Source organism: Haliotis asinina, chromosome 9 (genome assembly GCF_037392515.1).
Source record: "Haliotis asinina isolate JCU_RB_2024 chromosome 9, JCU_Hal_asi_v2, whole genome shotgun sequence".
NCBI lineage: Eukaryota > Metazoa > Mollusca > Gastropoda > Lepetellida > Haliotidae > Haliotis > Haliotis asinina.
The window spans coordinates 35862007-35924496 of record NC_090288.1 but is presented as its reverse complement, the minus strand read 5'-3'; the positions used below and the strand labels follow the sequence as shown (position 1 = coordinate 35924496).

The 62490-nt window shown below is 40.4% G+C and overlaps 3 protein-coding genes across 3 annotated transcripts; 2 read left to right on the top strand and 1 right to left on the bottom strand.

Moving 5' to 3' along the window:
- The first annotated feature begins 7655 nt into the window (after positions 1 to 7655).
- On the top strand, positions 7656 to 8261 carry LOC137296237 (paired box protein 3 homolog). Its single transcript, XM_067827977.1, has 2 exons — positions 7656 to 7778; positions 7977 to 8261. The coding sequence occupies exons 1-2, from the start codon at positions 7656 to 7658 to the stop codon at positions 8259 to 8261; spliced, it is 408 nt and encodes a 135-aa protein (XP_067684078.1).
- Positions 8262 to 10521: 2260 nt separating this feature from the next.
- Positions 10522 to 19148, top strand: LOC137296810 (paired box protein Pax-3-like). The gene is made up of 4 exons (XM_067828678.1): positions 10522 to 10627; positions 16298 to 16505; positions 17167 to 17735; positions 18345 to 19148. The coding sequence occupies exons 1-4, from the start codon at positions 10604 to 10606 to the stop codon at positions 18948 to 18950; spliced, it is 1407 nt and encodes a 468-aa protein (XP_067684779.1). The 5' UTR covers positions 10522 to 10603; the 3' UTR covers positions 18951 to 19148.
- Positions 19149 to 33910: 14762 nt separating this feature from the next.
- On the bottom strand, positions 33911 to 34993 carry LOC137297222 (uncharacterized). The gene has a single exon (XM_067829235.1). The coding sequence runs from the start codon at positions 34991 to 34993 to the stop codon at positions 33911 to 33913; it is 1083 nt and encodes a 360-aa protein (XP_067685336.1).
- Positions 34994 to 62490: the final 27497 nt, after the last annotated feature.

The following is a 62490-nucleotide window of genomic DNA, read 5'->3' as shown; positions in this document are numbered from 1 at the left end:
ATATTCGATCATGTGTTTCTTTATCACTAACAAAACACAAAGGTACCATCTGTCATGCAAAGGCCGGTCACCTGAAAAAGAAATCGGGCATGTATTGAAAACAGGAAAATGTATTGGCAGTTTCCTCCACATATCTACCATAAAAGTTAGAAATCGTTTGCTAAGAGCATGAATGTTGAAACAATGATCGGACAACTTCTAAGCGTGAATGACGGTCTTTGTAACCGTGGTAGATTGACATGAATGATTCCTTAAGAGATGTGAAATGTTAACAACAAAGGAATGTAGGGATGAACAACTTCTTTGGTGCTTTGAGAGGGGTAGGATGCATCCATGTATCAAGGGTTCTATGAGTGAAACGGTTATTCCATTGTTGAGGTAAAGGTATTGATCAACGTACGTTTTGGGGTGTTTCGGAAACTGCTTTCGACCAATAAAAGTTAGTACAATCTTATCTGAGCTTAAGTCCAATTTTCTGAATTTTGTTCTTTGGTAGGCTTAATGGACCTACACCCTTACGGTACGATTGCATGTGTCAACTAAGTCAGCAAAACTAACCATCCGATCCCGTTAGTCACCTCTTACGACAAGCATATGTTGCTGAAGACCAACATTCAAACCTGGATCTTCACGGGTCACATTATTCGTATATGAACCTCTGTTATGTGCTTAATCGGGCCCATATACATGTATGGGGCTGTTCTGCAGTGATCATGAACCACGCTGTGTCATACCGGCCTTTTAACCCAGTACCCCATGTAACTTTTCATCATGCCTTTATAAAAGCGACCAGAATATTTAGCATTATAAACTTTTATTTCACAGTCAGTAATGAATAATATACATGTATTTGGATGCAAGTTTATAAACATTTACATTCATCATATTTAATCGACTTTGGTAAAATTTCTGTAATCGTAACGCCAAAATAAGCAGTACTTAGTATAAACAACAAAAATACCAATAAAAGTACATAAAATATAAAAAAACTAATTGTATCTGTGTTTAATATGTTTTATTTGGGTGTACACTTTCTCGGTGTAGTACAGATTCTAGTATGTTTCTTGGTGAGTTCCATCGGGGATTCGAACCTACACTCTCAAAGTGACCAAATCGCAGCACTCTGAGAGTACACTATGAGATCGAATCCCAGATCGGACTTAATCTATAGAAGCGCCAGGATCTGTACTTTACAAAGAACGTGTAATCCAAATATAATATATGTTACATTTGACCGGTTTCATGTTTATTCAAAACACTGTTAGTCCACCAAGCTAGGATTGCCTCTTTGGAAAGAGTTGTAGTCAGCCAAGCCCACCAGGCGGATGCACTGTTGTTTGATCAGGACAATGTCGTCGAGAAAACAGTCACCGTTCTCGTTGACCCAAGGGGGACAAGGGCGTGGTCGGGGAGGGGTCACTCCATCGGGCCCGTGGACAGGAGCTGCACAATACCCAGGAACAAGTAAACTTACTGTGATGTGATGTTTACAAAATATGAACATGAATTGGTTGGTTGGTTGGTTGGTTGTGTAACGCCGCACTCAGCAATATTCCAGCTATGTGACGGATGTCTGTAAATAATCCAATCTGGACCAGATAATCCACTGATCAAAAGCATGAGCATCGATCAAAGATCAACGTGATTGGGAACCAATGTGTCAACCAAGTCAGCGAGCCTGACCACCTGATCCCGTTAGTCGCCTCTCACGACAAACGTAGTTTATCGAAGATCAATTCTGACCCGGATCTTCAAAATAATTTCTTACAATTTAAAATTTGCATTTCAGGATACAATTCCGTATAGCTATGGTATGTATTATGTGCAAAAATGAACTTTTTCCGTTCGTATAACTCAGTGGGCCATTAAAAATAATTTGTTTTTCTATTAGCGGTTTCATCATATTCAGATTGAAACGAAGGTGCCAGAACATAAACAGCAACAAATTAAAACACACACAATAAAATAGCTGTTCGCTACGTCTGTAAGTTTGTTATAACCGCGATCTGTTGTATTTGTTCGTATATGGGAGCACCACTGCAGAGGTTTTGAAGACCGATTGTTCATGCACAGGAGACCAAAATGTCTTTCATACGATTCCAATGTGCTGTCATTTTTCTTTCAGTATTAGATATCATCATGATGTATTATACTACTACATACACAATTTCAAACTGCAAGATTAAATTGTATAACACATATATTAAACACATATATAAAGTTTCGGTGCAAAACGTGAGGTGATACATACGTGGCATGAGGCCGGCACCTTGAACACAACCTGAAGGATATAATGCATGTTTAACATTAACATTTTATTAACATAATTTCTAAAAGCTAATTTAATATTGAACAAACTTTATGTACAGCAATGACTTTTATTCGTGAGTGCGACGTTTCGATACAGATTCTTGTACCGTTGGTGTCATTTTCCTCTCGACAACGGTACAAGAATCTGTATCGAAACCTCGCACTCACAAATAAAACAGTTGTTATCCATAAAGTCTGTTCCATATTGCACTTCCCAATTTCTAAAATGCCACTCAAAGAAGCTAATTTAATGTTGTGCAGCGTATTGCATTTACAGTGTTCCCAGAAATTAATGAGAAAATCTTTGTTTTTTTTCTAATGATGTTAAGACTGGAAAAAGGGCTTTCACTATGCACTAAGCATACTAAATAAGGGAGACAACTCTTGAAGGCTTAGAAGGCAGCTCATTACGTCAAGAGTTATCTCCCTTGTCTGAGCAGACGGTTTCCTGTGTTGACATGGCAGAATTTACAGCAAGAGAGAAAAGAAAGCTCATTCTAGATGATTTTGAAAGGGGTGAGGTTGATGCTAAAGTGTTAGCTTGTAGACATGGTATTCCTCTGTCTACAGTCTACAGAACTTTGAAGAATATTCAAATAGGAACCGGGATAGAGCACAAAGCAGGGGCAGGTCGGCCTAGGAAATTCAGTGTTGTGGATCGCCGAAGACTTGGGCAGATTGTGAGTAGGGGCAAATTGAAAAGTGTTGAGAACATCAGAAATGAAATGATTAGCAGAGGAATTCCTCAGGTATGCAATGAAACAGTTAGGCAGGAATTACAGAGACTTAGTTGGGTGAAAAAACGTGGAATTCCCTCGCCGTTGATGGAAGATGCACTAAAGGAAAAACGTTTAAACTGGTGTCGGGCTCATGAAAATCAAGATTGGGATAATGTTTTCTTTTCGGGTGAAAGTTCTGTTTGGCTTTTCCCTAACTGTGTGAAAATTTGGACCGAAGATACTGTCAAACCTATCTACCAGCGACCAAAACATAGCCCGAAGTTTCACATGTGGGGTGGCATATCGGCTCGCGGAGTGACGCCATTGTGTGTTTTCACGGGAAACTTGACAAAGAAAGATACGTTGACATTCTAAATGGTCACCTTCTTCCGACAGCACAAACATTGTATGAAGATGATTGGATTTTCCAGCATGATAATGACCCAAAACACACTGTGCGCTACACAAAACAGTGGTTGTCGGGCGAAAATGTTCAAGTTTTAGACTGGCCCAGTTACAGTCCAGACCTAAACCCAATTGAGAATGTGTGGGGAGTCATGAAGGACAGAATAAACCAAAAGGGACTGACAAAGATTGAAGACATGAAGGCCGAGGTGGTCCAATATTGGGATACCCTGTCACACCATTACCTACAAACTTTGATGGGTAGTGTGCCTAGGCGTATTCAGGCATGCATTGCTGAGCGAGGAGGTCTAACAAAGTACTAAAACGAGACTGAGACTGTAAAAGGATGATGTTTTAACATGTTTATGTAAGTAAAACGCCAGAAGTTAATAAACGTAATGAGTTACATGACGCAACATGATTCTCAATAATTTCTGGGAATACTATATGTATAAACAGCTAGTTTCAGAGAATCGAGGCGACAACGAGTCATACAATATACGGATCGATCAACTGGTTTCACCCACCTTTAGTTGATGTACCAGGGACGGTGTTTGCATGTAATTGACAGATCCCTATGGTCAGGAAGAAGACGACCAAAATCATGGTCATCTGAAAGTATTGGTCAAGCCATAAGAGACCAGAAAACAACACAGCAAATGCAAAATAGTGAAGGACCACCCCAATATACAATAGTTGATTATTATACGGATCATAATATGAACTATTGAAAATTGGGATTGTCATTAACTTTTTTCATGAGTATACATGTAGAGTCAACCTCCGTATATCAACAAACCCTAAATATTATCCTATTAATTACCCTTTGTACCTATAATGATAATTCGCTGAGAATTACAATTCCTGGTCCGTTTGAGTTCGTAATATTCGTAGTTTGCTTCATGCTCCGAAGGTAGCCAATATATAGCGTCCTTTACCAGCGATAACCTCCTAGATATGCCAGCGACATATTCGTCAGTGTTGACAGCCTCACATATTTAATCACCTTGATCAGATGGCTACTGATCCGTGTTACAATGACGTTACATTACCAACATTCACTTGTGTGTCATTCACTTGTGTGTCTCCATTCCGTAAATTTCACAGTTCATGAAAGTGGCATAAAATGAGTGTTGTTCACGCCGCATTAAATTGTTTTCAAAGTTCAAGATATTTCTATTTCATTTAGGTGAGCATCTGGGGGTATAATTGAATGTTTATAAATTTGCCGAAATTCGTGATGATGAGTGTCTTGTTGATAAAACACGATGTGTGAGCCTAACTCTCAAAAATAGTCAAGTTATGTCAATACTAAGTTCTCAACCGGATAATCCAGTGATTGATATGACAAACATTGATCCACTCCTTTGGTACACAATGACGTGCATCAACCAAATCAGCTGGCAGAATCCCGTTAGTGGCCTCTTACAAGAAGCATTTGTTATTGGAGATCAATTCTAAGCTGCGGTTTTGCAGGTAGAATATCGATGGTTTCCTGGGTAACGCTCGGGATGGTGGGGTAGCCTAGTGGTTACAGTGTTCACTCATCACGCCAAAGATCCAGGCTCCATCCCCAACATGGGTACAATGTGTGAATCCCATTTCTGGTGTCTCCCCGCCGTGATATTGCTGGAATATTGCTAAAAGCGGCGTAAACCCATACTCACTCACTCACTCACTCACTAGGGAGCACCCGTATGTATATGTCCTTCACCCAATTTAAATAGAAGAAATCAAATCGAATAAATAATCTTAGACCTATTTCATTTCTGTGTCATTATTGTCTTCCTCATTATTATAGTATTATAATCAAACAAAGTGGACGTTGTCAGATGGTGGACATAAAGTGTTGTACAGCTTGACCAGTATGGCGGTATCGGTTGTGCGACCACTGACAAGTGATTTATTCGCAATCAAGTTTTTATCAGACATGAACTTGAGGTCACAATGCAATCAGATGGCGAACAAATGGCCACCTCTGAAATGAATATCACTTGTCAGTTCTGTTAATAATGATTTGATAACGAAACTCCTCCCTCGTAACAAATAGTGGACTGTGTAAATATTTTAATCATAGCTTGTTAAACAACCCTTTTTATTTTTGGGGCATAATTTCTGAAAAAAAACAGGAAAAAACAGAAAAAAAACTAGAGAGTCTCTCGTGTTTCTGTCAAAGATTTCTGTAGCAGACTTTGAGTGGAGTAGCGTGTGATATATCTCACAACCGAGAACACTCGTGAAGATCCGGGTCAGGATTGATCTTCAATAAACCCATGCTTGTCGTAATATATGATCAATGAGGTCGGGTGGTCAGACTAGGTGACTTGGTTGACCCCTACATGTCTTCGTATCTGATGATGCTCACGCTATTGACCACTGGACCGTCTGGTCCCGACTCGATTATCTACAGACTGCCGTCATATAGTTGGAATATTGCTGTGTGCGGCGTTATTCAACAAACAAATATCAGAGAGCGCCTGATTACAACATTAATGGTACTTAACATTATTCTTAGCGTTTTCATATCTCGTGTTTTCATTTTATATATTCACGAAGTAAAATAATTATTCTGGAGGTTTACACATCATCAAGTATGATTGCTTTAAAATATGGACATCGGCTGTAAACAGCCCACCAGTTGCTATTCTTGGAATGAAGAATGGTTATCTTGAATGAGGTGGCAAAATGCACTATCCAATTAAAAAACAATTTGTCCCCTCATATTATAAAAACAATTGACTTTGTAATTTTCGCGAAATTCAAAAATATATCGAAGCACGCTTGATAGCACTAGTCATCACGCATTGTTGAACCGCACAATGGCAAATCACTTATATAAACAACATCTCACCTGATTAATTAAAAACACATGTCAATATCATCATAATAATCAACTCACTCACTGATTAGAGGCCGACCACTAGCTCACCGCAGCTTGCTATACAAGCACGGGCCTCGGGTTTATCCAAACCATTCAATCTCTCCTTGAGCAAAAACTAATTGAGTGAGATGTTGTCAGTGTCGGGTTTGAGTGAAAGCAATCAGTACCCTGTGAAGGGGTATATATGCACAACCAGGCATGGAGGAGGTATGTTCTGGCTCATTTCCACATACTACCCATCAGCTGGAAGATACTTTGCCCCGTTTATCACACATCAACTTTCGTCATGGCTACCTCTAAGGTAAACTGAATTTTCCGTGTCCTGTTTAATAAGTTATTTATGTGTCATTATGTATATTTTCAGGCATGTTATATTTTTTTGGCGTGTCGTGGACGGGATTCGCCTATTCACGAACACCCGCTTTCATCATGATGTCGTGGCGATTGATAAACCACATGCTTATGATTTAGATGGAATCCACAGACTGTGATATCATGAGAGGGTCCCTTTTAATTTATTCCATAATACTCTTACATTATGGAACGTTTGTAATCTTGATATTGAATATATTGCATCAAATATTTATTTCGATTGCTATTGTATGTACTGAAGCACTGAAAACAGGTTTTGTGTAAAACACTCACTGAAAGAGCAATACTTTCATCCCATTTATTCATCATTGCAGTCCTTCTACATTTCCTCCATCCTTGCATCGGATCCACCCAGAAGTAATTCCGGATCACGGATCACCCCAGAGAAGGGATCAGATGATGTCTCTCTCCGTCGGTATGAGTTGAACCAAAAGGTTGGAACGAGTTCATACTTGTACCCGGCATACAACCAGACCACCTTACGTGCAACACCAGGTAAACTGATGTAAAATTTATGATAAATAGATTTATCATAAATAAAAATTAAAATAAAAATTCTAAAAATAAAAACAATCGTTTTAATAAACATTTTGTTATTTCAAGAAATGCTTTCGTTATGAAATAAACTTAATACAATATAAATTGTAACTAAGCTTAAATTTGGTTTCATACACGGGTTGACAAATCACTTGTGTAATTATTTATACGTTATTTTTTTCTCTCATTTTCTAGACTTGACGCCACCGCAATCGCCAACCGAGGTGAGCACCGACGGGAGTCTGCAGTACTTGGATCAAAGAGTGTACAGTCATCATCGTTTTCAACTCCCATCACCCCAGCTTCACTACCAAGCACCGTCTACACCGGGATCGTCTCCAGACCGATCAGGGTCATCTGGTACCCCATCACCACTTAGGACCCCCGCTGATCAGGGATGCTCACTCCCCGACAGGACAAAGAACAACAGAATGTATTACTCCAGTAAGCAGGTCCGATGTCTGGAGGCAGTGTTTCTGTGTTCACCTTACCCTGACTCGCAGGCATACGAGATACTAGCGGAAGAACTTGGTTTGCCAGAAAAGAAGCTGAAGGTATGTGTTCATTGTCTCTTCCTGAGTTGCATTTAGTTAGTTGTCGCCTTGACTGGCTTTAACAGAATGAAACTCAACTTTATTTTTTATTCATTTAGATTTTGTTTCTCCATTTTTGTGTAAACAATGTGTTGCTGGATTTATTGAAAAAATCGTGTCATCAACATAAAACTCAACTTTACATTTTTATCCATCCAGATTTGGTTCCAAAACAAGAGAGCTCGTTCCAAGCGCCGCCAGTCCGACCAACACCGAACCCAGATACCCTCACTACAGCCTCAACCTTACATGCTGCCTTCCGCCACCATGATGCCGACAGCTTTCCCGTCCTACCAATACATGATGCCCGTCATGATGATGACGCAACAGGGACTCATGATGACGCAGCCACCAGGGATGCAGTTGATGCAGCCCCCGGTGTTCTCAATCCCAGCTTCCGGATCACCCACAGTGGTTACAGCACACACTCAACGTAAATCTTGATTCATGAACAGCAAAGGACAGTGCCGCGATACAGTACATATTAGTGCTATATGTATATTTTGTGTGATATGGATTGTACATGTGTGTATTATGTCTGTAAATATGATTAAAATGCATATCAACTGAAACAGCATGTCGGGTTGTAATTCAATTCAATTGCAGGCTTGCAGCGAAGAATCGAATTTAGCAAAAAATCGATTTGCTTTTAAATTTAAAAAACTGGCATGACCTCCCGACTTAAAACGCTCCACAGTACAAAATATCTAGACGCTTCACAATACAATATAGATGAGGTAATATCTAGATATATTGCACTGTGAAGCATTTCAAGTATCTAGACATATTGTACTGTGAACTCCATCATATATTAAAAGGAAAATTCTCTCAATGAAACGAGGGTCTGTGCTATTTTCAAATGTAATGAAATAGACTCCCCCATGTCACATGGTCGGCTTTAGCTTAGTGTCCATTGGGGTGATAGGACAACCTAGTGATTCAAGCGTTCGCTCATCACGCCGAAGACCCGGGTTCGATTCGCAACATGGGTACGTGTGTCCCCCTCCGTAATATTGCTGAAATATTGCTAAAAGCGTACTCACTCACGTCGTGCGTATGTACATGGTTGTGATTGCTTGCGCTATATAATTGCTTGTTTTCGCCGCACTCAGGAAGGTTTGTTGTTTAAAGCGGCACTGAGCAATATTTCAGCTATATGACAACGGTTTGTAAAAAATCGAGCTCATTATATTTAATCCAGTGACTAAATTAATGAACACTGATCTACGCAATTATGTTGCAGCGCTAGGTCAGAGAATGTCGATAACAGCGCCCAGAAGTATAGGTCCCTGTTTCATACATTTGACACTGAGCGCCAGACGTTGTGTTGCTAGTAATTATCAACAAACAAAGCAACAGAAAAGTTAACCAATACCCCCCGATAGCTCTGGTATTCGATGCGAATTCGAACCATGGACCTTCTGACCCGGGGTCCAGATAAGGACCTCGTCAGCAAGAAAACGAAGCAAGGGCGTCATCCTTGGACTGCTCCAATAACGTTGTTGTCAGTGAGTGAGTGAGTTTAGTTTTATGTCGAACACCTAAGCGGGGGACACCAGGAATAGGCTTTACACATTATGCCCATGTGGGGAATCGAACTCGGACCTTCGGCGTCGCGATCGAACCCTTTAACCACTCGGCTACCCCACCGCAGCAATGTTGCTTTCAACCTTAATTTCTGAAAATGCCTTTCTCTCTTGCTTGACAGGAAACAATTGCAGCTGCATGCCCATCACACTGTCAGCACGTTCAGCTTGCCACAACTAGATACAAGCTACATCACATCACGCCCATGCCAAGTGCATCATACAATAACTGCACGGGTAAGTTGTTTATATCGCTGAGGGTCAACGAACTTGCTCTCCGTGACGATTTACACAACTCGATCTGAATAAGACGCAGGGGCGGATATGACAGCTTTTGAAAGAGGTGGGGATGCACACCCTTGAGAAAGGGGGATAGGGTGGGGGTGGGGGTGGTGTGTGTGTGTTCTTATTGGTCATTGGTCATTAAATAAACTACACGCCCACTTCTTCTGGCTTGGCCTATGACGCGTAGTTTTTGTCAAAGGGCTGTTTATCTTACCAGGATAAAAAAAAAATACATGTCACGAAAAGTATGCTGCAATGACCTCAGAAGATATCGTTCTAATTTTGTTAATTCTGCTTACTTTAAATGAATTAGGACAGTGTTATAAATCCTCTGGATTATCAAATTAATGATGGTGCAATCACACATGCAGTCTGTAAAAATATCTTACTACAGTGTGTGATATTTGTTGTCTGCGCTTCTTAACATATTACTGTTTCATTTTAGAATCTCGTTAACATTCGGACGGAACAAGATAAACATTCAATCGTTGAATAAAACTACATTTTGGATACACTGATAGAAAAGTTTACCATTACAAACAACTAAAGTTCTCTTCCTCGTTGGAAATAAACGTAACTGTTGTTTAACAAATAACAAAATAAGATTGCCAATTTAACAGTGTTGTCAAAACATTCGGCCATACATCAATATTATTAACCTCGGTGACCCACAAACCCCGTCAGTCCTATACAATGTACACTGTACCTAAAAGCGTACGTATCTATTGCAATACACAACTTGCACGGGACTTCGTGCCCGATTTGCACGTGCGGCACAAGGCGCACCCGCAGACCGCGGCGTTGCAACGCTCTATATATAAGAAGAAATTGGCACTCCTATCACTCAATGACGATTGATGTGGACGAATGGTTGGCTTGCTGGGGATTATTTGACAACGTTGTTACCGTATCAAAATGGCAACAACACAAAAATCATTTGTGAGTATTTTCGTGTACACTTTTTAACATCACAATGACATTGTTCACCAATTTATTGGTAAGAGGTCCGCCCGTAACCCACACTCAGAATGTATTCTATTTATTAGGATTTATTTGAGGGGTCAGGGTTTAGGTTGTGGGTTAGAGCTAGGTTTTTATAAAAAAAACAACAAAAAACAAAAACATCTAATCGTAGGCATAGAATGATCAAAAACTGGAGTTAAGGGCGGAAGTCTTTCCCACTTAATGCGAAAGCTTGTTAATCTGGTCGGTATGACTCACATAAGAAGACACCTCGTTAATCTGGACGGTATGATTTATGATTCACATAACGTGAAACGTCGTCAGTCTAGATGGTATGTTACGCATAACGTGAAACCTGGTTAATCTGGTCGGTATGATTCACAAAACATAAAAGCTTCTTAATCTGGTTCTAGATCTTCGATGCTCTCTTAGCGCAAAGACAGCCGTTAGTTGATGTTAACCTATGTCGCTTACGACTATCATATCGCTAAGTGAGCTTCGAAAATACAGACCCAGGGCCCTTATTGTCGAAACGTTCGTAGCCCCAAGAATTCTTAACTTTGATCAGTATCAGTTTTATTCAGTAGAAACGCCTTAGGCCCACGTACAGAGCGATAACAATAAATGGCATTGTCACTGGAATTGAGTTGCGTCCCTTTGTACAGAGACACGTTTCACAAACCGGTAGAGAGATTTTCAGAACATTTACATAAATATACAAATTACTGACTTTTTGTGTGAAATAATGTGATCTGCGCACATGGGATGCAGTTTGGAGCAGTGGAGAACAGGAATAGGACGTTTTAAACGTCCATACTGTCTGAAGCAGGTCGACCGAGTTGAGCCCTGCAACCCGACTTCACAGTGGTCAACAACTATTGAACTTATATTTCGTTTTACAATCTGTGTGGGCTTGCTACTGTCCTTTTGGTGCCTAGGTAAGACTTTGGCTGATGTCCTACCAATAATTCCTGCCTTCTCAAGACAGTTTGTTTCTCCAACTACACAGAAAATGAAATCTAGTGTTTGTTTACATCATGAATTTAGGAGTCATGCATACATGTGTGTTGAAGCAGAGGTTGACCTGGACGGCTCGCCAAATTTTTCCTTGGGAAGCTCACGTAAAATCACAATATTTTTTCAGAACTTTGACATTGCGTACCCAGTTTCCAGTGCTCACATGAGATTGTTTTTGCTACGGTCTGGAGTAGAACAAAACCCAGGGTGTGATACTCGGACACAGAAACAGCTCAAGGTAACAGGTACATCTGAATCATCGGGGCAGATGTCTGAGTTTGACAAGACCATGGATCAGTTGATAAAAATCAACGCCAAGGTAGATAGCGTTAAACAGGAATTGTCTGACAAATTTCAAATACTGTCAGATTCTGTTGATAATATGAAGACCATTGCCCAAGATCTCACAGACAAATGCAGTTGTCTCAAGGAGGAGAATTTGATGCTTAAAACAGTATGTCTTCTCTGCTTGACAAACTGGACTATATGGAAACAGACGTAATAACTCGTTATTTCATGGTATTTCAAAGGCGAAACCTAACGAAAGTTGGCAGGACTGTGAAGAGATTGTTCGAGATATGCTGAGATCGAAAATGGATATTGATGATTCAAGGATTATCATCGAACGCTCACACCGTGTAAATAAAGGTAGCTGAATCATGGTGAAGTTCCGCAGCTACTGTGATCGAGATGCAGTGTGGAGAAATGACAGATCTCTGAAAGACACCGGTACAACAGTCTCTGAAGGCTTCTCTATTACAGTCAGAAATAAGCGAAAGCAGTTGAAGTCTATTATGGATGTTGAGAGGGGGAAGGACGGAGATGTCGTCTTCAGTATGACAAGTTTGTTTCTGAGGATGAAGAAGTCATCACGTGGAATCAGGAAACTGAATCTGCTGTGTACACTTGTCGCCGTCACTCTGACAAATCAAACAACACCCGTGTGTAGGGGTGTGGCCGGACCCCAGTTGGAAGAGGTATCTCCCTTCTCAACTGGAACGTTCATGGACTATCTACTAAACTTTTCAACAGTGACTTTCTCAACTTCTGTCCGTTGTATGATATTATCAGCTATTCAGAAATTTGGAGTTCTTGCAATAAAACTGATATTGAAAATCTATTCCCCGATCATGACTGTTGCATAAACCTTAGATCCTACAATAACCGAGGCGGCGTTGGTGTTTTAATACCGACCACATTGTCAAGGTGTATTTAACATTCAGTGATTGTGTGTTCGTTGTCTTTAACTCATCACTTTCTTGACTCGGGAGAGAACTTTGCGTATGTTCATCCAGAACACCCGTCTGTTGTGAGTGATGCACGTGACCTTAAAGGTATTCAATACATAGACAATCGATAATCGATCTCAGATCGAAACATGGTGACTGTGATTTCCTTCTGAGCGGAGACTTGACTTTAATGCGCGGAAAGATCGGCTTATGGATTACTCTGTATGTGGATCCTGTGAACATGTACCCGAATTAAGTGATACAGTCGATGTTGTTGATAGTTTTGACATCCCGCGTTCGTCTGGTCATAAGGAAATCAACTCGTACGGTAAAGACCTGATCAACTTGTGTTACACACACAACTTTCACATACTGAACGGTAGATGTGAAGGCGATCCAGATGGTGCATTTACATGTTGTGTGAACAAAGGTTCTAGTCTTGTAGACTATATGTTGTGCTCAACAGATCTCTTTTCATGTACTGATAACTTTAGTGTTATCACCCGATCAGAGTCCGACCATTTTCCACTTATTTGTAAACTAAAATTTGATGATGAACATAACATTTCTCCTGTGAGAAAATTAGTGTGGCGCACAGGTCTTGTAGAAACTTTTTGTCAAGCTCTGGAAAGTGAATGAGAACAATTACCTACAGACGAGTTTCATACGTTGTCGTCTCACAGCACATCACAAGCTGCCCATAAAGTTATAGATTGTATTGAGTCGTCTGCTCGTAGCTGTGGTATGACACCCAGGAACAACAACAAGAACAACCGTATACTCAACACAAATGCTGCGTGGTTTGATGAGGACTGTGCGAAACACAGTGAAAAGTATAATCTACTTGATAGATTTAGAATAACAAGTGACTTCAGTTGTTTGACTGATTTCCATAAAGTTAGAAACAAGTTTCGAGAGTTGTGTCGTCAACGCAAAGACCAATATTATTCTAATGTTACCAGCGAAATGCTACTTCACCACAATTGTAATAACGCAACAGCCTTTCGGTCATGTGATAAAGCTTTCAATAATAAGTTTATGTATGCCGCTCCGTCCATTGACTGTTCTGCGTGGGTTATGTATTATAAATCGATCTTAAATATTACAGACAATGTTGTCGATAAAGAATTTGTACACTCTGTAAAAGAATTTATAGATTGTCACGATGAAATGTCTACACATTGTGATAGTTGTAACGTTGATTGTAATAATTTGTTGAATAGAGATATGACTCTAGATGAGATTGAACAAGCAGTAAATGATTTAAAGTTCTGGTCCTGATGGTGTACCGTCTGAAGTTTTTAAATTATAATGTTCTTTCTTCTCATTTGTTTGTGCTTTTCAATAATGTTTTTAAATCTGGAAACTTTCCTGATCAATGGTCCAAGAGTATGATTTTCCCATTACATAAAAGGGCAGTAAACATGATGTCAACACTTATCGAGGTTTATCTCTTATGGTTATTTGTGGTAAGATATTCATTGCTGCACTAAATAACCGTTTGAAAGATTATGTTGAGTTTATGTATATGCATCCGGAGTGTCAGGGTGGGTGTCGTAAAGGGTATTCAACCGTAGACAACATGTATACTTTACAAAGTGTCATTCCATAATACATATCTAAATCAAGAGGACGTTAATACTGTATATTTGTTGATTTTCGGAAAGCGTTTGATTCCATTAACAGAGACATTTTGTACTATGTTTTGTTATCTCACAACATTCATGATCGTATGTATAGGATTATCAGGGATATGTATTCCAAACTTATAGCATGTGTTAAGTTACCCAGCACATCAGGGACAGATTAATTTCGTTCTTTTAAGTAAGGCAAGGGTGTATTTTACGTCCGCTTCTTTTCTCTCTTTTTGGTAATCAGCTACATGGGAAAATGAAATGACAGTGGTATTTTCATATCTACAGAGTTTATAGAAATATTTCTCTTGTTGTATAAGGATGATTTGTGTCTGTTTTCCGATAGTGTTATTGGTTTACAAAGGAAGATAAGTGTCTTAGAAAAGTTTTGTTTTAAATGGGGTTTAACTGTCAATTTTGATAAAACTGAAATTTTAGTCTTTCGAAATGGTATCTCTTTTCAACAAATTATTACAATCACCATCGTTACAACTATCACAATGTGTAGACATTTTATCATGACAAACCCAGAAAAAAATGAATTTTGCTTTTTTGGTGATTCTTTTTTGAGGGTTATTAAATATTGGTTTAAGTTGCTTGAAATGTCAGAGAATAGGTATCCTAAACAGTGTTACATTATGTCGTATAACTTATACAATGTTGGACGTAAAACGTGGGTGTACCATGTTGGAAGTATTTTATTTACTTCCGGATTTGGTTTCGTTTGGAACAACCAAGGTCTTAGTTTTAAGGATGCATTTCTTCATAATTTTGAACTAAGGATAAAAAGTTGTCATATACAGTCAATAATGCCAGAAATCAATGAGTATTGTACTTTGCATCAGTATTCAAGACTTAGACTTCATTCTGTTTAGAAAGTTATCTTTCTCATTTAAAATCTAAAGAGGCAAGACGTCGCGTTTTTATTAAGATTTGGTGAATTACCTATTTATAAGAATATTGATCGACGCGATGGCACTCCGAGACAGTATCGTTTTCGTAAGCTATGTAAATCTAATAACGACGAATAAAGACGAATTTCATTTCCTTTATAAATGCCCCTTAAATAACGATCTACGTAAAACACATTTCTCAAATATTTCTCCGTACAACTATGAAGAAATCTTTATCAGTAAACAGAACAAAGGTTTAAACAAGTTATTGTCCATTTCTAATTTCATAAAAGAAGCTCTTGCTTTGCGTAACTCCTCACTGTCAAATCGTCACCCTTTATATTGCTTAATGCAACTCAACTTTGATCGTAACGTATGTATTAAGAATGGGCTTGAGAATTTCGTAGAATAGCTAGCCTGGTTGATATGATTCACATAAGAAGAAAGCTCGTTTATCTGGACGGAATGATACACAAAACGTGAAACTTAATCTTGTCGGTAAAATATACATAACGTGAAACTTAATCTTGTCGGTAAGATATACATAACGTGAAACGTAATCTTGTCGGTAAGATATACATAACGTGAAACTTAATCTAGTCGGTAAGATATACATAACGTGAAACTTAATCTTGTCGGTAAGATATACATAACGTATACCTCGATTATCTGTCTGCTCGGTGAGATACGTGTAGCGTGAAACCTCTTTTATCTGAACTGCACGGTACCCATTAATATCGCCAGAGTATACAGCTAGATTTGACAAATCAAGAGTACTTCAATAAATTATTAGCAGTAAGGATTGTCCGATTTCCGTAATACAACTATCCGACAATCGATATTACATTGACATGTTTTATTTGCCTATTTCAGCCCTTTTCTATCTCGTCTTTGATGAAAACAAACCCACAATGCTCTAATGAGCGTGCCCTGTCTCCAGGATGTCTGGAAGGACGTCTGGACGCCATCATGCCACGTGACTACCTGAGAGTCGAACCTGGCACTCGCAACTACCATCGCTCAGAACACGATCTCCAGACCATGATTTGTACACGATCGTCAGAAGAACACGATCACAATGGTAATTTTTGCCACAATTAATCATGTTTTCGTGCTTTTTGTAGATATAGCAACATAGAGACTTTTCACTTTTGACGATAGGTGTTGGGAAAGCGACCAAGCAGGGGCGGATCCACGATTTTGTAGAATGGGGAGGGGGTTGGGGAGGGCGAGGTCCACTTGAATCATGAAGTCCAAACAAAGGTTATGTGAAAATGCTCCTCAGGGAAGATTTTTTACGGGGGAAACAGGGGCTCACACCACCTCATTCCCCCGGACCCACGCCTGTATAAGTGTCAAATTATAAGAATGTTGTATATTGTGAGGAAATTACATACCCTATTTCATGTCACCGTGTCTCGATATCGTGAATCAATCGCGTTCTGTCTACCACTATTGTGTGCCTGTGGCACGTCTTATGTAAAATACATTGGGATAAAATTACAACATTGCCAACTTCTGTAAAATACAGTTTTGATCGCCACACAACCATGTGCCATAATCCGTTTATCAGGATCTCCAACCTCGGTGACATTGGGAATATTGCTGACGCATCAAACTACATTCACTCATAAATGTACAAATGGCTGGAATATTGCTGAGTGCGGCGTCAAACAACAAACCTGCTAACTATTTGTTTCTATTGAAAATGAGATGCCCATATTTGCATGGTCTTTTTACAGCATCCGATGCCGGCCCTGAAGTATCTTCTCAATCAGAAGCTCCGCTTCATCCCATAAAGCCGCTGACGACAGGGTTGTCTAACCCCTCTCCAGTGAACCTATGTCATCAAAGGCCGGACACCACTCAGCCCAAGACATGCCTGTCAGAGCGAGCGCACCCCACTCAGGCTATGCAAACCTATCACCCCTACGTCCTCGAGTCCCCAACTGGCGTCATAGCGTCTCCTCTGACTGCATGTCATCCTATACTACCAAGGTCAAGGTCGACTACCGAAAAGGTCGTGTCTAGTCCCAAGATGGAAATCATATCGGTGCCACCGGAAATGGACGGGCAACTATCTGTTAGAGACAAATGTCCCCTGATGCCCAAAAGGCCAAGGTCAGGTTCGTCTCGCAGTTCTACCATGTCCACCGACGGTGACCACCCTCACAGGAGAGGCAGCAGGATCAGCTACACCTTCGTCCAAATCCAGAGACTGGACGCTGTGTTCCTGGCTACGCCTTACCCAGAAACTCACCTTTATGAGAAACTGGAAGAAGAGCTTGGCGTGCCCCAAAGAAATCTCAAGGTGGGTTAAAAATGTTATTAGAAGTGACTGTGTGAGGATCAGGGTTAACATCGATCTTCATCAAACAATACTTGTTGTAGGAGTATATAAGTCTGTTCGAGTCCCATTCTGGTTACAATGTGTGAAGCCGGTCTTGCTGGAATATTGCTAAAGTCGACGTAAAACTAAACTCACTCACTCACTCATGTTCATGGATATCATTAATCAACGAAAGTTCATGCGTACTGTATCTCTTACTCAGATCATTGAAGCTGCCATGTTGTACAAGTTGGTCAACGGTAGAGATGTTGTATGTCAACGTTGCTGAACTTATTTGGCATGTTCATTGAGGTTACCATTGTTAGTGGTTTAATGTTGCACTCAGCAACAGTCGAGCCACATTGCGGAGGTCTGTATATAATCGACTCTGTACCACACAATCCAGTGATCAACATCATGAACATTGATTTACGCAAATGGGATACAATGACATGTCTCGTAAGGGGATAACGAGATCTGAGTCGCGATTATTTACGGACCGTCATCATAATAAAAAAAAGCTGAAATTTTGCAGAGTGCCGCATTATTATATTATATTTATGTATTGTTATTATTGGTGCTTATTTCCAGACATGGTTCCAGAACAAACGAGCAAGAACCAAGAGACAGAAAGCGGCTCAGACAAACCAAGCGGACAAGTCTCCCGTCCATTCTTTCATGATGCCCCCCTGTCCGAGCATGTCGTCTGCTCTTCCTCAGTTCTCTTACATAATACCAAGTGGAATAATGGCAGCACCCATTTCTGCTCCAACGTCTTCGAGCGCGATGATGACTCCGCCATCATCACCGTCCCCGTCCCAGCTCCTACAACGTCCTTGTCCAGTGTATCCAGCGACCACAACATCGTCTGCGGTAAAAAACCATGGTCAAGTCTCGCCACCCTTCGGGATATCGTCGAGACCTGCGACAGTCAACATGATGACGCCATCTAGCGGACAGATCTCACCTCAGATGATTGCAGTCAAAAACAGAAGATTCAGTCTTTCGCGAGCCCCTCTTTCACGCGAGCCAGCGTCGGAGTCCTGGACTCCTCCAGGAAGCCAGACCAAGGAGTCGTTTTCACCGTCCTACATGTCAACGTTGTCGGCCCTGGAGACGCTGTACTCCTCTCTGCCGTTCAGTCAGCCTATCCACGACCCTGCCAGTAACGAGGTTCTGTCACATGGGTTTTACTGACAGATTGACATCCTTGACGAGAGATCACTATAATATGTGACAATGTGGATGGTCCGTTGATCTGTATATTTGCGGTGTGATTTAGTGCTAACTTATATCACTGAGTTGTGTATATTTGTCTTCTCCTTTTACGTCTGATATATTGTTATTGTTGAAAATTGATTTTTTTACAATAAAGGGAATTGTACATCGCATTAATACTTTCTTGTAATCGAAACATCCTTTAAATGATCTCGAACAATATAATTTTAAACCAAAACCCAACGTCACCCTCAACCCAAACAAAACAAACACCCCCTCACCACCACCACCAAAGATAAAAAACCCAAAATAACACCCCCCTCCCCCCAAAAAAAAGCCAAATACAACCAAACAAAATAAAGAAACCCAAACCAAAACAACCCCCCCCCCCAAAAAAAAACAAAACAACAACAAAAAACAAAAGCACTCGCGCACACACAAACAATAAGAAGACCCAACAAAATGCAAAAAAAACCCCAATAAAATACTTAAACAGCAAAAACCCAACCAACCAGCCCGAGGTAACTAATTTCTATTGAAGACACTGCCTTGTTTCAAATCAGTGATGAGTGGGTTTGGTTTTACGTCGTCTGCAGCAATATCACTGCAGGGGACACCAGAAATAGGCTGGACTTCAAACAATGTCCCCATGGAGGGAATAGAACCAGGGTCTTTAGCGTGACTAGCGAACGCTTTAACCACTAGGCTACCCCACCGCACCTGTTTGGAATCATGCAGGGACACACCTCGGACTAACTGACATTACATGTGTTCTTTCAGTAAGTTTCATGTTTAAAACTTGGGTATTGAGTGGGGAGCTTGCCGTGAACTGATCCAATGCCGCCTCGAAAGGGGAGCAGGTTTGAAAACTTCGCGAACGTGATTTTGTGATCCTTGCAGCAATCACTTTCTACCCCATGATTTGGAAGCGTCGTCACTCTACTCGAGCATTTGTATACTAGGATCTTGTAAAGTGGATTGTGAAAAGAGAAGAAAACTCTTTGAAATGCATCATATCGCACTCTAAACTGGGCACATGGTGTCAGGACATTCATTCACAAACATGTGAGGTTGCCTACAAACTCATTCAGTAATTGTGTACTATTTCCGAAAGCACACACAATGCACTAAAAATGCCAGCGGTGATATATATTGATGTATCTGTCAGTAACTTGCGCAAAATAAGGGACGAAGGTAAACATGTTCTCGCGATGGGTACCAGTCAGTTCACAAGCAAAAGGAATGTGCGAACTCGTACCGAAGAGAAAATTGAATTTGATGATTATTATAAGTGCTTGTCGTCAAGTGCTACACTGTAACCAAGACAATGCCAACACTGACAAGTATTATGAAAATGGCCACTAAAGATTTGGGATATACAGGGCGTAAAGAAACAGTTCATAAATGTTTAAGAAAATTGGTTTCACATGGAGGAAAACTAGTTCAAACAGACAGGTGCTAATGGAGCGAAAAGACATTGTTCCATAGCATTTGAGATATCTCAGAATGATTCGCCAATACCGTAAAGAAACCCGTCCAATCGTGAACGTCGACGAAAAATGGATACAGCCCATTGGTATTCGCGTACCATCAAGGACAGGTCTAAGTTTAATTATAGTCCATGCTGGTACATGTAAGGGGTTAATTCCTTTAATGCTTCGTTGATATTTAAAGCCAAACAAATGAGCGGCGAATACCGTGACAATTTCTCTAATAGGTTGCAAGAAAAACTTATTCCTGATCTGTCCCCAAAACTCAGTAGTTATAACGGAGACTGCCCCTTACCATAGCAAACAAATAGTCACAACTCCAACAACTGCGAATAGGAAAGATGATGAAATGATTTGTTACGGTTAAAAATGGTAAAAGTGTACAGAAATCCCCACCGAACCAGCAAAATATAACACCGACAAGTCTGGGATTTTCAATATTGTTTTGAGCAAAACAAAGGCACAGATATACAGATTCACAAGAGAGGTTTCATATACAATGCAAATGAGTTCATTCTAAAATACAGTGAGTAATGTAATGGGTCACAAATGGTCTCAAATGTCAAATGAATTCTATCCCAGACGAACCCCCAATTCACACTGAAGTGTTTCATCTCACCGCTCACATAAATGTCGTTTTCTGATTGGCTGGATCAATCATTTTACCCGCTTACAGCGGAGTAACATTCTCTCTGTTCATCGCTGGAAATGCCGAACTGTGGGAATTCAAGCATTTCAAGTTTTCCGAGTACTGCGTTCGTTTTCACCTCTGCGCGAAGTATTGCGGGACAAACCGTGGATCATGTATTGGAAAATGTATGAGGAATGCGGGCATTCGTGTTTTGAAGCTTAGTATGGATTACACGCGACTTGACGGGCCTAAAATAACCAACATTCCTGAAACTTGACCTAATGAACCATTTTTTGCGGAAAGCACACTTTGGTGGTGAGGTATTTTCTAAAACTTCCGTGTCATTTCCAGAGTTATCCATACAATTTGTCCTATTTCCAGGGTCATCCTTGACGTGTCAGACGGATTGTTGATTTGCTAAGAAACATAGCCCTGATCATTAATATGACATCTTCACTGACAATCTGAGTATGGTGTTACGCCGCATTTTGATAGCCAGTCGAGCCAGTGTGTATGGAGATTTACTGTCCCAACTGGATTTTTACTAGCCACTGGCGAGCGGGCCAGTGGCTATTTCACATACTGTCTGTAAGTCTTTTTGTGTGTATTATGGAAGTGGAACTATGAGTAAATCTGAAAAATGGTTATCCTTTTTTATGCAAAAAAATGTAATTGACAGTGTTATTTTTTCGGCTAGGAATCTACCACATACTACGGTATTTTGCCATGACATACCAGAAAAGTAGTTTTATTTTCGTGTTAATTTCACAACTTCTTTGCAGGAAGACTCTTGAAATAAAGTAATCTTTCTACACAGTTAACTGTCGCTACTATTTTCAAGAAGCATTAAAACTTTATTACTATACACTTGTTTCGAAAGGTTCTTTCGATTTTTGTATATCCTTAAGTTACTAATTGGCAAATAAAAACAGAATGTTAACAAAATCCCCATAATTAAAATTATGCATTATTAACAAGCACAAGATAATTGTCATAAATTCTTATGACATGGAAATAATCGTTCATATAAATTCCATACCTATTTCATCCGACAAACACTGCTTTGTGTAATCTGCAAGGTGTTTGGGGGCGTTACCACGCCGGAAAATACAATTATCTTAATACACTCATCGGGCCGTTGGAGGAAGGTGATCATTTAAAGGCACATGCAACGTAAAACACAACTTTGCAGATTCTAATACCTTTCGGTAAGCATTTACCGAAACAAACCATCAAATTTGTCAATTCAACCTATAAAGTTGGAAAAAAACGACGAAAAAAAGCCCGCCAAATCGGAGTTCAAACGATTCACTAAATTTCCCCGAGCGCCGGGGGAAAGAATGGTTTCAATAGCTGTGCTGTGCTGCGCTGCGCCCATAACGCATGCGCAGTGGATATGTTCGCGGAGCTTGAAACGGTATGCATGCCCGGAGTGTGAGGTCATGAGCAGTAGTCTAATCTTGGTTGTGTACACAAACAAGTAAATAATCTACTCGTTACATAAAAGAAACTTGTTGTTTGTGGTAAGCTGCCTCTGTGACAGAGAAAGCTCAATGTCTGGTTTATTGGCACCTGTATGTCTGCCTGCCTGTCTGCTAAAGACAATATGCAATACACAGCTTCAATCATTGAGCACATGCAGTTTGAACTTAACACCTATCAGGCTAAACGCTATAAACAAAATAACTTGATTTATTACTCGTGCACCCGAGCCCTGTCTCTGCAAACATTATGTAATTAGGCAGGTGTGATACTTGTACACATGGCATGTTTTTATGTCTGTGGGTTGCAAACAAACTACATCAGCTTTTCTCGGATGATTGAATCTGACGGAAACTGGTACAAACTCTTGTCAGTTTGAAGTTCTGCTTTGTACTTGGACAAATGACAGTTTCCAGCCACGCAGTAGTTCACCATCTCTACAGAGATAATTTTTGATTGGATTGAACACGAATTCAGAGAATATGTATTTACAAAACCCAACATCTCCAAATACATTCTTTATGGATAACAACTTCTTCAAGTGTATATGAATCTTATCTCCTTTTGAGTTTCATACGTACTGCTCTTTACATGTTTATTTGTTATACGTGTATGAGCTGAGTGCTTTCAGATGTTCGTGGCATAATTTCATTTCAACCAAACATCGGTTAATCACAAATGACCTTGAGATAAAACCGAAAATACATAATTAACACCAAATCTCACTAAAAACTTCCATAAATGGGGTTTACAATAAATTATGGCTGTCACGAAATTCAAATTTGCCTTTAAATAGTCTTCTCGTGTGCACTTCTGTACTAAAGGTAAATTGTCTTGTTGTTAAGGAGAGACTGTATTAGTTAAGGAGAGACTGTATTAGTTAAGGAGAGACTGTATTCGTCGTACATACAGTCATGTGTTAACTGAAATGTTGACAGAAGAACCAGCCAGTCTATTGCAGTGACGCTTGTGCTAGACTAATTAGCTATTTGTATGTACTGTTTTAACAACGAATGTTTTTCATACTATCTCGCAAATGAATGCAAAAGCCGTTTCCTTGCAGGACCTCCTGGACTGGCTTTGGAAAGGATCAATTCGGACAGATAAACATGCCATTTTACTGCTGCGCCTTCTTGAGGTTAATGGACTGCCATCTATCCAAAGGCCCCCACATCGTTGTAATTGCAGACCAATCCAGTATACCTTTGGGAAGGACATTGTTGGGATCTCGCCTAAATGACAAAAAAATACGTTTAGATATTAATGAAAGTTCCCACCATGTCGCATGTGGTTATGGCTACAGACGCAAGTCAGAATAAAGCCTTGCGGCTGCTCGATTGTTTCACCTTAACACTTGCGAGTGTGCCAACTCCTTCCTGTTTTATGAAGCTACTGCCGCTTTGAATTGCAAGGTGTTAGTGAAGTGTTTTATAAACTCGTTGTCTCCAGCGTCTGTTTTAAAGGCTAAAAGTATACGCAAAGGCAAACGTTATTGAGACATAGAAACAACACCCCCCCCCCTCCCCCCCCCCCCCCCCCACACACACACACACACACACACACAAATGTTAAAATGTTACATGTTATGCTCTGGTCAGCAGTCCATAAAAACAGAACATCTGGCATATGAAAATGAGTGGGTTCACAAACAGGTTCACATTGTCAGTCGCGAGTATGTCCACCGTGTGCATTGATGCAGGCTTTGCATCTCCGACTGTCTGGTGCCACAAAACGTGGCAGTGTTACCGAAGGATTCGGGTGACGTCGTAAACGTCCCTCCATGTTCTTGGGTTGTTACATGGGTGCATAGTTCGAATCCATGTTGTGAGGTGGGGTCGTTATTTATGGGCTGCCATTACCAGGACTGTTTGTCATGTCATTGTTTTTCGGAAAAGTGCCAAGAGGCGTTTTACTATATGCATTGAATCGACAAGCAACGGTACCTAAGGCAACCATGTGTTAGAACGATAAGTGTGTGGTTGTCTGGCCTTACATTACAGGCTATTCTTCTCGAATATATCACTCATTTTGAAAAATCAGACCATTTCAATGCACTATTTCTCTGGTTCGAGGTGAAATATTCATTCACAAAATTACCATTGAAAACAAAATCCATGTCACAATAACTTTGCCTCTGAGGATAACAATAACCTTTTACTGTTTATGCTTGAACCCAGTGTATTCCCAGATGGAACAAAGTATGAAAAGTGTTCAATCTCCCTGACATAATATAATAATTGCATTTAGTCGTTAAACGTCTACTTTGGACAGAAGTCGGTGTTTAAACTACCACTTCTTCAACACACTTACCCAACCATATTAACATCAAAATAGATAAACGTGTGTCGAGAGCCTTCTTTCACACAAAAAGACAGGCTTTTCCACAAAATTAATATCAACACAGATAAACATCTTTCAAGAGCTTTTTTCGCATAAAAGCATGCCTTTCCAAACAATCAACAACCTTGGTAAACGTCCATGAAGATTTTTTTCGCACAAGAGCATGCCTTTTTACAAAATTAAGCCATGAACAGGTTTCTTCCACACTTTGATTTCTTACCAACCTTGTTCCATTAAGAATTCCTTTACTGCATTTTTTCACACAAGAGCACACCTTTCAACAAAATTAAACCATAAAAAAGTTTGTTTCACACTTTGATTTCATACCTAGCCTGTTTCATTAAGAATTCCTTTACCGCCTTTTTTTCACACAAGAGCACACCTTTCCACAAGATTAAACCATAAACAGGTTTCTTTCACACTGTGATTTCATACCTACCCTGTTCCATTAAGAATTCCTGGCAGTTGCTTCGCTTCTCTTCTGACTCCCAGGTCACCAAATCAGCACCCTCCTTCCAGCACTGCTTGCGTGCTCCCAGCCAAGTAAGTGTCTTCTTTACATACATAATACAGATCATTGCGTGTGGGAGATATGCATACCCCTTATACTGAGAACAAATTTCTGTAACAATAAGGAAAACATCAGTTTTGTTACAATATGCTATAGGGATGTTTTACATCAAAAGTCTCCAACCATCAGTCACCCACGACGATGGCTATGACATATAAATTCGACAAATTTGGAGCGTCATTAATAATCTCAAAACAATTTAGCCCATGAGTGAAACTTTTTCGCTATTGTTTATGCTATTTTAGGGTCATGCTTAGGGTTTGTAACTGAGAGGAAGTATGTTCATTAGTGTTATGACCTACATTAATCATTTTGACTTAATTCGACGTATATAGAACGTTATTAAAAGATATTGCCCGTGGGCGAGACAATTTGGCCCATGAGCGAGAATATTAAAATAAAAATTTACTTTTGCTCAAAATACGTGTTTTTCATGTTTTTGATGTTGTAAATGAATGATGGTATGTTTACAAGTAACATGACACAAAATTTAAGCGTTGACTTAAATCGACTAGTTTAGTACGTTATGAAAACAATCTCGCCCATGGACAAAACAATGTATTCTAAATATATGATTAAGTCAAAACATTGAGTACAGAGCAGTCTCGTTTCATATTTAATGGACTCCGTCCTATTGCGCAACTTCGTACGATAATCAATCCAGAATTGTAGACTAATTCGTTTAACTAGATACATAAATATTAATCAGTATGATTTGATACATTTGAGCACTTGCATATTGCAATACTAGGTCCCTTGTAATTCTTGCAAAAACATCGTACAGCGCGCTGTGTAGTACAGTGAGCTCTGACAAACGTAAACCTGGAAATCATGGAGATCTCTAAACGGGGTTCTGCCGCCAGAAAACTCTGTACGAAATTGATATTATATCAATCTCATTGTGCGTTACAGAACTGCACTGAATGAGCACAGCAAACACATAACAGATGTAACCAGTGACCCAGATGCATTGTGATTCATTTTACGACCTCATCAAACAGAGGCAAACTGTGATTTCTGTGTTACTCACTCAAACAAAACATCATCAAGAGTGAACCAAATACAAATAACTACAAGGCTGTTAAAGGCACTATATCACACACCAATTCTTTAAAAATTGAATTTTTAAAAATGCATTTCTCCCAATAACACTAATACTAATGCGCCTTGGGGCTATGCATTTAGATTACAATGTTAAATCAAAATGTTCGAATTAATTAGTGCAACGTTGCACTAAATAGATTTTCACACCATCTACTGGCCCAACATTAGTATACGTGAAACCCATATAGCTGGATCCCATGGAGCGTTCTTCATGAATATCCTAAGCACAGCCTGTGATAGACACTAGTTCGGCAAACTCCAACAATATCGCATGAGACAGTTTTCGATGTACTGAGCAATTTTTAACATTCCATATGTGGCACGTGTTACCTCTTTGGAAGCTGTTCGCCGCGATGTTACAATTATCGATTTCAAGCAAGTCGTAAGGGTAATAGAATGACTTTTATTGCATCGGTAGAGTCTAAAGTGAGTCCGTATGCCCAAATATATATAATACAGGTCAAAGTATTGTCGAACAAATGTGCCTTTAAAAATCATAGGTGTTGCGATATTTATTCCCACGTGTATATTAAAAAGCCGTGAAGGCCCGGGTTAGACATTGGGTAAACCTACTCCTGACATTAAATTTTTTTACCTTCAGTTATTATTAAGCATTCAGTTTTCATTGTCAAGGGGTTTGATCTACTGCATTTGATAACTGAAACATGTCATTGTCTTTGTACTATCTGACAGACATTTGTCACATATGTTCTTTATACAATGACACTTTTAACGCTGTGCAACCACTATACAGAGGTATTAAATTCAAACTATCCATCATTCTTGAGTGACCATGCATGTACCACGCCGTTAACTAAAGGCAGTCTGCGAAAACGAATGAAATGGAAGAGGTGGTCATTTTCGTTTCCAACAACAGGAATGCATGAAGACAAAAACTAAAACGAATAATCTCGAGATAATTCAAAACAGTCATGCTGTTATCAATTAATTCAAAGTTTATGTATATGTCTTTTCAGCAGTTACCTTATTTGTTGAACGTCTATGAAGATCAACTAGTGTACAGTGTCGCAATAATACTTAATACTGTGTTGGTAGAATTTTATTACATGCAACTTGTAAACACTTTGAAATACCTTTAGTCATTGGTCTTGCAGGCTGAGGACTTAAAATGTTTTCTGGCCACAGATGGCATGGCGTCTTAGCTGACAACAGATTTGGAGAGTATATGTCGCCGGCCTCCTTTCCTGTGTCCTTCTCTGGTATGAAAGTTAGAGAGGATACAAAATCAGCTAAAAGTAATTGCTTAGTTGTCTCGTCATTTATGTCTTTAGCTGTTTTCTCTGCAGCCCCAGAAGACTAATCAGAGTATTTCAGTCTAGGTTTCATGTCTAGATTTATAATCTAGGTCTGTAGTGACTGTTGTTTCGTGATTTACATGTTACCTTAATAGTTAATAGGTTTCGTGATTTACATGCTAACTTAATAATGAATGTTGTTTTGTGATTTGAAAGGTAGCTGAAACCCGTGAAGGTCCCGGGGTAGAATAGGCCTTCAGCAACCCATGCTTGCCATAAAAGGCGACTCAGCTTGTCGTAAGAGGCGACTAATGGGATCGGGTGGTCAGGCTCGCTGACTTGGTTGACACATGTCATCGGTTCCCAATTGCGCAGATCGATGCTCATGTTGTTGATCACTGGATTGTCTGGTCCAGACTCGATTATTTAGAGACCGCCGCCATATAGCTGTAATATTGCTGAGTGCGGCGTAAAACTCAACTCACTCACTCACTCACTGTAAGGTAGCTGAAAGATAAAACATTGAAAAACACATACGGCATAACAAGAAATACATAGACATAAGACCGCAAACACATACATAGATATGGTAAATATTCCGAAAATATCGGCAAACTATGCTCAATGTATGAGGTAAGTGTATGTGATGGATAAATATTGCAAACCAAAGGTCACTGTGTTCTGTAATCTGATTGGTTGAAAAACATGATCAAATGGTATTTGATTCCCGGAATCTGCAAGAATGTTAGCTGCGTAATGGCACGTAAAAACATCGCAAACAATTGTTGTGTTGTGTCATCAACACTAGTGACGTTATTTAAATCATATTGTGACGTAAAGTTAAAAAGACGTCACAAATTAGCAATTTCAGATGCTGCCATGGGAACCAGCTGAAACGGCCAGCTGATGACACTTCCCTGCTGTACTCGGAATCGATGTAAACGGGTGCAGACAATAAAACCCTTTGGTTTGCTTTTTTGTTTACAGTGTCGATAAACATCATGTGTTGGCTGACATCGTCGGTTCCTAATGCATTCCCGTGCTTCAAATACTCAATAAAACCAGGAAATTGGCCAACACATCTTTATCTCCTAAACAGAAATTCAAAGCAATGTTAGCGACCTAAAAATTATACTGATCAGCACTAAAGGTTATTAAGACAACACTTTGAAACAAGTGATAAAGTATTTTAAAATGAATATTATAAAGAAACATTAAACAAATTCATTTAAAACACTGATGCTAGCTGGGATGAAATAATTTTGAGCTCGTTCTGAGTACCGTCGTGCGCAGTCGTCGGCCAGAAGGAAATTCAAGACATGGGACCTGGATACTGGCATTGAACATTTAAACTTGTCTTCATTTCAATTTGTTGATTGTAATTAGTAATTAATCTTGCATTTTGAGTCCAAAAGGTTTACTTGCTGTGAACAGACACAGGCCCCCAACCAGCATTGTCCATCAGTTGTATCAGCTGCTTTAGACCTTTCATGTCAATGTAATCGCTGTTACTGCTCCAGCTTAGTTTATACGGAAGCGTTTTAGGGCAACGGTGAAAATCTTTTTTTAGTCTCCCTATCTGCTACGTAAGACTTAATATCTACGCGGGGTGTACTAAGTACTACGTAGGAGATAGTATCTTATTATCACCTACGTGGGGCTTAGCATCGCCTACGTAGGACTTACTATCTCCCACGTAGGACTTAGTATCTCCTGTAGGAGATGCTCAATATATGTTATTATACATTACTCTGAAATGGTGAACTTAGTTCTACTATCATGTGTTTCATTTACTCTAAGAGTCTACAGTTTCCTTCACCATTAGACTCGTGTGTTCAACTATACTACCCATCAAAAGTTGAGACTCACTAGTGTAAATGTAGCCGCATACTTCAGTCAACTGTTCTAAACTAGATTTTGCAAAATATTCCATACTGTTTAAAGGTACTGTTAACACATAAACCGATGTACAACAAAACAAATTCGTAAGGTTGACAAGATTAGTGTCATGCGTTCAACAAATGATCAAACTCGGTGAAAAATGGCAAATTTATGTCCAAAAGAATTTACATCAAAACGCAGCAGTTTACCTGCACGATATTTGCATATGCTTTTCAGCAGTTTAATGAATCATCCTCAATCAATTAATCTGCATAAGGTTTGCAGAAATTCAGCTTCGTTGTAACAATGTACAGATATATAATAACATATAGTGGGAGTGAGTCTAGATATTGATGGGTAGTATATTTGTTGCATATTACTTTCATGTGTTGGACCGACTGTTGTGCTTTACGGCCTCATGTTCACTTTGCCCTATATTGTTACGCGTTGCAGTTAGTTCACTGTTACATGTTGCACTTCGTTACAATTTTCTAGTATGGCATGGATATTTCAGAGGTCGTTGCACATTTGTCATAATCTGCGTGCACAGACGTGTCTATCGGTGGCAATCTATGCGTATCCTTATGCTTATACAAACAGCTATAATGACAATCTTTTGCAATTTCGTAGTGCTTTGCGCCGCATTCAACACTTGTCCACCAGAGTCAAGTCAACTTGTAAACAATTACGAAAAAATAAACCGCAAACGAGCGTTATGTCTGATCCAACCTAGCCTCATATGAAGACAAGCAAAACTTTTGGAGGACGTTTCATAACGAGAATTTCATATCAGAAACCTTTCCCCCCTCCTCTGTCTGTATGTGAGCTTGCGTGTGTGTATCTGTGTGTGAGAGAGAGTGAGAGAGAAAACACCCATAACTGCAAAACAAAAACAAAGAACAACCCAAAACCCAGTGTATTAACACTGCGTGAGTATCATAAATATGCGCCGACGTGCATTTCTACTCTCTGACGTCCTGCATAACCAAACATTTCCCAATTTAATAACCACACTTCATAATCCGAACCTTTAAAAGGATAATATTAAGTACTATGCAGGAGATACTAAGTCCTACGTGTGAGAAAGTAAGCCCTCCGTAAGTTTAGAATCTACTATTGTGTCAAAATACTCTCAAATATTTCTCAACTCTGACGAACACTTTGTTATCGATGACGTGCTTGCGATTTTATCGTTATCAATGGCAACTACTGACAGTTCACATTTATTCTTCCGAGAGTAATAACCATCATTCTCTTTTGTTTTCTTAGCATTCAACTTAAGGAAGTTCGTTTTGCATCAATCAAGAAATTATGATTTCAGAGCGAAAGTCATTCTCTGAGTGCCTTATAAATCGCTTTTCATTTGTCCCAATTACAATTTCAACACCGTTCTAAATTCAACGAAGGACAAAACTATTGTTCACTCTTAGACTTGTATTGTCTTTAATATATATCTACTGGACGCGATATTTCCTTCTGAACAACTTTTACTTTGTCACCAGAAGAAATTGCCGTTTTCGTTTTATTTGGCAATATCCAACCCTGCGTCTATGTATAGTAAATGTCTGTTGTATGGACAATGTCAACAATGACTTACCTGGAATATTCACAGCACGGTCTACAGCCGATGATGTTCCTCTAACATGTTTGCTGACAAAACCATTCTTTCTTACTCTGTCCATTTGTGACATAAACTTCTAAAATAGAAACAGCTCATAAACTATTGTGCAATGTACCCAGCTCATAAATTTACCATCTTATTTTTAGGTCATGCGAAATTGTAATTTATACAATATTGGTACTCAATATATATTTGCCTAAATTCAAAGATAATTCAGTTCGAGTGAAGAATATGAAAGTCTACAAGTTGGCATTTAGTGATGGGAGTGAGTGAGTGACTTTAGTTTTACGCCGCACTCAGCAAAATTTCAGCTATATGGCAGCGGTCTGTAAATAATCTGGACCAGACAATCCGGTGGTCAACAACATGAGCATCGACCTACACAATTTGCTAACCGATGGCATGTGTCAACCAAGTCAGCGAGTCTGACCACTCGTTAGTCGCCTCTTACGACAAGCATATGTTGCCGGACCCCCGGACCTTCACGGGTCTTTTGTGGTGGGAGTTACCAATGGTTCAACATAGGTACAATACATCTCATGGGTATCAATGTGATAAAACTTGTGTTTCCCCTTTTCTTGTTTAAGGCTACATTCAACAATATTCCAGCTATAGGGTTGCAGTTTATGAATAGTCGTATCAGCACCAAACAATCCAGTGATCAACACCATGAGCACCGATCTCAGCAGTTGGGATACAGTAACATGTGTTAACAAGTCATTGAGCCTGGCAACCCAGTCTCGTCGGTAACCTCTTACTACAAGACCAATTGGAACCCGGATCATCACGGGTTGTGTTTGTTTCAAGCGTATACGTATTGTGTAGCGACCTCGCTTTATCAGACATTAAATATTATGGTCGTGTATAGTTGGATCTAAGTCCCATGATAAAACTATCGGTAAGACTACAGAATACCGGACACGTTCCGCCATTTATAAAAGCAATCGTGTTTACTTTTGCTTAGGGTTAGAGTAAGGTGTAGTGTTATGATTATGGTTAGGTTAAGATTAAAGTTAAGGTTAGAGTTAGGGTGACACTAAACAATATGGCTTTTAGGTATCAGGTATTCTGTAGGTGTACCAAAGTATTTTGACTACCATACCTCTGGCCAGACTGCCTGTCGCACGTGAAATATCCCAGCGCGTCCCTGCCTCCCGTGTACGCCGACGTCCAAGCTTTTAAACATCACGCATTTAGTATCAGCAAAGTACACAGCGTGACAACGGAGCGTTGAAATGCAGCTATGGACACAGTGCATTGAAGTACGGGCGTTGATGGATTTGTACAAAAGACTTGTTCTGCCGTTGGATAAGGTCAGAGATTTTATCCGCCAAGGACAATCTCCAGGAGCTCTGGTCAGCGCTTTTAGAAACATCAGCTGTAGTAAACACTGTAGCATACAGAGATACTGCATTGTTGGTGCCATGCGTATGATAAATGCGTATGACGTCTACTGTTCCGTTCCAGATGAGAACTAGAAACCTACAGAGTTTATGAAATATTTACACAGTGACTGAGTTTAATGGATTCCTCATCCGGCAAAGACCCGGCGTTCAGAATCAGACGCCTGGGGGTGGGAGGCGGTCAGCAGTTATGTGCCTTATAATTTTTAAATGCTCAAAACATCGTGAGGGTGGTGAGTGTTTTGTACATGACATGCACGGTATCCTTTTCTGTGTATATATTGCATTTGGAGGCCAGCCACTGACGAATGGACATGTAAAGTGGCGGCCGTTTTTCGTTTCCAACACAAAAATGGATGAAAACGAAAACTAAAACTGATCTAAGTAATGCCGTCATAATTCAGAACAATTCAAAAGAAGTGCATAATCATTGTGTCTTCCTGTCTCTCGTCCAAAATAATGCAATCGTATAAATACGATTCAGATTGCGAGCACGTCATTTCAGAACTGGTGAAATTACCGATGTTTTGGGAATGCGAATCGATGGAAGGGAGATAACTCGAAATCCGTTTATCTAATACCGTTTGCAAAATCGATGGCTGCAAAAAGATGTGTATCCGTGCTTCAAGCAATTCAAAATTAACACTGAGGTGATTGGTAAGATAAGTACGTTGTTCGCCCTTCGGGCTCAGGAAACGTAAACAAACATCGAGGGTATGTCAACCCATGTCCAGTGAACATCTTATCATGTACCATCGATGTCGCGCGCTTTTTTCGGTCTAATCCATTTAAAACGGGTATTTTATGAATACTGAATAGCATAGTAGCAATCATAATGTGAAAACTGGCGATCCTAATTTAAGACATTATCTCTTGTCCAAGTTGTTAGCTGTACCTTCGAAACAGAAAATTTAGCAAATTCGTCATGATACGTTTTAGATTCCAGTACAGGCAAATTGTGAGTGAGCGTTCACCAGTTCACGCTACCCTCGCTTTATAGTATGGCTGCGTCATGTGTGCCTGGAAGTGTGACCAAGGTGTATGACGTAAATGAAGATATCTTCAACGTATTCCTTCAGTCGTTGTATATCTGGGTCTCCATACGATACTATTCAGGTCTAATCACCAGTTACTGCTTCGGGATCTGTATGACAGACATGTCAGGCTGTGTCATCTGGTTGTGTCACCAGGCTGTGTCCTTCTGGGCCTGTCTGGCAGACACGCCAGGTTTGGCCATCTGGTTGTCCTTCTGGGTCTGTATCAGACATGTCAGACTGGATCATCTGGTTGTCCTTCTGGGCCTGTCTGACAGACATATCAGGTTGGGATACCTGGTTGTCCTTCTGGCTCTGTATGGCAAACATGTCAGTTTCGGACGTCTGGTTGTCCTTCTGGGTCTGTGGGACAGGCACGCCAATTTGGGACATCTGGTTGTCCTTCTGGGTCTGTGGGACAGGCACGCCAATTTGGGACATCTGGTTGCCCTTCTGGGTTTGTGGGACAGGCATGCCAGGTTTGGCCATCTGGTTGCCCTTCTGGGTCTGTGGGACAGGCACGCCAATTTGGGACATCTGGTTGTCCTTCTGGGTCTGTGGGACAGGCACGCCAATTTGGGACATCTGGTTGTCCTTCTGGGTCTGTGGGACAGGCATGCCAGGTTTGGCCATCTGGTTGCCCTTCTGGGTCTGTGGGACAGGCATGCCAGGTTTGGCCATCTGGTTGCCCTTCTGGCTCTGTATGGCAAACATGTCAGTTTCGGACGTCTGGTTGTCCTTCTGGGTCTGTGGGACAGGCACGCCAATTTGGGACATCTGGTTGTCCTTCTGGGTCTGTGGGACAGGCATGCCAGGTTTGGCCATCTGGTTGCCCTTCTGGGTCTGTGGGACAGGCACGCCAATTTGGGACATCTGGTTGTCCTTCTGGGTCTGTGGGACAGGCACGCCAATTTGGGACATCTGGTTGTCCTTCTGGGTCTGTGGGACAGGCATGCCAGGTTTGGCCATCTGGTTGCCCTTCTGGGTCTGTGGGACAGGCATGCCAGGTTTGGCCATCTGGTTGCCCTTCTGGCTCTGTATGGCAAACATGTCAGTTTCGGACGTCTGGTTGTCCTTCTGGGTCTGTGGGACAGGCATGCCAGGTTTGGCCATCTGGTTGCCCTTCTGGGTCTGTGGGACAGGCATGCCAGGTTTGGCCATCTGGTTGCCCTTCTGGGTCTGTATGGCAGACGTTCCAGGTTGGGACATCATGTACTGAAGTCAGCTTGGGTCTTTAGGTGTTGCTTTATGAATATCTGAAAACGTGAATCTGTTTATAATGTATCTTACACGGCACCTAATGTCTGCAGTGGCATATACGCACGTATTGATTTGCTGATAGTTAGGCTATTGAGTTTCTTCAGAAATCAGTGGTAGTCGTAAGGGTTTGGGCGGATCCGGTCTAATGTGTGTTTAGGTTGGGTGATTTGAGTCATGCATGTTATTGCATCCTTTTTGGAAAGATCTATACTCATGGTGTCAATAAGTAGATTGTTTATTCCAACCTCGGTTATTTACACACTGCCGTAAGAAAACATATAATATCCCCCCAGCCAGCCACCACGCACCCACTGTGAAGGCACCACTGCAAATTATTCACATCAGCAAAATGTACTTTTAAGCATTTAATTTAGGTTAGTCTACTTCTATGTTTGAACCAGCACGTTTGGAAAATTCATAATGTAAAATATGTGCATTCGATCAAATGAAGTCCAGATAGTTTCACTCTGTCCGTGACATTCTCATTTTGTAAACTTAATACCCTGCTACGAGGACAGGATAACACAATGACATTACATATTTTTATACTTGATACTTCTGTAGAGATATACTAGTGGATCGCAAATCATTTGCTTATTGCTTTACCCCCGACAAAGTAAAGTGATACATCTGGAGTATGGTTTAGTGAAAATAGAACCAGGATATCCTCAACATAAACCGGCAGGTGTGTGGGTACCGTGCATTGTAGGTTGTGTAGCTTGTTTTGTTTAAGTCTTATGTACATATTATGCTATAGTAAAATTGACACCAGTGAAGATCTGGTCCAGTGAGTGAGTTAACATTTAATGTCACATCGGCAATATTTCAACCACATCGTGTGGATGTGGTTCAGAAGTCGTTTTCAGCAATGTAAGAAGGGGTGACTACCCGGAACGGTAGATCGTACCCCAGTTGCATAGATCGATGCTCATGTTGTTGATCACTGGCGTGTCCAGACTGCTGCCATATAGCTGGAATATTGCTGAGTGTGACAACAACATCAACAGCACCACCAACAACAAGAACTTAGGATTTAGAACTTAGGTCAAAGGTGTTAAAGACAAACAAATATTTTGTGTGTTCACTGGTAAAACAGCGTTGGATGAATGACTATGTTACGCATTCGAGCGATGTGTTGAAAAAGGAAGAGGGAAGAAATGGAACCATTAAAGAGTGTTCTGGGGTTACAAGCAAGTATATTGGACAAACGACTATGTGTTATAGACTATAGGACCGTGGGAAACTACAAATCGGTACATGAGAGGTTTCATATGGCGTGTTTCCGTATTGAGTGGAAACCCGTATCAAGTTGTTATACCTGTTGAAAACATAACGTGTTTTCACTGCCATGATAGTAAGATGATATATAAGATGCGGTTCATGTTTTATTCATTCTATATTATATGACGTTATCAGGCAATTCGTTTTAATGAGTGTACTGTCTCTTTGATAAACTGAATATCGTCAAACTGTCATGCTCAGTGGGGCCTTATCCTTGACAAAGTGTGCTTTAAATTAATTTTTGATTTCCTCATCGTAGATAGCATCTACTATACAGAAAAAGGTTAAAATTGCCTGCTGACTAAACTGAGATGCGGACATCATCCGGCGACATCACCCTCTCCTTTGGTAGTTCATCGCCAGCTGCAGCTAGTCAAGTATGAATCTTTCCATAACACAATGTTCTGCATCACAGATGGCAGATAGTCTCTGTGCTGCTGGCAGTCATCTGCAGGTCTAGTCAGGATCTGTGAAATTAAGTTCTTGACACTCAGATCTTCCTGTTCCTGACAACCATTCTGCTAGTCACTTCTACTTCTTCCTGCACATCCCCGACCAACTCTCCAACTCTCTCTCCCCCCCCCCCGCCCTCCTCCAAACCTCACCACCACGTAGTGTACGTGTACGTAGCATCACTTCACGTTAAAAAGTACAATTCCCCTACTTTTTTGAAGAGTGTACATCGTCGAAGAATTCGTCGTAAAAGAATTACGTTTCTATTTGTGTCGATTAGCATAACCTTTACCACGTGAGCTCGAACCAGGGAAACCTTTGAGCAAGAAGTGCTTAGATTGGCGTAAACTCAGTCCGCCTATCGTGTTTTGGTTGTACGTTGTGGTAGAATAGGCCTTCACCAACCCATGCTTGCCATAAAAGGCGACTATGCTTGTCGTAAGAGGCGACTAACGGGATTGGGTGGTCAGGCTCGCTGACTTGGTTGACACATGTCATCGGTTCCCAATTGCGCAGATCGATGCTCATGTTGTTGATCACTGGATTGCCTGGTCCAGACTCGATTATTTAGAGACCGCCGCCATATAGCTGGAATATTGCTGAGTGCGGTGTAAAACTAAACTCACCCACTCACGTACATATTCGTGCTGACTTCCTGTACTGATACAGTAAACATAGTGTTCACATCTCATTTTAATATGAACAGGAGCACGAGAGCGGTATGATTCCAACACGAGGAATTTCTTGATTCGTTTAGGAAACGTGCCCTGCAGATGAAGCCCGATCAACACAATCACTACACGAACACTGAACGATGCCTACATAATGAATACACGGCAGACGGGACCTCATCAAGTTAAAACAGATTTTAAATTTGAATAATCGTGGTGGCCTAAGAACACCACCAGCACAATCAGTGTAGGATCACAACATAATCACAACACAATCACACCACGATGCCTAAATTATGCATCCGTACAGCGATCGTGCAGTAGTGTGAATTGGACTTAAACAAATACAGCCAAGACACTAGGTGTAAAATATCTGGCAAATCTACATTACCTCAGATTCTGAAAATGAAGACAGTCTCTGGGTACATTTTGTCCTGTAAATATGATCATTTCAGAGGGATGTCTTCCCATTTCGTGTAATCTGAGAGAGCGCTGATTTCCTGTAAAATGGGACTGAGAGCATAACTTGTGGAGCTACGAGGAGATGGCAATAAGCTTTTGAGCCTTGCATAGAAAAACACAAAATATTGTTATGAACCACATTTATTTTTCAACATAATCACCTTGTGAGTCAAGACACTTGTTCCATCTTTTCTGCCAGTCGCTGATGCCATCTCTGTAGAAGGCGAGAGGTGTGTACTGGAGCATTGTCTTGATGTAGAAGAATACCACGTCTGATCTTGCCCCGGCACTTCTCCTTGATTGACTGTCGCACTTGCCTCAACAAGTTAGCGTAATATTCCCCATTCATTGTTCTTCCTTTTGGTAAGTAATCTACGTGGATGGCGCCTCTGCTATCCCAGAAGACTGTCGCCATTACCTTTGCCTAAAGTGAAAATCTTCTGGATTCTTGTTGTATCTGGTTAGCTTATGGTGACCCTTGTTTGCTTCATTTCCTCTCTAAGCATTCTTGGCACCCATCTCGCGCACACCTTAGACATGACGAGATATTAATGAATAATTGTCTCGATGGATCCGTGTGAAATGCCTGTGGTCTCCTCTAACTCATGGAGTGTGATTCGACGATTTTCCAGCACAAGTCTATGCACTCTGTCAAAGTTTTCCTGACTAGTGCTTGTTGTTGGGCGACCTGGACAGGGGTCATCTTCAAGACTTTCTCTACCATGCTTACATTCATTGACCCATCGTTTGATGGTAGCAGATGATCATCTTCATGAAGTTGAAGTCTTCCCATAAACTGCTGAACGCCTTTCTTCAATGTTCTTCGCCGAGTTTCCTTCAAGAACTAAAGACGTAATTACTGCTCTATATTCAATTTTATTCATTTTCACTGCCGTGAGGGGGGTCTCTTTCTGTCAATGTGAGCTGTTCAAGAACTTCTGAGAGTAAGATACCAAAACGTATATATCACATCAGCTACACCCCAAGGTTAAATGTCGTACCATAGGCTGTGACACCTGGGTATGAAAAATGCTCAAGGCTCAAAACTAATTGACATCCCCTCGTATATTGGTGTTATTTCAGGAAACTGACATTTTCGAGCGTTTTAACTGTGTACAAAGACTTTCAACATGCTCATCATTTTACAGGTTATTGTCCAAGTACACCAGTAATATGCATTAAGCTTATATGTTGAATTGCCAGTTCCGATCCAATAATTCCGCCCATGCTGGTAGCCCAACCGGCATGTGGGCTGTCTCATCATTGTGAGATAAAATATCCTTGATGGTATGTCCCCCACACCGGATGTTGATCATTCTATGACTGCTATATTTCACCATGCTTTCCTTCGTATCCCAGCTGATTAGATCGATGCTCATATTGTTGATCACTGTGTTGTCACGACATTTTTAATTCAGTTTGTTTCTTGTTTCATTTTGCTTCCTTCTTTTTTTAACGCCGTTTCTTATTTTGAAACGAGATGGGGCTTGTGACTTATACATCTTCCTTAATGAAAAGTCAAAAAGCTCCATAATTTAATTGCCACAGAGAAACATACATTCTGCTGTTAAATTATCGTTGTTATGCATAAGTGAAGTGTTGGGTTTTCACTAATTATCCCTTTACTGCTGCCTAATTGTCCTTGTAAAACAAATGATGCACGTCGTATATTTTATGAAAGCCGTAAGCTGGCGCTGTTTGAGATCACAGTGATTAACCCCTTGGCTCAAGGCCAGTTTCTCTTACAACTACAAATGCACCGCAGTCATCTGAGCCAACGCTGTTGTCGTTCGTCTATTGATGACATCAGTGACGTTGAAGCGACAGATGTACACGGATATGCTCAGGTGCAAGATATGCTCATTTTAGCGAACACTTTAGATGAATAATTAGTGTTTAGGACAACTTAGAGAATATTCAGCCTCGATTATCGAATAAACAATAAACTACTTCGACATACCTCCTCCATACTGTCAACTCATCTTTGTTTATGCTATCTACCTCAGTCTGTGTGTTGTTAAGTTGTTAACCTACACCGAAATTAAACTTCGCTCTCGTCGTAATAAAGAAAATGCTCTAACTTCTAAATGAACTTAAGAAAAGAACTTAAGAAAAGGCAGTGTAATGTTAAACTGACGTGGAAATATGCGAATCAGTAATGACACCAGGTGTTCGCGAAAGGTGTCATCATAATATCGGACGTACACAACCATCATAACATATGTTAACGTCTTTGCGCGGCATATATATAAGTTGGGGTGTCAGACAAGGAGAAGCTTTATGGATGAACAATATCTTTATTCGGGGTTTTACTCCAGGCTTCTTAATTACATTGGAACATGCTATCGTCTATAGCACGTGCAATGAATTCATCCATTTCTACATAATCGAGTAAGTCACTGGTTTGTGCATTCAGGTCCCCAGCAACACACACATGTCTGGTTTGACTACACACAGTTGTACTGTCAGGTTCAAATTCAGGAAAGTGTATTACATGAGGAATCTCGTTCAAAACGGGCAATTTCTTTCACTGTTTCATCAGTTTGTCGCTCACTTTTTGTCACTGCTACCGTCGAATGTGTAGAACGGTTTGCGCTGTATGTCAAACAATTACGCTTGCATGTAAATAAAATTGTTCATACCTTTCAATACAAGTTCTTCAGATGTCGTCAGGCGCATCTAAATAAGTGGTTAATGGTTTTGTAATGAACTACAGAAACACTTAGGAAGTTGTTGGACACATACAAGATGTGGAAAAAAGTATTTTTATTCCTGTGACAATTTTAAGTCGCTTTACATACCTAACAATTATGCGGCAAGAAATTGATTAAATGTATTTGGGAATTAATCAATTAATTAATCACCTTTTGGGTCCATCTTTGCTCCTGGGTAAGGAAGTGAAAAAGGTTTTAAACATGAATCAGAAACGTCTTAATGTGGAATATCCAATGCTTCACGTTGCTCATCAGGATCCAAGTTAGTAATGTAGTTCACGTGATGGTCTCAGAGTGCAGAGTCAATTATAATTTCTCGTATTGTTTACTCTCCTAGATGGAAATGCAATTAATTAATTCGGCCTATCTTTTAATCAATAAAGTACGCATGCCACAACGGTTGGCTTTCCTATGGAACCAGGTCTTGTTCTTCTCAGTGGTGTAAACCTGTTGTATTAACGTAATTGCAATGGTCGCATAGAGAAACGTCCATGGCCAGCTTGTCAGATTTGTAATTATAAAATTCCTTGTCACTTTGAGTTGAAACTTGGTACATTCGACATACAGAATGAACATTTATAATTGTCAGAAAAAGGCAACGACAAAGTTATACGAATGTCATCTTTACTCTTATCGGATTATTTTTCCTTATTCAAACCTTTCCAAACCTGTATAGCTTATATTCGAAAATTCGGCTTTTAAAATCCAAATTTATGACTTGATAATACAGTGGCAAGAAATTTCAATTTGCTTTACACCAGCGTTGCAATTACCAGCGTATGAAAGAGCGCATAATAACATATAATTGATGGTGGTTTGAAACATTCTCTCACACCAACAATTTTGTCGTGACATTATAATCTAAGACCTGACATTACAGCTAGAAATCCTCTAACCTAGTTTCATATTCAACAGGGATTCCATTCTTAGTACTTACGTTTCGATTTTTCCTCTTTGCGAATTCCCACACAACATAGTCTACATATTTCTGTCAAGATGTATATCAGTGGGTTAAAAGCTTTTCTTCATACCAGACAAAGTAATAGGAAAGTAACATTTGTCAGTAGAGTACATTGAACATTTGAGATTACAAAATGGTTCAGATTTTTTATAGGTGATAGTATCCGATAAATACTACATGTTCTAAAGTTCTGCTGATATTTTTTTTATTCCCTTTCCATATGAAATACCATCATGTTTTATCTCTGTGATAAGAACCGAGTTCAATTTGTATTACGTCTATGTTGTGTTTGGAATGCGTAGCGTACATGTTATGGAAGGTCGGTAGTTTTTAATATCACGTTATTTTCCAGGTTCCTTTCTTCAGTATTACTTGCTAGAATCGATTTTCATTCGTGTTTCAATGTATTCCCTCAATCCCTCACATATTTATATATGTTCTTCGTTATAGTGTTCTAAGCCACATTGTTGCGGTGGGGTAGCCTAGTGGTTAAAGCGTTCGCTCGTCACGCCGAAGACCCGGGTTCGATTCCCCACAGAGGTACAATGTGTGAGGCCCATTTTCTGGTGTCCCCCACCGTGATATTGCTGGAATATTGCTAAAAGCGGCGTAAAATTAAACTCACTCACTCACTCTAAACCACAAAGCATTTACTGATTGTTGTATCTTAAGTGTTTAATCTCTTGTCGGCGATTACAAATCACGTCCTTATTTAAGTATTTTTATGTCTTTTTACGTCATTTATTTACTAGGAATGTGATAAGTACGAATTGGATAATGAGTCACCCTATTCGATATCGTCCGTTAGTGTGGAACTTTGTCTTCATTATCTTAATATCTTGATACATATCTCCATACAGCATGGTGTCGAAATGAGGTCGTTGTAATTCACATTTATCATATCTCTCCATATTGTAATACTCTGTTAACATTCCCTTCAATGCTGGTTATGGCTTAACACAGTATTGCAGCTCCATGTTCCAGCTCCATAGCCGGCCGCCATATGACTGTATGGTTCCTGTCATCGCCTAACATGACAGACGAAAAGGCCTCTTAAAGTAGCCATTAACGGCGATTCACCGATGAGAGTTGACAGTAAATATAGTACTGTATTTAGAAGATGACGCGAGTATGGTACCATGTGGTATTATCAAGTTGTCTGCAAGACGTGCTTCGGACGAGCTCTCGACTCACGACTTTGAGTCTTACTCCTGTTAGGGCAAAATCCCTTTCATCTAAGTGTCGTTTTAACACAAGCGGTTCAAATAGATACAGGAACTGTGACTGCAGTATTTTAGATCGTTATGGGTGTATCCGTGGCGCAATGGGGGATGAAAATTGGAGTTTTTCGTCAGCCACGAGGTACGAGGCAGGTCGGCCATGTTGCCGGGTACAACCCGTTCTCAAGTTGGACACCCGGAGTGTATATAGGCTATCGGCTCTTCTCAACTCCCTTCATCTTGTACAGTATATCAGTTCTATCTAGAAATATTGTCTGTGGGAACGCTCTATACTAGCTGGAGATGTCGAAACTAACCCCGGACCACCCACCAAACACAGCGACGCTAACTTCGTCACCATCAGCGAATTATCATATATAAAGGAAGAACGGGAGATTCGTTCGATGAAGAGTGAACTCTCGCGGGACATACGTGACGTCAAAGCGGACACCAGGATGCTGAACGCATCGGTGACTGAAATTCGGGATGACATAGAAAGCATAAAATCCCAACAGAACAGCTTACATGCTGAGGTGGATGCCATGGATGACCGTCTATCGTCAGTAGAATATAATGGCAGTCATTGTGAGAAACTTCAACAAGATATCTGTGACATTCAAAATAATCTAGAACGAATGGAACAGCACAATCGCCGTAAAAACGTTCTCATCCATGGTTTGAGCGAACTACCAGATGAACCTAATGGTGATATAAAGAACTTGTGTATGATGTTCTAAATAAACATTCCACGGATTACAGTTTTAACCAGGACAGCATGTTAGAAGCCTATAGAATAGGAAGTTTCTCGAAACGCCCTAGACCACTCCTGGTGAAGTTTAAAGTTACAAGTGAAAAAAATAATTGCTCTGAAATGTCGTGACAAAATGAAAATGGAAGGATATGGAATTTCCTGTGATCTCACTCACTATCAAAGAAAAACTATCTCCGATTTCAAGCAGCAGAATAAACATGGTTATTTTAAGAATGGCAAGTTGATCGTGGTGGACCGTCTCTCGGCTGGGGGTACACAGGATGGAAGGAAAAACGAGTCTACATATGAGGAGGGGGACACGCTTTCCGGGGGGGGGGGGGGGGGGGGATTCACCCCTTCGCACCATCGTGACAGCAACTCCATGCGGACATAGGGGTGGGGACGACCCATGACACTACGACCGGATGTAAACACTGTGATAAACTGTCTTTTGGGAATATAGCAGGATTTCAGAATTAATGTGGTGATAATAATTTTCTAATATTTCTCAAACATTATAATATCATTGGTCTTTCTGAAACCTGGACTGTAGGATTTGATTTCTCATCAATATTTCATGATTATAAGTGCTATTGTGTTGAGGCTGTGAAAACTTCCATTACAGGCAGACCTTCTGGTGGTGTTGTGCTTCTAATAAGATCCAATTTAATCAAATATGTGAAATTTGATAAAATCATTGATAATGCTGCTTTTTTACTACTAGATAAGCCCATGTTTGGCTTTGATAAAGATGCCCATTTATCAACTGTGTATGTTTATCCACCCGGTTCATATGGTATAACCATAAATCTGTTGCGGATTGTTATTTTATTTTGAAACTTTGCTCGCCCTATTGTGTGATTTAGAAGACCCATATGTTATCATAGGTGGTGACTTTAATGCAAGAACTGGCGAAGAACCTGACAGTGTTGAAGATAGTATCGCTGAAATCATTGGTGATGAACACTTTGGTATAGAGTCTGACATAATACATACAACACGTAAATCATGTGACAAAATTGTTAATGAATCAGGCATGAAACGTCTAAGATGGTGTGCTGCTTTAAACCTGTTCATTATGAATGGCCGTTGTGGAAAGGATGCCCATGGCGATTTTACATTTATAAGTCATTCTGGAAGGAGTGTCATTGACTATGTTATTGTCTCACCGCTTGTACTCCAAAGCTGTAAACAATTCAGCATTCCTTCTCGTGCAGAGTGTGATCACCTACCGTTATCTTGTCAATTTCAACCACGTGATATCCATGTAGAAAACATGCATGATGAAGAAGCAGGTACAGCACGTGCTAATCAATATCGTTACGTCTGGGATGAGAGCAAAGCTGAACTCTTTCGTGAAAGTTTATTGTCAGAAAAAATTGTAAAAAAGATGACTGATTGTTTAGATCTCATGTTTGATAATGTTTTTGATGCTGTTGAACTATTTACTACAGAGATTTGTGAAGTTGGTATATGTATGGAACGTAAAGTTTCTTCTGGTTTTACTACTTCTAAACCATGGTATGATTCTGAATGTAGCTATTTTCGCGCAGAGAGGGAAAGGCTTTTACGTGTCTTCAGAAGATGTAGAGATGATGAGTCCCTTAGAGATTATTTAAATATGAAAAATAAGTTTGTCACGAGAAATACACAACGCTCCTACCACGATAAAGTTGTTCAGGCTCTGAATGATAGCCTCAATAATAGCAAGGCATTTTGGAATGTTTTGAAAAGGTTTTCTAATCCGGCCTGTATTAGCCCTAATATTCCACTCCGGGAATGGTATGATTATTTTTCTGGTATTTTCATGGCCTCCAATTCTAATAATATAAATGATTGTTTTATGCATCTGAGATTTGTGACGATAATGCTACATCTAATTTGGATTCCCCTATTTCAGTTGATGAAGTGTTGAAAGCGTATTAATGTTTTGAAACAGCACTGTATTGATTGTGACCTTACTATAAATTTAGATAAATAAAAAATCTTAGTATTTAGACACGGTGGCAAGCTCTCAAAAAAAAGAAAAAGGATTTCTTGGAGATATCCGCATTGATTGTGTATCTTCTTACAAGTATTTGGGTATTCAATTTTCGCAAACATTAGCTTGGTATAAACATTTTGATAACTCAGTTTTACAAGCTAAAAGGCTTTGCTTATTATACTCGGGTCTATTTCCAAATTGCAATCTTCGAATAGTCACCTCTTTTTAACAATCTATGACTCTAAAGTTATGCCTGTTCTGCTTTATGGCGCTGAGGTATGGGGTCTAGACTGTGATCGTAGTTCTCCCATCGAGACTGTCCATACTTTGACTTGTAAAAACGTACTAGGTGTTAAAACTACCACCTCTAACCAGGTTGCTAGGGGGGTGGGGGGAATGTGGAAGATTTCCTGTATATATCTATGCGTATAAGCGCTGTATTAAATTTTGGTACAAGTTGTTGAAAATGCCATCATCACGTTTTCCTAGTAAATGTTATAATTTAATGTTATTGGATGTATCCAATAGTAAAAATAACTGGGCTGCAAAACTTAGAATGTTGTTATATAAGATGGGGTTTGGGTATGTGTGGGAAAGACAATGCATTTATAATATTGATGCATTTTTATCAGAATTCGTGATGAGGGCGCAGAATATGTACATCCAGGGTTGGTATGAATCTCTGTCATCAAGTTCTAAAAGTTATTTTCACTCACTATATAAATAAGTATTTCGACAAGAGCTTTATTTACAGTGTATACAGGTGAAGAAATTCCGTATTGCTCTTGCTCGCTTTTGTTGCAGTTCTCACCAGTTAGCCATTGAAAATGGTAGATATCATAATATACCTAGATATCTCAGATATTGTGATATGTGCTCAGGTAACCATATTGAAAATGAATACCACTTTCTCTTAATTTGTCCAGCTTATAATCATCTGCGCACTCTGTATATTCCTCAATATTATTATAACCCTCCTACTCTGTTTAAATTCAATGCATTGATGTATGTACACATCCCAGTGGGATTAAGAAATCTTGCAATGTATGTCTTTCATGCAAATGAACTGCGTAAAAGCCGTCTGTTGGCTGCAAAATAACTTATACAATGCTATGTATTATGGGCCGTTGGCCTACATACTCCTGAATAAAAGAAAGGTACCATGTGGTATTTCCAAGTTGTCTGAACGTTTTTGAAATACCTTGGAATAATGACGTTCTTAAAACGCTACATCTTCATCGCCTTTTCTTGTCGATGGATGCTGGTTTTCTCTGAAAGTGTATGTTGTTCCAGAGATCATTTATTGTTTTCTGATTGCTATAGGATTTTATAACAGAATATGATAGAGGACAAATTTTAAATCTGTTGAACGACACGCTACATGTTCAGCCATATGTTAGAACAGAACAGAACAGAACAGATCAGAACTTTATTGCTTTTCAGGTCCTAAGCCAACGACATATGTAGATCATATACATTTTGGCGACATGGCTGGTAGTCTGAATATAAGACATATAACATACAAATAATAAATGGTAGTACACTGACAATGAAACATGGTCCTGGTCATGCGATATGAACAAGAAACCCGACTGGAAACAGTTGGTCTCATCGTAGTGTTATTGAAACAGGGATTTGTGTATATTCTTTTTTAAAGAACAGAATTTCAAGTTTGTTAAAAGTTTATTGATTTTCAGTTGTATGAGCAGGGGTTAATTGCCCAAGCAGTGGGTTTATTTTATCAACGGGTGGACAGGTTATTGCATTCTTGTCTCAATGATCTGGCTTGTAAAATCATAGTTTCCAGCTTCCGATTAACCCAACATTACTACAACTTCCCTATAGCATTTTGCAGACTGCTTATAACTCGGCACTGAACAAGACACTGGCACATAGCCCAGGAATGCTACAATCACGAACCCCTGTTTATGGAACACATCTCACATACACATACCCGTAGCTTGTCATTTGTCATGACTTACCTCAGCAACATTGTGAACAAACGTACCTGTGGCACATTTCCTCTGCACTTTGGCATATATTCTTGCCCCCAAACCCATCTCCATGGAAGTAAATATTGTAGCAATAAAACGAAGCCAAAACTCATTTTCGGTTTCTTTGGTGGTTGTAATCTGATTTGATGTATAATACACGGGAAGACAACAGATAAGGACCCTGCATTCACATTGTGTCTCGTATAGAACAAGTTGTATATATAATTATACATTGTACATTTGGTCTTGAAACGAGATGTGGTTTAAGTATTCACTTCACTGGGTAACTGTGCATGTTTGAAGTATTTGATTAAAATTTAAAACCCATCCTTATTTACGGATGCGAAAAAAAGGGACATCAAATAAAAAGGTGGTAGAAAGAATCTCGCGTGTCTTGGTACTGGCAATAACACTCCTTAAGTCATGGCTGTTGATAAAAGTGAACAATGCCCATTGTTATAGATAGCTTGGTTGGATGCATTAAATATTGGTTAACAATACTTAACATGTCACCTTATCGACATGCGCGTAAGGCTTCGAAATGGTAGTTAATCTTATTCAGTAGATAGACTGAACTGAGCAAGTAATGTCAGTCAGGCATATCATATTTAATCAGGTTTTCGTTTTGCCAAGACGTTAGATGTATAGCTACTATTAGCATTTCCAAATTAGATTAAGAGATAGGTACATCCAAGAATGGACAAATATTAGCATCTAGCACTAGATATGAAAGGTATGGAAGTTATAAGATTAGCGTTGAAGCAGAGGAATATATAACAGATGCGACATTTGGAACCGATTCGTCCTTGAGTTCGATGTACAAGGCTAACAATTTATTCACCTTATGGCAAACGCAAAACATCGTGATTTAAAATCGGTTATGTGCGCCATGCATTGGTGGATGTGATGGTGGTGTCTCATGTATGAGGGTGGTGGTGCGCTATGGATTGGTGGATGTTCTAGTGTAATCATGTATGCCGGTGGCGTTGTGCCATGCATCGGTGGATGTGATGGTTGTGGCTCATGCATGCACTTGGTGGTGCCCCATGCATTGGTGGATGTTTTAGTGTACTCATGTATGCCGGTGGCAGTGCCAAATGCATTGGTGGATGTTGTGGTGTGCCCATGCATGCCGGTGGCGGTGCACCAAGCATTGGTGGATGTTGTGGTGTGCTCATGTATGCCAGTGGCGATGCGCCATGCATTGGTGGGTGAGATGGTGGTGGCTCATGTATACCGATAGTGGTGCGCCATGCATTGGTGGATGTTGTGGTGTGCTCATGTATGCCTGTGGTGGTGCCCCAAGCAGTGGTTGAAGTTTTGGTGTACTCTTGTATGTCAGTGGCGGTGTGCCATACATTGGTGGATGTGATGGTAATGTCTCTTGTATGAGGGTGGTGGTGCCCCATGCATTAGTGGCTGTTGTGGTGTCCTCATGTATGCCTGTGGCTGTGCACAGTGCATTGGTGGATGTTGTGGTGTACTCATGTATGCCAGTGGCGATGCGCCATGCATTGGTGGGTGAGATGGTGGTGGCTCATGTATACCGATAGTGGTGCGCCATGCATTGGTGGATGTTGTGGTGTGCTCATGTATGCCTGTGGTGGTGCCCCATGCATTGGTTGAAGTTTTGGTGTACTCTTGTATGTCAGTGGCGGTGTGCCATACATTGGTGGATGTGATGGTAATGTCTCTTGTATGAGGGTGGTGGTGCCCCATGCATTAGTGGCTGTTGTGGTGTCCTCATGTATGCCTGTGGCTGTGCACAGTGCATTGCTGGATGTTGTGGTGTACTCATGTATGCCGGTGGCGGTGGCCAATGCATTGGTGGATGTTGTTATGTACTAATGTATGCCGGTGGCAGTGCGCCTTGCATAGGTGGATGTTGTGGTGTGTTCACGTGTGCCAGTGGCTGTGCGCCATGTATTGGTGGATGTGATGGTGGTGTCTCATTTATGAGGATGGTGGTGCCCCATGCATTGGTGGATGTTGTTATGTACTCATGTATCCCGGTGGTGGTGCCATATGCATTGGTGGATGTTGTGGTGTACTCATATATGCCGTTGGCGTTGCGCCACGCATTGCTGGATATGATCATGGTGTGCTCATGTATGCCTGTGGTGGTTCCCCATGCATTGGTGGATGTTGTGGTGTACTCATGTATGCTGGTGACGGTGCCCCATCCATTGGTGAATGTTGTGGTGTACTCATGTATGCCTGTGGCGGTGTGTCATGCATTGTTGTATGTGATGGTGGTGTCTCATGTATGAGGGTGGTGGTGCCCCATGCAATGGTGGATGTTGTGGTGTACTCATGTATGCCGGCGGTGGTGCCCCATGCATTGGTGGATGTTGTGGTGTACTCATGTATGCCGTTGTTGGTGCCCCATGCATTGCTGGAAGTTTTGGTGCACTAATGTATGCCGGTAGCAGGGCGCCATGCATTGGTGGATGTTGTGGTGTACTCAAATATGTTAGTGGCGGTGTGCCATGCACTGGTGGATGTGATGGTTATGTTTCTTGTGTGAGGGTGGTGGTGCCCCATGCATTGGTGGATGTTGTGGTGTCGTCATGTATGCCGGTGGCTGTGCACAATGCATTGGTGGATGTTGTGGTGTACTCATGTATACCGGTGGTGGTGCCCCCTGTCGGTGTCGTTGTGTCATCCATTGGCGGATGTGATGGTTAGGTCTCATGTATGCCTGTGGTGGTGGCCCATGCATTGGTGAATGTTGTGGTGTACTCATATATGCTGGTGGTGGTGCGCCATGCATTGGTGGATGTTTTGGTGTCCTATGTAATGCCGGTGGTGGTGCGCCATGCATTGGTAAATGTGATGGTGGTGTCTCATTTACATGTATTGTGGTGTACGATGTTGAGATGATTTTGTTACTGTAAACAAAACGTAAACCAGACATAGTGAAATTAATATTTCGAATCCACGTCGTTTTATCTTGCAACTGAAAATTTAAGTCTTAGAATTTTATTCAACTTAGGATAAAAGTTGTTTAACAAACGATTATAGATTGAAATCGTTATTACTGGTTTGTATTGCAAGGAGGTAAGCGCAGCAGTTAGAACAGTGAAACAAGTGCACACGCGGTACGTGATGAGCGTTAACTTAGACCAACCCAACTTCTCGACGTTTTATTTAATGTGCACCCTAAACCCCCTGTAATACAAACAAAGAAAGTGATTTGAAATTATGATCGTTTGTTTAACAACTTTCATCTTAAGTTGAATAATATTTTGAGAATTAAATGTTCAATTGGCAATGTATAAAATTATAAGAAATTTGCCATCGTAATTTCATTTTATTCGATTTACGTTTTTGTTTAAAGAGACATTCATCGGTACGCTTTCACGGCAAACGGACTGTAATCGCAGAATAACACGAGTGAGTCACGAAAGCGATGAGCAGTGATAAGCACATCACAATTTACAACATCCCCACCCACGGACGACAGTTTGTTTTAATTCATTTACATTGAATGTTCCATACGCCTATGTCACTTTGGGTTTAACTTGTAATTTTAAATTTACAATGGGTTATACCTGTATTGTATTAGCCGTTGATTATGTTTTAGCTATATTGTCTTACATAAATAAATCTGTAATTAATGAAAGAAAATTGTGTTTCGTTTTGTTTCAATAATGAATATTACCAGGTCTTACTTGGCTCACGCTAAATAAGAAAAACATGCCTTTGTGCAAACACTTGTGATTGAGGTGCTTTCAATAGCTCTAATCCTTTGTTTCGGGTTCGGCGACTGGGATTAGGTTGCGTAAGCGAGCGACCCGAAGCGAGCGACTGAAGCCCGCTTGGAGTTTGAGCACCCACCTAGTGATGTGAAATATTCGTCGTGGGGACAGAAAGTCTTGAAATCCTGTAGAGGTAGGACGACTTCAAGGATTCTTCGGAAGGGCGACAGAGGACCAGACAGGTAGGTGTTTACATATCTATTTGGAAGAAAATATGCATCTTCATGGATATTTGTTTAATATACAGTGCACACTCATTCTCTCATAGTACACAGCCATTTAGGTATAGATGGGAAAGGTTGATACTGGTTTCTGCATGTAAACGGAGTGGTAGTGTAGCCTGGTTGTTCAAGTGTTGGCACGTCATGTTCAGTGTCAGTGTTCGAGTCCTCACTTAAATACTATGTCCCACGCCCACTTATGAGGCCCGTCGTTGGAATATTGCCCAAAGCGGCAGAAAACCACACTTACTCGCTGTTGTTAATCCAATCTGCAAACGCAAGAAATGTGATTACTGATGCCTATGCATGACTCATTTCTTTCAGACGCAGGAACCCTGGCACACTCTGGATTTGGTGTTGTGTCACTCTAAACCCTTCCACCTGGACTTTAGTACACTGGCTTTCCAAGGGTCCGATGGGATGAGTTTTTGTCTCATGGTGGCTCCATTGTGCGTCTGCTCTCCGCGTAGCCCCCTGCCGAGCGTACATGGAGTAGGTTCGGTGCTAGGGCCTGACTGTACAGTCAGGATGGTTGCTATAGCAACCCAGCTAGTTTAGGGTTGGCACACTGGTGACCCCAGTCTTTTCAGCACCCCCAGTAGACCCAATGCTGACTGCACTTGACTGGTAGATTAGGGGTTAGTGTAGATAGGGCCCCCTTCGTGCATGCCCTGTACGATGCTATCTATAGATAGTATAACTTAGTGTTAACCCACCATTCCGTCCTTCAATAGGTAGTTCGAGACAAAGCTAATCCCGGATGGTCACTTTGAAAGTCAGTGTACTGGCCTACCTCCTGGTAAAGCATTCACTATTTCACTTTAAAACTTAGATGAAATTTTGTTTTTCACGTCCCGATATATTTGCTTTGTATTTAAATGTAAGGGGATCGTCGAATAACCGAATGGTTAAAGTGTTCGCTCATGACGATCCAAACAACCTATTTCGATTTCCCATATCTGAATGATGTGTGAAGCATATATTTGTTGTTTCTCACCGTGATATAGCTAGTATATTGCTGAAAGCGGTGTAAAAGGACACTCATGCAGTCATAATCTGTGTGTGAAGCATAAATTATGTAAAGTGTTCTTTGCCTTTTTAAGTAGAACCGTTGCTTACGCATGCAACTGTTCCTTTCAAACAATCTTTTGAATAAACCATAACATGCAATGCATCCTTGTTTATCATGACGTCTACTGCAAAATTACAACTTGAGTTTCATGTTTGAGATTTTACGTGTAGGCATATAAGTTGCATATATGCACACAGTAAGTGCCAGCGATGTAAACTATATTCTCTGTACTGTTATGAGCAGGGATGCCATCTTCCTGGGGGCGAAATGGACACTGAAGTCCCCCAGAGGCAGGACGACTGCCAAGAAGAGAAGATATTCCATGGATGGACGTGAACCAAGGATTCTTCGGAAGGGTGACAGAGGACCAGACAGGCAGGTGTTTTCAACTCTATTTGGAAGAAAATATTTGTTTCATATATTGTGCACACTAATTCTCTCATAGTATACAGCCATTTAGGAGTGAGTGAGTTTAGTTTTACGCCGCACTCAGCAATATTTAGTTATAAGGTGACGGTCTGTAAATAATCGAGTCTGGACAAGACAATCCAGTGATCAACAACACGAGCATCGATCTGCGCAAATGGGAACCGATGACATGTTTCAACCAAGAAGTCAGCGAGTCTGACCACCCGATCCCGTTAGTCGCCTCTTACGACCAGCATAGTCACAGCCATTTAGGTATAGATGGGAAAGGTTGATACTGGTTTCTGCATGTAAACGGAGTGGTAGTGTAGCCTAGTTGTTCAAATGTTGGCACGTCATGTTCAGTACCATTGTTCGAGTCCTCACTTAAATACTATGCCCCACGCCCACTAAATGCTGGAAAAATTGCCCAAAGCGGCAGAAAACCACACTTACTCGCTGTTGTTAATCCAATCTACATCCGAGAGAAATGTGATTACTGATGCCTATGCATGACTCATTTCTTTCAGACGCAGGAACCCTGGCACACTCTGGATTTGGTGTTGTGTCACTCTAAACCCTTCCACCTGGACTTTAGTACACTGGCTTTCCAAGGGTCCGATGGGATGAGTTTTTGTCTCATGGTGGCTCCATTGTGCGTCTGCTCTCCGCGTAGCCCCCTGCCGAGCGTACATGGAGTAGGTTCGGTGCTAGGGCCTGACTGTACAGTCAGGATGGTTGCTATAGCAACCCAGCTAGTTTAGGGTTGGCACACTGGTGACCCCAGTCTTTTCAGCACCCCCAGTAGACCCAATGCTGACTGCACTTGACTGGTAGATTAGGGGTTAGTGTAGATAGGGCCCCCTTCGTGCATGCCCTGTACGATGCTATCTATAGATAGTATAACTTAGTGTTAACCCACCATTCCGTCCTTCAATAGGTAGTTCGAGACAAAGCTAATCCCGGATGGTCACTTTGAAAGTCAGTGTACTGGCCTACCTCCTGGTAAAGCATTCACTATTTCACTTTAAAACTTAGATGAAATTTTGTTTTTCACGTCCCGATATATTTGCTTTGTATTTAAATGTAAGGGGATCGTCGAATAACCGAATGGTTAAAGTGTTCGCTCATGACGATCCAAACAACCTATTTCGATTTCCCATATCTGAATGATGTGTGAAGCATATATTTGTTGTTTCTCACCGTGATATAGCTAGTATATTGCTGAAAGCGGTGTAAAAGGACACTCATGCAGTCATAATCTGTGTGTGAAGCATAAATTATGTAAAGTGTTCTTTGCCTTTTTAAGTAGAACCGTTGCTTACGCATGCAACTGTTCCTTTCAAACAATCTTTTGAATAAACCATAACATGCAATGCATCCTTGTTTATCATGACGTCTACTGCAAAATTACAACTTGAGTTTCATGTTTGAGATTTTACGTGTAGGCATATAAGTTGCATATATGCACACAGTAAGTGCCAGCGATGTAAACTATATTCTCTGTACTGTTATGAGCAGGGATGCCATCTTCCTGGGGGCGAAATGGACACTGAAGTCCCCCAGAGGCAGGACGACTGCCAAGAAGAGAAGATATTCCATGGATGGACGTGAACCAAGGATTCTTCGGAAGGGTGACAGAGGACCAGACAGGCAGGTGTTTTCAACTCTATTTGGAAGAAAATATTTGTTTCATATATTGTGCACACTAATTCTCTCATAGTATACAGCCATTTAGGAGTGAGTGAGTTTAGTTTTACGCCGCACTCAGCAATATTTAGTTATAAGGTGACGGTCTGTAAATAATCGAGTCTGGACAAGACAATCCAGTGATCAACAACACGAGCATCGATCTGCGCAAATGGGAACCGATGACATGTTTCAACCAAGAAGTCAGCGAGTCTGACCACCCGATCCCGTTAGTCGCCTCTTACGACCAGCATAGTCACAGCCATTTAGGTATAGATGGGAAAGGTTGATACTGGTTTCTGCATGTAAACGGAGTGGTAGTGTAGCCTAGTTGTTCAAATGTTGGCACGTCATGTTCAGTACCATTGTTCGAGTCCTCACTTAAATACTATGCCCCACGCCCACTAAATGCTGGAAAAATTGCCCAAAGCGGCAGAAAACCACACTTACTCGCTGTTGTTAATCCAATCTACATCCGAGAGAAATGTGATTACTGATGCCTATGCATGACTCATTTCTTTCAGACGCAGGAACCCTGGCACACTCTGGATTTGGTGTTGTGTCACTCTAAACCCTTCCACCTGGACTTTAGTACACTGGCTTTCCAAGGGTCCGATGGGATGAGTTTTTGTCTCATGGTGGCTCCATTGTGCGTCTGCTCTCCGCGTAGCCCCCTGCCGAGCGTACATGGAGTAGGTTCGGTGCTAGGGCCTGACTGTACAGTCAGGATGGTTGCTATAGCAACCCAGCTAGTTTAGGGTTGGCACACTGGTGACCCCAGTCTTTTCAGCACCCCCAGTAGACCCAATGCTGACTGCACTTGACTGGTAGATTAGGGGTTAGTGTAGATAGGGCCCCCTTCGTGCATGCCCTGTACGATGCTATCTATAGATAGTATAACTTAGTGTTAACCCACCATTCCGTCCTTCAATAGGTAGTTCGAGACAAAGCTAATCCCGGATGGTCACTTTGAAAGTCAGTGTACTGGCCTACCTCCTGGTAAAGCATTCACTATTTCACTTTAAAACTTAGATGAAATTTTGTTTTTCACGTCCCGATATATTTGCTTTGTATTTAAATGTAAGGGGATCGTCGAATAACCGAATGGTTAAAGTGTTCGCTCATGACGATCCAAACAACCTATTTCGATTTTCCATATCTGAATGATGTGTGGATCCGATATTTGTTGTTTCTCCCCGTGATATAGCTGGTATGCTGGTAAAAGCAGTGTGAAACCGACACTCATGCTGTCTTAATATGTGCTGGAAGTATAAATTATGATACAGAATACTGTTTACCTTTATTAGCAGAAGACACTGTGTTCTTCCAAACAATCTTTTAAAGAAAACATAAAATGCCTCCTTGTGTACAATGACGTCTACTGCCAAGTCACAACTTGATTTTCGTGTTTGAGATATGTTCTCGTGGAATCATATATTTTGCATTTATGCACACAGTACAAATGATGTAAAATATGTTTACCTTTATTATCAGGAGCGTGGATGGACAGAAGTGGATCAAGGATTCTTCTGGAGCTGCATGTGGATGTTTTACTGTTCGGACATTTTGTGACAATGTACTCTGCGTCTCTACTACTGTAAACCCTCCAGTAGAATAGGTAGCGTTGCATACGTTGAGGGAACACGGTTCCAGAGTTTTTTTTCTCAAAAATGTTTTTTATCTCTGGTTTTACGTGTCGGGCTTCAGTTACCTTTGACCTTGTTCAAATCTCAAATTTGATCAAGATCAATTTAGACATACATTCTGCGACAACAATGTTGGTGTTTCTGTTCGAGGATTTGGTACTGTTCCATGTTGGGAATGTTGACATTCATAAAACAATCCGCACAGCCGGTCCAATTGTACTTGTTTGTTTTGCTGTTTTGTTTGTGAAACCTGTGAACTCGAGAAGAATTGTTTTTGTCCATGGAAATCGGATGTGCACGACTTTATCGCCTTGTAGGAGTGCTTGTTTTTAGCCATATACTGCCATGCACTGCTAAACACCGCCAACACAGAAACACATCACGAAACAATTCCAACATTAAAACAATAGATCAATACACGGGGGTATTCTAATGTCTACAAACCAGAACTTACAATACAAAAGCCTATCAACATTACTAGATCACATCGCACAGACCTTTAGTTCAATGCATGTACTAAACAATCCAGTGGTGTCTGTAGATGAGACAAGACATTAAATGAAAAGCTCCCACCAACATCCAACAGTCTAGAATATTACATTGCGCAAGTAAACAACGAAGTGCATGTTTGCCAATCATATTCCTTAACCAATTGACCATGGTTGGAGCATTTGTGATGGTCAGCTTATCCCTATTCTGGTGTTCTGATGTCGAGAGATGCTGCTCCCCATGGATTGGTTGAACTGACACAGAGTAAATGCAATAAAGTCAGTATGCCATCAGAGAGAGATCTATATCAAAGCAGATCAACTGAACAAATTGTAAGCTTCTGAATGTATCAAAAGTGATTAACAGTTAACAGTTGGCGGCTATTTTAGTGAATCCTTCAAGAATAATTCGGATTTAATGCAAGGCGATGTTTTGTCTCCAATTCTATTTTCATTTTATCTCGGTGATTTTGAGACCCCTTTTTTGAAGATAACTGAATTTCTTATAAATGTAAATCCCTAAGTATTTTTCTGTTACTGTATGCAGACGACGAGTCCTAATTTCTGAATCAGTTGATGGTTCACAAAAGCAGTCAGATTCGTTGTTGAATTACTCCACTGAAGTTAAAAAAAACTATACATGTTATTCTATGGCTTATGCAGAATTGGGTCGTCTCCCTCGCATATATCAGAGACAATTTAACATGATAAAGTATTGGTGCAAGTTGCTTCACACAAATGATCTTATCCTTCGAAATTATTATGAATGTCTTTTGTGAGAAATAAAGAACCGCCGTGTTAATAGCTGGGCGTATCAGGTGAACAATATTTAATCTAACATTGGTATCAATGAATTATGACATAGAGATGAAGTATGTCCTGCATACCTACCTTCTTACATACGAAATGTATGTGTAATTTATATAAATATTTGCACTCTGCTGTATTACCTATGTAAAGCTATCCCGCACATCTTCGGGAAATATTTATCTAAATTTCGACGTAACTCAACTATAGAAACAGCATGTTGAAATAACAGAAAGAAACTATGTTTTTTTGTGAAGACGACATTGAAGACGAGTTGCATTTTATAGTAGTATGTCGCTATTTTATTAATTACAGAAAACTGTAATAAAACCATATTACTACAGATGCCATATTACTAACACATAAAACCAAATTAGTACAATGCATAAACGCATTCAACTTGTAAGTGTTAGAAATGTAAAACAGTTGTGTAATTTAGGTGAATATTTGTATAAATCTTCTTGTCTCAGAAATGAAATGATGCTAAATAATAAGGTACTTTCTGAACATTCTATATTATAATCAATGTTTCGTCATCCACCTGTGCCAACTTTCGTCTTTGTAGGCACCACTGATTGTCTGTAAAGGTAAATTATGAATCTCAATCTGACATGGGCACTCATACAATGGTATAATGCATCACTTCATATAATGGTATAATACATCACCTGAATCATCCAAACGTTCATCGATAGATATGCCATCAGAGAGAGATCTATATCAAAGCAGATCAACTGAACAAATTGTAAGCTTCTGAATGTATCAAAAGTGATTAACAGTTATCTGACACACCATTTGAATAGCTACTACGAGAGCTTAGAGGCAGTTATCGATCGTGAAGCATAGTTTTCTAATACTTTGGATACATTGAAGTTTTTTTTTCTAAACTGTGTTAAACATGTGACACCAAATGAATTGTTTTTTAGTTCTCTGCTGTGTATAGGCACTAAAACTACAATGGTGACCATCTTGGCAGCCATTTTTGAATTCTGAGTAACATCAAGTTATTCCATGTAACATGTTGTCACTCTAGAAGTTAAGAGGAAACAAAATCTCGTCTCAAAGAGTAAGCTGTAAAACATTATATTATCACGACATGACCATACAAAATCACCTGTTTTGTGCCCGAGTCACCACTCTAGAAGATACAAGTGTCAAAAAACATTAAAAGTATCAACACTGGCCGTAAATGGACACATTCGGTATTAATTTTTATGTAAATGTAACTGCTGAGAAGACAATTCAAAATGGCGGTCATTTTCATTATTTCCAAAGCAAATATATGTCAAAAAACATATACACCATTTAGCAATACACAAAAGCCACAATGACAGTGATCAGATTGATATTAGTAAAACTATCCATGATTAACTTTGAGATGTTGTCGGCCAGCAAACCAAATATCATGAAAATGCTCACAGACCTCCACCACATAAAATGGCCTGTGAAAACCTGAGTATTAAAGGCCTTTTCATGAACCAAAGACATCATACCAACTGAAGATAGTGTCAAACAAACGCAGTACTGGGGAGGCTACGACAACAGATTTTTCAGCTGCCTCCTCCTGTACTACTTCAATACCCTTGGATATAGCAAAGGGGTTCACCTTTTACGGTGTCTTGTCAGGAGTCTCGATCACAAGGAAAAGCGGCCAATACTCAATCGATGCAGAGGGTCTGTGATCAGTATCAATAGGGTCAATTTCAAGTGGACATTTTGGGCTTTTGGGCGGAATTTCATAGCTGTAAGCCATGGTTAGTGTAATATGCTTCATCATCCGAGCCACCCACCACGGAGTATCACAAGGACAATGCTAAAAGTAAGTGGGTCTCCAGCTTACAGCACCAAGGATACCCGGATGATCTACTCCAGTAGAAGAATTAATATTAATATTTCTACCAGACTGGCCCATGAGCCATATTAACTACGAGGTCGAAAATATCGGGGTTCATAATTTTCATACGATGACCTAGGGGAAAATATTACTTTGTCATGGTGAGGTGATGTCGTGAGCAATGCAAGGACGCCACGTCTCCTCTATAACGTTGCGTTCTAAATGAGGCCATTGTGGGTAACCAGCCCATGTTTGAAAGTTGAGTTTGGTAATAGATAGGCACACTCGTGCCTAAATATCTGCATATCCCTCGCTTCCGTTCGGGGAATACCAACATTCCAATTTGTGTCGTAAACATAGTTTCACATTAATTAGCAACAGCCTTAACAATAATGAGCGTATTGTATCGTGCTTTCGTCAACTCTCAGGATGTATTGCACTCTGTAGACAGGTGTAAGTTGTGGTAAGTTGTCAAAGTTAGATGTAAATGGAAAATTAATGTCAGTTATATATTCTTTGTATCTGAACGTTAGATCGTTTGTTAGCGTTGGCGGCTATTTTAGTGAATCCTGCAAGAATTATTCGGATTTAATGCAAGGCGATGTTTTGTCTCCAATTCTATTTTCATTTTATCTCAGTGATTTTGAGACCCCCTTTTTTGACGATAACTGAATTTCTTATAAATGTAAATCCCTAAGTATTTTTCTGTTACTGTATGCAGACGACGAGTCCTAATTTCTGAATCAGTTGGTGGCTCACAAAAGCAGTCAGATTCGTTGTTGAATTACTCCACTGAAGTTAAAAAAAACTATACATGTTATTCTATGGCTTATGCAGAATTGGGTCGTCTCCCTCGCATATATCAGAGACAATTTAACATGATACAGTATTGGTGCAGGTTGCTTCACACAAATGATCTTATCCTTCGAAATTATTATGAATGTCTTTTGTGAGAAACAAAGAACCGCCGTGTTAATAGCTGGGCGTATCAGGTGAACAATATTTAATCTAACATTGGTATCAATGAATTATGACATAGAGATGAAGTATGTCCTGCATACCTACCTTCTTACATACGAAGTTTCGATCAAGCATCTCAAGAGATTGTTGTTATTTATCCAATTGATCAGAATGTGTAATTTATATAAATATTATTGATATTTGCACTCTGCTGTATTACCCATGTAAAGCTATCCCGCACATCTTCGGGAAATATTTATCTAAATTCCGACGTAACTCAACTATAGAAACAGCATGTTGAAATAACAGAAAGAAACTATGTTTTTTTTTTGTGAAGACGACATTGAAGACGAGTTGCATTTTATAGTAGTATGTCACTATTTTATTAATTACAGAAAACTGTAATAAAACCATATTACTACATATGCCATATTACTAACACATAAAACCATATTAGTACATGCATAAACGCATTCAACTTGTAAGTGTTAGAAATGTAAAACAGTTGTGTAATTTAGGTGAATATTTGTATAAATCTTCTTGTCTCAGAAATGAATTGATGCTAAATAATAAGGTACTTTCTGTACATTCTACATTATAATCAATGTGTCGTCATCCACCTGTGCCAACTTTCGTCTTTGTAGGCACCACTGATTGTCTGTAAAGGTAAATTATGAATCTCAATCTGACATGGGCACTCATACAATGGTATAATACATCACTTCATATAATGGTATAATACATCACCTGAATCATCCAAACGTTCATCGATAGATAGGGGTGGCCATTCTTCACTGAGTCGTGTTTGCATTATCCCAAGATTGATACTAAATGTGATGTCAGACACGTGTAAGGAGGAACCATTGTTATACCATTCAGTAAGTTAGACTGGTTTAACGGACTGGAATCGATGACGAAAAAAACAGATTGGAATAGGCAAGGCAGGATGAATGACGTCTTTAACACGAGCCGAACCTAAGTATGGGAAACTGACGGGGGCTGTTTTGGAAATAACACCATGCAATTTGTGTCAGCGGTTTCTGGAAAGCAAATTAAGAGTTACTGGAGAAGCGATAGATTTAATGCCTTTCAAATACACGACAAGTTGTACCACGGGGCGTTCAGATCAGATGTGATTTCATTCCGACTTTAAACACGTTTTCTTTCAACATAACGGTTCCGGTGACTTTTATTTTCTATGCAGTCATTCTTGTGAATTGGTGGATGTTTTGGTGTACTCATGTATGGGTGTGGCGGTGCGCCATGCATTTGTGGATGTGATGGTGGTGGCTCATATATACCGATGGTGGTGCCCAGTGCATTGGTGGATGTTGTGGTGTGCTGATGTATGCCGGTGGCTTTGCCCCATGCATTGGTGGATGTTCTGGTGTCCTCATGTATGCCAGTGGCGGTGTGCCATGCATTGGTGGATGTTGTGGTGTGCTCATGTATGCTACTGGCGGTGCACGATGCATTGGTGGATGTTGTGGTGTACTCCTGTATGTCGGTGGCGGTGCGCCATGCATTGGTGGATCTTGTTGTGTACTTATGTATGCCTGTGGCGGTGCACCATGCATTGGTGGATATGATGGTGCTGTCTCATGTATGAGGGTTGTGGTGCCCCATGAATTAGTGGATGTGATGGTGGGTGTCTGGTGTATGCCTTTGACGGTGGACGATGCATTGGTGGATGTTGTGGTGTACTCATGTATGCCAGTGGCTTTGCCCCATGAATTAGTGGATGTGATGGTGGGTGTCCTCATGTATGCCGGTGGCGGTGTGTCATGCATTAGTGGATGTTGTGGTGTACTCATGTATGCCGGTGGCGATGCGCCATGAATAGGTGGATGTTGTGGTGTACTCATGTATGCCAGTGGCGGGGCGCCATGCATTGGTGGATCTTGTGGTGTCCCATGTAGTGCCGGTGGCGGTACGCCATGAATTGGTGGATGTTGTAGTGTACTCATGTATGCCGGTGGCGATGCGCCATGCATTGGCGGATGTGATGGTGGTGTCCCATGTATGAGGGTGGCGGTGCACTATGCATTGGTGGATGTTGTGGTGTACTCATG

Coding starts and splice junctions, on each gene's coding strand:
- LOC137297222 (XM_067829235.1), bottom strand. CDS start 34,993: ATGTCCCAACCTGGAACGTCTGCCATACAGACCCAGAAGGGCAACCAG.
- LOC137296810 (XM_067828678.1), top strand. CDS start 10,604: ATGGCAACAACACAAAAATCATTT. Junction 10,628..16,297: donor CAACAACACAAAAATCATTT/GTGAGTATTTTC, acceptor TGCCTATTTCAG/CCCTTTTCTATCTCGTCTTT. Junction 16,506..17,166: donor AGAAGAACACGATCACAATG/GTAATTTTTGCC, acceptor GTCTTTTTACAG/CATCCGATGCCGGCCCTGAA.
- LOC137296237 (XM_067827977.1), top strand. CDS start 7,656: ATGTATTACTCCAGTAAGCAGGTCCGATGTCTGGAGGCAGTGTTTCTG. Junction 7,779..7,976: donor TGCCAGAAAAGAAGCTGAAG/GTATGTGTTCAT, acceptor TTATCCATCCAG/ATTTGGTTCCAAAACAAGAG.